Source organism: Pyrus communis, chromosome 14 (assembly GCF_963583255.1).
Source record: "Pyrus communis chromosome 14, drPyrComm1.1, whole genome shotgun sequence".
NCBI lineage: Eukaryota > Viridiplantae > Streptophyta > Magnoliopsida > Rosales > Rosaceae > Pyrus > Pyrus communis.
The window spans coordinates 12,133,260-12,205,348 of NC_084816.1; the positions used below are offsets into that span (position 1 = coordinate 12,133,260).

At 38.3% G+C, this 72,089-nt stretch overlaps 2 protein-coding genes and 1 pseudogene across 5 annotated transcripts; all 3 read left to right on the forward strand.

Moving 5' to 3' along the window:
• Nucleotides 1-11,787: 11,787 nt before the first annotated feature.
• LOC137714379 (tonoplast dicarboxylate transporter-like) lies at nt 11,788-19,444 on the forward strand (annotated as a pseudogene).
• Nucleotides 19,445-42,243: 22,799 nt separating this feature from the next.
• LOC137714891 (cysteine proteinase inhibitor 5-like) lies at nt 42,244-42,558 on the forward strand. Its single transcript, XM_068454047.1, has one exon. It carries the CDS (start codon nt 42,244-42,246, stop codon nt 42,556-42,558), a length of 315 nt encoding a protein of 104 aa, XP_068310148.1.
• A 19,173-nt stretch (nt 42,559-61,731) lies between these two features.
• LOC137716291 (protein WVD2-like 5) lies at nt 61,732-66,613 on the forward strand. 4 transcript variants are annotated; one of them, XM_068455729.1, is made up of 9 exons: nt 61,732-61,882; nt 61,981-62,161; nt 62,599-62,681; nt 63,048-63,101; nt 63,209-63,303; nt 63,450-63,500; nt 64,130-64,235; nt 64,356-64,388; nt 65,321-66,613. In XM_068455729.1, the coding sequence occupies exons 7-9, from the start codon at nt 64,167-64,169 to the stop codon at nt 65,504-65,506; spliced, it is 288 nt and encodes a 95-aa protein (XP_068311830.1). In that variant the 5' UTR covers nt 61,732-61,882; nt 61,981-62,161; nt 62,599-62,681; nt 63,048-63,101; nt 63,209-63,303; nt 63,450-63,500; nt 64,130-64,166; the 3' UTR covers nt 65,507-66,613. The 4 variants fall into 4 exon arrangements, with proteins under 4 accessions (XP_068311830.1, XP_068311827.1, XP_068311828.1 ...); XM_068455726.1 differs by having other exon boundaries at nt 64,130-64,199; nt 64,278-64,388; nt 65,321-66,599; XM_068455727.1 differs by lacking the exon at nt 63,048-63,101 and having other exon boundaries at nt 64,130-64,199; nt 64,278-64,388; nt 65,321-66,599.
• The last annotated feature ends 5,476 nt before the right edge of the window (nt 66,614-72,089 follow it).

The following is a 72,089-nucleotide window of genomic DNA, read 5'->3' on the forward strand; positions in this document are numbered from 1 at the left end:
ACAATGAGGACCGTTCCAAAATAAGATGGTGTTTATGGAAACTAGCGTTGGAAGACGATGCTATTAGCAGTGTGCTCAACCCAGGCTTCACGAGACTAATAATGCTCTTCAACGTTACACCAAAGAGGGATTCTATAATTGCAGCAATAGAAAGAAATGAGAAAACTAAACAAAAACAAGAAGAAGAAAGGAAACCAAAGGATTCTCTAGCTGGAACTTGAGAGAATCCCTGCACCTATAAGTTAGGGAAAGTCAGCACGATGAGGAAGGAGGAACAAGGGAAAAAGATAACTATGGAAGATCGCACCAAGAAAGGCAAGCTTTCTCTTAGTGCAGGAAACTCTAGTTCTTGAGGAATAAGCTTTCCTTACACTTTGAGGATTTCCTTAAGTTTTCCTTACACTTCCTTAGTCACCAAAATATTACCAGAGTATTAAGAACCTAGATTACCCATCCTCAAACCATGCAAGCAAGCACAAGTTCTCTCTCTTTCATGCTAAAGCAATGAACTTTTAGCTTCCATGCTACCCTTCACTCATGCAAGTTATAATTTGTCATAATTATTCAATCTTTGGTAAATTGAAGTCATTTATTCAACTGGAATACTTCCTAAGATGTATTAATTCTTTTGAAGTATTTCAGGACTTGTGTCGGAAACAAACCAAGGAAGCTGAGGGTTTCCACCAAGGACTAAATCTAACTCGATCAAAAGATCCCTAACATAAATATTGGCGACTACACTGGGACCATGTCACAATTCTGATTCAATGGCTCCAAGATCCAAAAAATTAAAAAAAAAATTAAAAAAAAACACCACCTGGATTGGCAATGTCTTAGAGGAAGCAGGTGAGACTGCTTCTAGGCTAAACGAATCTCAGCGCCAGGAAAGCCAAGAGAATTTCAAGGAGTACGTCATGTTAAACATTGTTACTGCCATTATGCTTTGGGAGAAGCCTAAAAGGATATTGTCATGTCAATAAAAAAAACTTAAGAATTCAATCTCGAAGCGAAGCGAGAAGATGAGCTAAAAAGACCACGCACAGTGGGAAATGACCCATGAGAAGGAATCAGCTGATGTTGTCGTAAAGGGTTTTGAGAAGGGACCATTCTTTGCAACCCATAAAGGTGTCATTACCATGCTAGAAAAGAAGTTACATAAGAGTTCCTAAGACTGGGTATGTTCCTTAACTACCATACCCAATCAGTCTCCTTCACATGTCATATCCTAAATACTAAGAAACTCATATGTAACTCGTTTTCGCAGAAGTGGGATTTCTTCCTCCTCCACAGGATTCTCAGGGTACCATCTTTATTATTGGAACCGTATTTGAAAAGGTGTAGCTAACGACGTTGACGAAGTGTTGCAGGACCGTTTTCCCTTATTCTTCCTTATAATTGGGGAAGTTCTGGGTTTGAGAAAATTGACCCTTTTAAAACTTCTTTTGCTTCGATCCAATCGGGATCATGATAGGAAACTTAGAGCAATGGTTGATGACTGTACTCTTCCCACGATCCGAGATTCGAACCAGAGGAAATAGCCAATTCCAACTACGGTGCTTAGTAGAGGTTTGCATCACACGGTTGATCAACTCCGATCAACATACACCAATATTCTCTAAGTCATCGTTGAGGCATCGGTTGGGAGAATGAATGTTTTTTACTCTGGCCCTTGAGATTTCATCCTCCCAATCATCGTTAATTGCCAAGATATCCATGAACCAGTCTTTATCTTGCCAAGGGATACCTGAGATGTATGGCCCTCAAATAAGCTGGGTCTAGGCATAAAGTAGTAACCTTAAATGATTTTTCGTGCGTTGGACAACATCCTGAATTCTTGAAGTCCAAGATAAGCCTCATACCAACGATTAAGTAGTTCAAAGCATGTAATAAGCCTGAAGGTGGCCAGGGCGAAGTCGTTGATAACCATGTCCTAGCTGATCAAGATGCCTTTCATTACTACAAAATCAGCTAAATGTGTCAGAGGATGGTGGCGATTAATAAGTATGTTGTTGGTTAAAATGTTATCGACAATACATATTAGGTAGTGTTGGATAACAAAATATTTCTTTCATTCGTAGTTGACAGACACTAGAAATGTCGGATATAGGCTACATAAATTTGGTAGAATCCGAAAAGAAATTTGAACGACACTAGATTGTTATTTTTTTAATATTTTTAACCATTTTTGGCAGTTGCAATGTCAACATTGGTGTTTATATCCGCAAGGATTGGTTAATTTTATTTAATTTTATTATTTTATTAATTATGTCGATTAGGGTACAATAACTGTTAGATTTATGTGACAGAATAGATTTATTTTATTATTTTCAAATTTGTACGCTATGCAGCAAAAAATAATCCAAAAAATCATGGAGGCGACATATGGACTTTTGGGTAAAAAAGATGAGATTACCCTCGAGGCACACTGAGATTCTCATCCGCATGCCACAGACAATAATGGCTCAATCAAGGAAGAGTCAAAGGTGATTAATAGGGGATTGATGAGGAGTGATGAGAGGAATATGAAATTTATTTCATCAGCATCAGCCTAGAGAAGAGGTAGTTCACTTATGCTCGAAATATCAAATAGTTTATGATGAAACCTCGACTGCCCACAAGCCAGGCCCCGCGACCTAGGTTTCTAGGCTCAACCACACAACTAGGAAGCTCAACCCATGCTGGCTTTTCCTATATTTTTCTCTCCTTGACCAGCAGGCATGAAGATTACATGCTTAGAATTCTAGCAGCCTAGGAAGCCCTCGAGCCCTCATTTCTCTCAATCGCCAGCCTAGCCTATGTCAGGTCCAAGAGCCCAGAAGGCTTGAGACATGCGGCTCACCCAACACTACACCCCAACATCTCAAACCGTGACCCTAGCCGTCCAGCTGGCCTTGGCTCCAACCAAATCGAGCAACTTAAGTCGTGGCCCCTGCCACACCATCTCCTTGGTCCATGCCGAACCGACTCCTGGCCCCTGCCAGTCGACGTGCTACACCACCTCAACAGTTGCCCCGCGGTAGCACCACCCAAAAAGAAGAAAAAGAAAAGTAAGTTTTTCTTACCTTGGTGTGGCGCAAAAAAGACAAAGAAATCAAGGGAATGCGGTTCTTTGCACGGGCAAGTGAAAAAGAATGCTAGGGGAAGGGGAACAAATATCCTCTAACTTTCTCTCTTTCTTGTAGGGATATATAATTACCCTCCGAAGTTCGTTTAATCCCTTACTTAAGGTAGGCTTAAGCTTTGGTGGCAATTTATTTCCCTTTCCTACAAGAATCTAATTTCCAATCAAAGTGAGAATTTACATCAAAATAGGAAACAATCTTATGTTTCCTAAAGCAAATGAGGATCTCTACACCTACTGCATTTTCCTATGAGCAGCCCAGCAGGTGTGGGGGCATTTGTGCAGTAAAAAATAATTCAAAAATCATCGAGGCAACATGTGGACTTTTGGGTTAAAAATACGAGAATACCCTTTAGACACACCGGGATTCTCATGCGCATACAACAGACAATAACAGCTCAATCAAGGAAGAGTCAAAGGTGATCAATTGGAATTTATTTCATATTCCTATGTTCACTCCTCATCAATCCCTTATTGATTTTATGCAAAAGGTAACTCCCAAAACTTCCTATTTAATTTAGGAACAATTGCCATGTTAATTGTAGGATGTTATATCACATAATATCTTGCAATTATCACCCAAATACACCTTAAAGGGTTAGCCACTCTCCTATAAATGCCCTTCTTATCTTACTGAAACGCTACCCACAAACTCCTAAATATGTTCTTTTCAAAATTCTAATTTTGGCATCCGAGATTTTTAGGCCCAAGGCCCCCTCCATTTATCATGGGCACGTGAGGCTTTTGGCCTTAATCAAAGGTGTTATTATTTTGTAAGTGTACTTTCGTCAAAGGAGATGTCAAAAATTTGCATCCACATACGCCTCTTCTTCTTCCTTCTCTCGCATTCGTCTTCTTCTTCATCATTATTTTCTTCTTTCTTCTTCTTCATCTTCATTTCTTCTTTCTTCTTCATCATCAATTTTTTCTTCTCTTCATTGTAAGTCATCAATCTTCTTCTACTTTTTCTTCTATTTCTTCTTCCGTTCAATGCCTCATGTCTAATTTTCTTTTTTGATTTGATTTTGCAGGGGTTGTATTTGAGTTGGCTGAGTACGATAAATGGACGATGGAATTCTTCAATAATTCAGGTTTCAAATAAATAATATTTATGAATATTTATGTTAAGTTAATAATGTTTAACATAACATAAATTAATAATATTTAATAATGTAAGCATATCTTATGTTAAATTAATTTATTTTTCACTCTAATTGATTAGACTATATTTTACAATTTATATTATGCTTTTTATGTATTTATTTTAAAATTTATAATTTATTTGATGCTTTTTAACTCTACATGAACTCGTTCCTTAAAAAACAAAACCCAATTCGCCTAGCAACTATTTTTCTTTAATTACTCCTGTCGGATAAGAGAACACTAAAGGCCGATTTAGCCGACGGTACGTTTAAACAATTATTCCTCCTCTCTTAAATTTTGGGCGGGAGAACTCTTGCCGTTTATACATGAATAAAGTTAAATGTCGGTTTCGGGGTCAATACCATCGGTTTTAAGGTCAATCCTGTCGCTTATGGGGTTTATCATTTTTTTTTATTCCTGTAGCTTCTAACCGACGTCACTCTTTAACTCTTGCTAAAACAAGCTCTCCCTCTTCCCTTGCCATTCCGGGCCGCTGCACATCCCTCCTTCCTTCTCCTTGCGCATCACCCCTTCTCCTTCCCGCTGCAACCCTTTTTCCTTCTTCCCGCACCCTTTCTCCTTCACGCTGCCTTCTCCTTCAATTTCCATGGAAGAAGAATTCAAGGAGCAACAATCCCAAACTGGTGCATTTTGATTTATTTACGGCTTTTATGTATGCTTTTATATAAGCTTTGCATAAATTAAAAATTGGTCTTTTTGTTTAGGGTTTTTATGTATATATGTATAGAATTTTTTATGTATATTTCATGTGTAAACCATTTACAAGATGTAACATATATAGAGAAAAGGACCGGAGCAAATCACCTCCAATCAGTCCCCATGCTACTCCCTAATTTACTCCTTGAATGACTACTAACTCTTTTACAATAACTAGGAAACATGATCCCTTAATTGTAGGCTAAAGTAAACAATCTCTTGAATAAAGTACCTAGCCCTAGCTAAGAGTTAAACAATGACTAAAAATAGCTAGCTCCAAAAAGGTGTGACTGCAATTGATTTCCAACATTCCAGCCGAGAGAAACAACTTCCAATAGCCTCCAATCTTATAACCTTCCAACACTCCCCTCAAGTTGGATCGAGGGATCCCTTGAGCCAAGCTTGGACAGAATGCACAAAAACTGAACCGTAGGAAGAGGCTTGGTAAAAATGTTAGCCAGTTGATCCTGACTGCGAGTGTAGTGAGTGTGTATGACCTTGGATTGAACTTGTGCTCAAACATAGCGGCAATCTACTTCAATATATTTCATTCTCTCATGAAATACATGGTTGGAACCAATATGCATGGCAGCTTGATTGTCACAAAACATAGACATAGGTTCATTGTTGGGAAACGCTAAATCATGCAGAAGACTTTTTAACCAAATAGTTCACATGCAGTGGAAGCCATAGCTCGATACTTAGCTTTTGCACTGGATCGAGCTACAACATTTTGTTTCTTGCTACGCCATGTCACAAAATTGCCACCAACAAAGGTACAAAAACTGGTGGTTGATTTGCGATCAAGAGAATTGCCAACCTAATCAGCATCTATGTAACCCATGATGGTAGTGCTATCATGCTTTGTCATCAAGAGCCCTCGACCAAACCCTTTGAAATAACGAAGAATTCTCTTCAAAATTTGCATATGGATTAATGTAGGAGCATGCATGAATTGACTCATGATGCTCACAGCATAGGAGATATCAAGACGCGTGATTGTCAGATAAATGAGTTTTCTTACCAATCTTTGATACTCAGTGATATTAGAAAGAGCTTAACTAGAAGTAGAGAGTTGCAGCTTACTATCTAATGAAGTGTAAGCAGGTTTGTAGTCCATTAAGTCAGATTTCTTCAAAAGATCAAGGATATATTTCCTTTGATTGAGAAAGAGACCTTGTTGTGAAGTGGCAAACTCAACGCCAAGGACATATTTAAGAGTCCCCAAATCTTTGATTGCAAATTTTCTTTGAAGGGCAAGCTTGAGAGAATGAATTTCTTCAATGTTGTCACCTATAACTATAAGATCATCCACATATATTAAGACAATTAATTTCCCAACTGAGCCAATACGAACAAATAGTGAAGAATTTGCACTGCTTCTTTGTCAACCAAACTCTTCAAGAGTGGAACTTAATTTTGCATACCATGCACGTGGAGACTGCTTCAATCCATAAATGGATTTGTCCAGTTTACAAACCATGTCAGGGTCACTAGATTGAGGATGACATGGTGGTAGTTTCATGTACACTTCCTCCTCTAATTTCCCTTGCAAAAAAGCATTCTTCGCATCCATTTGATAGAGAGGCCAAGATCGATTTACAGCAACAGACAATAGAACCCTTACACTGTTCATCTTGGTGATTGGAGCAAAGGTTTCCTTGTAGTCCAAGCCATAAGTCTAAGTAAAGCCATGAGCTACCAAACGAGCCTTGTGCCTTTCAATAGTCCCATCCAAGTTGAACTTTGTTTTGTACACCTAACGACTGCCCACAACTTTCTTCCCTTTGGGAAGTTTGACTGCATTCCAGGTTTTGTTATCATAAAGAGCTTGCAGTTCATCACTCATAGTAGTTCGCCAAATTTCAAGTTCATTTTCCTGTTGAAAGGTTTATGGGTCATGAGTACTATCCAAGGTACTAAGGAAGGAAGCATATGAAGGTGAGAACTGCTTATAGGAGACAAAATCCATGAAAGGATACCTACAAGTATAGGTGACATAATCATGTAGTCGAAGTGGAGGTTGTCGAACCCAAGAAAGATTTCGACGAATCGGGGCTTAAGGTTCAATGTTTGTATTTTGAGGGAAAGATAGCTCTGGTGAAAAGGTGGAAGTATCACTTGATGTAGGAGCTTCTTGGTGATAAGGAACACTAGGCAAAGGAAACATGTCACTCAAAAACTCCCCCCGATCTGCATCACTTAGTTTTTTTGAGAAATAGGGCATGTTTTCATCAAACTTTACATCCCTTGAAACCACAAGCTTCCTTGTGATTGGATTGTAACACCTGTAACCTTTCTGAGTGGTCGAGTAACCTAGGAAGACACATTTGGTTGCTCTCAGATCCAGATTATCACGATGTGGGGATTGGTTGTGAACGAATCAAGTGGATCCAAATACCCTTAAGTGTGAGAAATCGATTTTCCTATCTTTCAACACTTCATATGGAGACTTGAGGCAATCTATTGATAAGATAAGCAGCAGTAAGTACTCCTTGTGACCAAAATTTCTTCGGTACATCCATATGAAACATGATTGCTCTTGTCTTCTCAAGAAGGTCTCTATTTTCCTCTCGCAACCCTATTTTGTTGGGGTGTACCAACATATGTTGTTTGATGCAGAATGCCATGAATACTCAGATATTGAGACATGTTATGGGGCATATACTCAGTGTTATTGTCGAACCTTAATATATGGATTTTTAATGAAAATTGGGTGCCAACCAGTTTATGAAAATTTTGAAAAACATTGGGCAGTTCACTCTTAAATTTCAAAAGATACAACCAAGTCTTCCTTGTAAAATCATCAACAAAGGTTACAAAATACCTATATCCATCAAGGGACTCTAATATTAGACCCCATATATCTGAATGAATGATTTCGAAAGGATGACTAGCTCTAGAAGTAGAAGAATCAAAAGGCAACCTAAAGAACTTAGGCAGATGACATATATCACAGTGTAACTCGTCTTTACATAGCTTTGGAAACAAAAAAGACATCATTTTCTCAGAAGGATGGGCCAAACGCTGATGCCAAAGTTGTTGATCTTGGGAAACACTTGAATTGACTTGAAAAAACTTAGAGTCATTTGTGTCTTTAGCTAGATAGTAGAGACCATTCAAAAAGAAACCCTCACCAATCATTTTCTTGGTGATGAAGTCCTGAAAAAAATAATGTTGTGAGGAGAGAAAATGGCTAGACAGTTTAGAGAATTGGTGATGGTTCATGATGAGAGAAGTTAAGAAGGAAAGGAAGGAATATAAAGGGCTACTGACTCTATGTGTTTTGAGAATAAATTAACCTTCCTTTTTCCTACAATTGAGGCATCCTTCCCATTGGCTACTGACACTTGAGAAAGTTTAGACAATTTTTGGAAATAATGTAAGTTATGAATTTGATTTGTCACGTAATCCGTAGCACCTGAGTCTATTATCCAATAATCATGCTCATTACTAGCATTTAAGGCAGTAGAAAAGGCACTCGAAATACCTGAAATATCTTTCTGTGAGATATGATCATGTTTAGCTAGAAAACCATCAAACTTTCCAAGTAAGGCTGTGTGATTCTTCTTTTCAGCTGCAAAAGTTTTTTCTCCATTATTATGCATCTGTTTGTTGTGGAGATATGCTGCAAAATCATTGATTAATGCAGCAGGATTGGCAGTGAAGTTCACCATTCCATCAGTCGAAGAAGTGGTTGCATGATTAGCCTTGTAGACATTGTTGTTCAGGGATCTTTGTGGACCTTTTGTCTCTTTCTGGGGCTTAGGTCTCAATTCTAGATAAAGGGTCAAAAATCTATCTCTAGTAAGTCCAAGAGAGTCACAGTAGCTACACTTTAAATCTGGTTTTTTTCCCTTCTACACTTTACTTTCAAAGCGCTTGTTGCTAGAGACATAAACCCTAGTCTCGGGGATGTTGTCTTCAAAATGCTTGTTAATCGATGCATAAGCCCTAGTCTTAGGAATATTGTCCTTGGACTCTTGGTTCGTGACTTTCTTTCTTACTTCTTCCCTTTGGATAATGGCACAAACACCAATAAAGGAAGGAAATTCAACATTCATTAAAATGTGGCTTCTGAGATCCTCGGACTCTAGACCTAAGCTTGCCAAAAGTTGGAAGATCTTGTCTTCTTCTGCTCTCTTGATCAACACAGTGGCATCTATGATATGAGGATGATGGACATCAAGCTTATTCCCCATGCTTGTAAGGCTGCCAAAATGTTGCACAAAGGTCTTTCCTCCTTGTTGTAGACTAGAGATGTCTTTCTTAAGCTGAAAAACACTGGCATAATTATTTTGATTTCCATCTTTTTAACTTGCTTCCATAGATGCATAGAAGACTTAGAATAACTGAAAATTTTAGCTATCCTACGCTTCATGGAGTTGAGCAACCAAGACATAACCAACTGGTTCTTACATGCCATGCCTCGTAAGTAGAGGAAGTGGCTGCTGGGGCTTCAATGACACCATTTACGTAGCCAAGCTTTGATCTGCCTCCAAGTGCAAGAGAGATAGCACGGCTCCAGGGAAGATAGTTGAACTCCTTTAACAAAACTGAACTGAGACGTTGATGAGGATTGATTTCAACGTCAGGTAGTGTTGAAGCATCCATCGAACTTTCAGCTTCAGAGTGTTCTTCAGCCATCTTGGCTTAGAGTAAAAAAAAAAAAATGTTTAGCGGAAAAGAGTGTTCTTCATGTGTAAACCATTTACAAGATGTAGCATATATAGAGAAAAGGACAAGAGGAAACAACCTCTAATCAGTCCCCATTCTACTCCCTAATTTACTCCTTGAATGACTACTAACTCTTTTACAATAACTAGAAACATGATCCCTTAATTGTAGGCTAAAGTAAACAATCTCTTGAATAAAGTACCTAGCCCTAGCTAAGAGTTAAACAATGACTACAAACAGCTAGCTCCAAAAAGGTGTGACTGTGATTGATTTTGGAACACCAATTGTCCCACATCGGCCAAGAGGGAAGAGAGAAAACACTTTAAATAGAATTATCCCATTCTAACTAACATCGAGGTCTTTTGTGATAAAAGCCCACACCTGAGGGTTGTGCAGGTGGTTAAGTGGGGACAGTTTTAGTGTTGTTAGAGTGGGTCTTTGGCCTATCGACCTGAAAAATTCTACATGGTATCAGAGTTAGGGGATGGGCTTGTACTGCCACGTGATTGGGTGGGTCCCCGTTTGGCCCCACCTGATGGGTGAGCCTCGACTTGGCTCCACATGGTTGCCGATGTGTGGATCTTCACGTGTGACCCACAAAATGGGATCTCATGTGCGGGGGAGTGTTGGAACATCCATTGTCCTACATCAGCCAAGAGGGAAGAGAGAAATCACTTTAAATAGAATTACCCCACTCTAACTAACATCGAGGCCTTTTGTGATAAAACCCCACACCTGAGGATTGTTCAGGTGGTTAAGTGGAGACAGTATCGGTGTTGTTAAAGTGGGCCCTCGACCCGTTGACCTGAAAAATTCTACAATATGCTTTGTTTTTTTTAATATGCATCACAAATGTTTGTTTTTGGTGATTAGGAAAAAGAACTCGCTGCTATGGAATAATAAGATGGACAAGAAAACAAAATTGTGAATTCAATTTGACTGGAAAATGCGTTAGTAGGAATAGTGGTGATTTTTTGAAGTTTATCTCGTCTGAGGTCAAGGATCCACAAAAGAGAAGGGTAGCAGCGCTTACAACCTCCTCCGAATGTAGATTTTGAGCTGTGGTTGAAGATGGTGGAATATTGGGAACTTTTAATATTTCATTGTTATTTACTTTTCATGTTAGTTATTTTTGTCTTATGGCAATTAATCTTTTTATTTTCTTAAATATTATATTGTAAGGAATCGATGGAACGTAACGTCACGTTCAACCTAGGATTAAGGCTGGCGTTGAACAGACTCTTGGACTTTGAACTCGCGTTGATGTTGAGGAGATGGGTTTTGAGACTAGAAATAGAGTTTGATTGTACGGTCATAGGGTGACACTTTAAATTAGTTCTGTAAACAGATCGGGTTTATTGGGTTTGGATTGGATTCAACCTGATCCGTTAAGTTAACGGGTCATCTAAACCAAATTTGTTAAGCTAACGGATCATCCGAACTCGACCCGTTAAGCTAACGGGTTACCCGTTTCACCCGTTAACAATTATTATTATTATTATTATTATTTTGCATAGAGTTTATTTTTTGTTGTTAAGACTTGACTAAAATTACTAAAGCATCCTCAACTAACGGGTTCTAACGGATCTAACGGATTGACTCAAAGTGACCCGTTATTTAACGGGTGTTAACGGGTTCACCTATTAGCGATCCGACGTTAAGCATCCATCCAAATACTAATATTAACGGGTCGGGTCGGGTTCAAAATGCCAAGTCTATCTGAAATGGTGTAGGATGCAACTTCTTCAACTCCTAGTTCCTCCAGGCGATCATCCAAGAGTGCAATATTGTGGATCATTTTACATATATGAATGTAAATTATGTTTGTTGTGACGTGTAATTATTATTTTTGTTTATTTCTATTTATTAAAAACTGAATTTTCGTTTTTAATTTTTTTAAGTATTAATATTTCTTTTTGTCCCTTATAGACGACAGAAACGTGTTTTAACTGTCAAGATAATTATATTATTTTATTACTATTTATATTCTTGGCAGTTACAAGTGACAGATAGTTATTTTTAATCGACGAGATTACTCGGCGAAATAATATTTATTTATTACTAATTGTATTCTTGACAATTACAAATGGCAAAAATATCTTCCTAAGCGATAGGATTGCTCAGCAATAATGTCAGCTGTAGCTGACGGCATCATTAATGTCACTTGTATTCGACGCTAATTTTTCTATCCGACACAGTTGAACTTTTTTTAATCTAAATTGTTTTCCTTTTTCCTGTCAGATTAGGTGCTAACCGACATAAAAAAAAATAAAAAAATAAAAAATAAAAAGCCTTTTCATGACACCAGTAATCCTGGCGCTTCCCTTAACTACCATTGCGTCATCCATTTCCTGTCGAATTTTACCTAATAGCCGACATAAATTGGCTTTTCTAGTCATTTTTGGGAGCACCACTAATGGGTAGTAATGTAGTAGTGTTTTAAGAGATCAGATAAAGGAAATCTCAGGCATAAGTCCAAAAACCATGGATGGATTCTGGTGCAGGGATGCCGAGAATTAGATGGAGCGAGGAGATCAATTTGCACATTCTGCTTAGGTTCCCACCAAACCATACATTGGTTTAGAAGGTCTTGGTGGCTCTGAACGAAGGTTTGGCCTTCTTCTTGACTGCACACCCTCATTGATGGAAGGTTGTACGAAGAACTCTTGGGTGATTTTGAAGTTCCACTAGAAGATGCGGCCATTAGAGTTGACTGAAGAGATTGAATTTTTTTTTTTAATATATGAGTGAAAAAGTTGGAGCTTTTTTCCTTCAGTGATTTGGAGATTTTGGAAAAACTAAGAAGAAGAGTTTGAGGTTATATAGGTGATATGTTGCAAAGTCATCCATCCGTTGAATGCAAACTAGCCTCTCTTGGGATTACTGAATCCAATGGTTAGATTTGACAAGAGTTTCTCATTTTACGTGCACATGCAAAAAAGGCAAAACTTCAACATTGCAACCCTTATGGCACAGTACATGAGACAACACATCTAAATCTAGAATGTCTCCACTACTCAACAGATAAGTGAACATATCGTAATAATTTTATTTACTAGTTAGCTCATAAGTGTTGATGTGATAGGTCCAGTGGCTTTTGCTGAGAAGATGATACTGGTTATGCTTTTAGTGCGCTGTCAATTCAATACTTAATTTTGCGGTAGCAATTTTGTCACTTCTTTTTGGAGTAGGATTCTATCCCCTTTGTTGATTTTCAAAGGTTGAATTATATTTCACTCATTATGAATATTACAAGAAAAAGAAGACCACTCTTATAGAGAGTTAAAAAGAAAGCTACAAGAATTGTAAGCAAACACATTCCCTAAAAAACTGCCCTAAAAAGTGGGAAAGCAAAAACTTAATTACAAGTAAAGAAGCTCCTACACGCATAAAGGTTGACAAAAGAGGTAAGGGAAATGACAAGGTATGGGAAGACAAGAGAGTAGGGTTAAGACCATCACTTTAGCCCATGACTTAGCTAAAGTGAGGATGACAACCCATCCTTGAGATCTATACAAATCACTTTGGGAAGCTAAATAACAACTCCTTGAATTAAGGGAGTTGACAACTTAGATTAGGAAGTTGACAACTAATCACAAGGGAACCAGACTCATAACCATGCAGGTAACCCTAATATCCATTAGGAATCTTCCAATACTCCCCCTTAAGCTGGATCTAGAAGGTTGATGGATCCAAGCTTGGACAGAAGCCGTTAAAACTGATGAGAAGCTAAGGGCTTTGTGAAAATTTCGGCCAATTGGTCGGAGCTTCTTGTGTAGTGTGTCTGGATTACTTGCGATTGCACCTGTTCATGAACGTAATGGCAGTCAACCTCAATGTGTTTCATTTGTTCGTGAAACACGGGATTGGATGCTATATGCATGGCAGCCTGGTTGTCACAGAATAGGGACATAGGAAAGGTTGTAGGAAACCCTAAATCACACAAAAGACCCTTAAGCCAGATCAACTCACACACTGTTGAAGCCATTGCACGATACTCAGCTTCAGCACTGGATCTGGCGATGACAGTTTGCTTCTTACTTTTCCAGGTGACCAAGTTTCCACCAACAAAGGTGCAGTGACCACTTGTGGACTTGCGATCGATGGCATTTCCTGCCCAATCTCCATCGCAATACCCCATAATGTGAGTGTGGTCGTTCTTTGTCATGAGAATACCACGACCAACAGACCCTCTTAAGTAACGTAAGATCCTTTTTACAAGGTTCAAATGCTCGATGGTGGGAGAGTGCATGAATTGACTGGCAATAGTCACTGCATATGAGATGTTTGGTCTGGTGATCATTAGGTAAATTAACTTACCAACAAGCCTCTGATAGGAGTTGATATCCGAGAGTGGAGTTCCTCCCAAGTTAAGTTTGAGCTTGCTATCGAGAGGAGTAATGGCAGGCTTAGCATCACTCATATTAGCATCCTTGAGGAGATCCATGACGTATTTCCATTGATTAAGAAATAAACCCTTACGAGAAGATGCCATTTCGATCTTAAGGAAATATTTTAACACCCCAAGGTCTTTAATCGCAAATCTTTGTTGAAGTGACTGTTTGAGTTTGGAGATCTCTGTAGCATTATCACCTGTAATTATTAAGTCATCCACATATATCAACACAACTAATTTCCCACCAGCTTCAGTGTGAATGAATAATAATGAATCGACACCATTCATTTTGAAACCAACACTATAAAGAACTGAACTTAGTTTAGCATACCAAGCACGAGGCGATTGCTTCAATCCATAAATAGACTTATGTAACTTACACACCAAATCAGGGTCCTGGCTTTGAGGATGTCCGGGGGGCAATCGCATGTAGACTTCTTCTTCAAGATCACCATGTAGAAAGGCGTTCTTCACGTCCATTTGGTACATGGACCAACCCTTATTGACAGCAACAGACAATAAAACCCTAACTGAGTTCATTTTTGCAACAGGAGCAAATGTTTCTTTGTAGTCCACCACAAATGTTTGAGTGAATCCGCGAGCCACTAGCCTGGCTTTATGCCTCTCAATTGAACCATCGAAATTAAACTTGATCTTATAGATCCATTTGCAACCCACTGCCCTTTTTCCATTTGGAAGTTTGGTGATGCTCTAGGTGTTGTGTTGGTCTAGAGCTTTGAGTTCATCTCGCATTGCTTCTTGCCACACAACATGATTATTAGCCTCATGGAAGTTTTGAGGCTTACTGTGACTAGAGATGGTGTTAAGGAAGGTAGCATGTGATGGAGTCACCTTTTGATACGACATGTAATTTGATATTGGATGCCTCGGTTTATATATGTCAAAATCTTGAAACCTTGTGGGAGGTTGCCAATCACGCCAAGGATTGGGTCAATGTTCTGGGAGAGTTGGCCCACTCTCGTTCAAATTTTCAGCCACACTTTGAAGGGTTTCTTGGTTGCCGCTGCCATCATCATGCATGGAACCATCAGGATGAGAGCCTTCATGGTTATCTTCATTGAGATAAGCATCAGTGTTGGCATGACTGAGCTCTCGTTGTTGCGGACCCTCAGGTTCGATTCTTGGTAATGGGAACAAGTCCAAGATGCCATCCCCTTGATTTATGATTTCACTTGTCTTGTCAAAAAAAGGGTTAGTCTCATGAAATCGAACGTCTTTGGACACAATCACTCTCCTTAGTTGGGGATTATAACACTTATATCCTTTTTGAGTAGATGAGTAACCAAGGAAGATACATTTAACAGCTCTAGGATCTAATTTATCTCGGTGATGAGATTGAACATGCACAAAACAGATGCAACCAAACACTCTAAGATGTTAGAGATCAATTTTCCTTCCTTTCAGGACCTCTAGGGGAGACTTGAATTCCAAGACTCGGCTAGGTAACCTATTGATGATATATCCAGCTGCCATAACACCTTGGGACCAAAAACTCTTTGGTACATTCATTTGCAGCATTAGTGCTCTTGTTTTCTCAAGTAGGTCACGGTTTTTGCGTTCAGCTACCCCATTTTGTTAAGGAGTTCCAACGCAACTTGTTTGATGCATGATGCCATGAGTGCTCAAATATTATTTCATGATATGAGACATGTATTCAGTGCCATTGTCATATCGTAAGGTTTGAATTTGAGATGAGAAATGGTTTTTAACAAGGTTATGGAAGTCCTTAAACACTTCTATAACTTCATTCTTAGACTTTAGAAGATACAACCATGTGACTCGAGAGAAATCATCCACAAAAATCACAAAATACTTGTAGCCATCAAAAGATTCACTAGCTGGTCCCTATACATCTGAATGAACTAGTTCAAAACACTTACTAGTCCTAGACAAAGAAGAGTTAAAAGGTAATCTAGTGGCTTTAGACAAGTGGCATGTTTCACAAAAAATAGCATCATTTCCTAAGTTTGGAAATAAAGATGACAAAATAGGTGAGGAAGGGTGAGCTAAACGTTGATGCCACAATTGATTATCGTGAATGAAGTTGAACTTGGCTTAACACCCTCTGGGATTACTCTTTGACATGTAATAAAGACCATCTAAATAAAACCTTTCACCAATCGTCTTTTTGGTGGCACAATCCTGAAAAATCACATCGTGAGGCGAAAAAATGGCTAAGCAATTCAAGGTATTTGTGATCCTTCCCACGAATAGAAGTTGAAATGGGAAGGAAGGAACATACAAAGCTATTGATTCAATTTCATCAGACATCAACTTTATCTTTTCTTTTCCTAAAACCTTTACATGTTTTCCATTTGCAATTGAAACTAGAGAAGGCTTTGCCAAATTTTCAAACTTTTGAGATTTAGACACATGGTTGGTCATATGATCTGTGGCACCTAAATCTACAACCCAAAAATCATGCAACATATTTAATTTAAGAGCAGTTTTAAAGGCTTTCATGATACCTTGCATGTCCTTTTGGGGTACAGGTTTCGTGTCTGCCAAGAAACCTATAAACTTGCCGAGCAATGTTGTCGAGGTCCCTTCTTCCATGCTATCTGTACAGTCAATTCCAGCCCCTCCTTTCTTGCCTTGAAGATACGACATAAACTCATTCATGAGTTCTGCTGGGTTTGCTGTGAAGTTCTTGAATGGATCTGACTTATTGGAGATGGAGGTAGACGCATGATTTGCTCGATATGGAGTATGGTTCACCCTTTGTACGCCTTTGTTATCCTTCATGAAGTCAGGCTTTAACTCTGGATGTAAAATCCAGCATGTGTCTTTAACATGACCTGTATTGTTGCAGTGTTGACACTTCAAGTGCGGATGCTTTCCTTTGTACTTTCTTTCGTTGGTTATATATGCCCTAGCCTTAGGTATGTTAGACATTGTACTCATGTTCATGACTTTCCTCCTTACTTCTTCACGTTGAATCGTTGCACACACACTGGTAAAGGAAGGAAGTTCAGTGTTCATGAGCATGTGACATCGTAGATCTTCATATGTTGAGTCAAGACTGGACAAGAGTTGGAATATCTTGTCTTCTTCTGCTCTTTTTCGTAGCAGTGCTGCATCGGTCATATGAGGACGATAGATTTCCAACTCATTCCACATGTTTTTCATGCTTCCTAGGAGTTGCACAAACGGCTTACCATCTTGTTGCAGATCGGAGATGTCCTTCTTTAATTGAAAAACCTGAGCAGCATTAGTCTAGCTACCATACATTTCCTTGACCGCTTTCCATAATTGATACGAGGATTCTGAGTAGCTGAATATTTCAGCTCACTTTCGTTCCATGGAATTCAAAAGCCATGACATAACTAGTTGATCCTTGCTAAGCCAGGATTCATAGTTTGGTGAGGAAGTATCAGGTACTTTGATGCTTCCATTTATGAACCCTAACTTGGACCTGCCACCCAGCGCCAAAGACACAGCTCTTGACCATGGCAAGTAATTAAACTCATTCAGTATGACTAAGCTTAACCTTTGATTTATGTTGACGTCCACCTCATGCACATTCACGAAGGAAAGCTCCGGGGAGCTATCAGCTTCTGATGCTAACGGATTGTCTTCAAACATTTTTAGAGATTGAATACTCTCGGATAGCAGTATAGCAGAAGCAGGTTAATTTCCCTGCTCTGATACCATGTTGATTTTTCAAAGGTTGAATTGTATTTCACTCATTATGAATATTACAAGAAAAAGAAGACCACTCTTATAGAGAGTCAAAAAGAAAGCTACAAGAATTGTTGGCAAACACATTCCCTAAAAAAACTGCCCTAACAAGTGGGAAAGCAAAAACTTAATTACAAGTAAAGAAGCTCCTACAAGCAAGAAGGTTGACAAAAGAGGTAAGGGAAATGACAAGGTATGGGAAGACAAGAGAGTAGGGTTAAGACCATCACTTTAGCCCATGACTTAGCTAAAGTGAGGATGACAACCCATCCTTGAGATCTATACAAATCACTTTAGGAAGCTAAATAACAACTCCTTGAATTAAGGGAGTTGACAACTTAGATTAGGAAGTTGACAACTAATCACAAGGCAATCGGACTCATAACCATGCAGGAAACCCTAATATCCATTAGGCAACTTCCAATACTTTCTTTTTGCCTCTCATTCACTCGCCTTCTATTTGAACAGTCACAATTAAGTCATGTCAACATCTTATATTAATTTTTTTTATGGAGAGAAAAAAAAGACAATGAAAAGTTTGAGAGGAAGGGAGGATAAGAGGGGAGGCAAGGAGAGGAGAATAAAGGGGTTGGGGGGGGAGAGAGAGAGAGAGAGAGAGAGAGAGAGAATCCTTCTCTCTTCTTTTGCGCTTCAAGTTAAATCTTCTACAATTTTTTCTAACCTAACAAAAGAAGTGCAATAAGCTAAAAATTGGGTGTGTTAATCACTAAGCCATATATGACAGGATTTTTGTGCAGATGCTAAAAGTTTTGTCGATGACAAGAAGCATAACAGATGATATTTCTGGGTGGGGAGCCCTCTTCAATGGGCGTGCTGGTGATGGAAATGTCAGTGTGAGTATTTACCTTGAAAATTCAAGAATAAATGGCCTAATTAAATTGGATTAATTAGGGCCTTGAGTTTAGGGAAGTGTAATTTGATTGATTTAAAGTTGGAATGGACAATGTATATATATAGGTTATGATGGCAACTTTGCTGTTCATAATTCCAAACAAAAAGCAAGAGGGAGAGAAGTTGATGGACTGGAACAAATGTATGAAGCTACCTTGGAAAATCATATTGTTACTAGGTTCTGATTTTGCCATCGCTGACGGAGACCAAACGAGCGCCCTTGCAGACATTTTATCGAAAGCCCTATATTTCTTGAAGGCAGTTCCATAAGTAGTACCATAACTGAGTTCACATCAAATAATGCCGCCACCACTCTTGTTGCCCCTCTTTTCATTCAAATACCCAAAAGCATGCCTGTGCATCCACTCCTCCTTATGATCCCAGGAGCCATTGGAGCACAGTTTGTTCTCTTGTTTCCGATCGGAACCCCTTCGAATATTGTAAGGTTTACCACTGGCCACATTGAAATCCAAGACATGATTAAGACTGGATTGCCATTGAAGACTGCTGGAACTGGTGTGCTGTCCCTTTTGATGCCTACACTAGGTAACTTTATTTTTTACCAATTTGCGAAATTTACTAGTACATGACTTCAACAAATGTCATAATCATTGCCGCTAAACAGTACAGAAATATTATGTTATGGGTACATTTTTCAGGATATCGATCACATCCGTTCTCTATTAACAGACAATTTATGTTACTTCTTATTTCATTATAATTTTTGGCTTGCAGGAGCTTGTGTGTTTGGGACCAATGAACATGCAGTTCACTGACTTGAGACAACAAGATGATGGAAATATTGGCTCTTGGTAAATGGTAACGAGGAGGTTCACGTGTATATATAGTCACACTACAACAACAGGGGAAAGAAAGGGCATCATGCATCATCTGGGTGCTCTCATCAAGGATACTTTGTAATTGTGATTTCAATCAATCTGTCAGTTATTCCTAAAGATAAGTAAAGAGTCACAAATTAATGAAGAAAGACAAAAACAAGAAAAAGCAAGTCTGAAAAAAGGTAGAGAAAAAAAATAGGAACAAGAAATTTTTTTTTTTTTTTTTTTTTTTCTGAAGAAGGGAACAAGAAAATTACGTGTGAAATATATATAATGATGACTATATATATATTTTTTATACCACATAATTGTCAACTATGAAGAATAGTAGAAAGCAATTGTAGAGAGAGAAAGTTAACAAACAAGAGAGAGATACTGAATATTATGTTCTCATTAGACATTAAATAATTAGACCTCAATGTGGTATATATAGCCTATACCAGAGCACAACACTTCTAACTCTATACAACAACCAATTACAATATGACACATGTCACATATCCAACCATTCTGTCAACACATCTGTCATCCTAACATCACCCCTCAATCCCATGATTGGAGCAGCCAATCATGAGATTGAAACAGAAACGAGTGAACTGTGGAGAACACAAGCCTTTTGTCAAGATATCAGCATATTGATTAGTAGAAGCTACAAACTACAATAAAATAGAACCTTCTTGCACTCGTTCACGAACAAAGTGACAATCAATTTCAATATGCTAAGCTTTAGGATGGAGAACTGGATAAGTTGCAAGTGCCATTGTAGAAATGTTGTCACAGTGCAGCAAAGGTGTATCAATACACGAAACATGTAAATCTTGGAGTATTTGTTGAATCTACACAACCTCAGTTGTGGTAGTAGCCATGGCCCTATACTCTGCCTCAGTAGAAGACCGACTAACTGTATGCTGCTTTTTGGAACTCCAAGAGACAGGATTTGAACCCAGAAATATGACAAACCCCCTAGTAGACCTCCTGTCATTGGGACCACCAACCCAATCTACATATGTGTAGGCTTTTAAAGACATATGACCAGAGCAAAAACACAATCCTAAGTGCATGGATCCTTTAAGATACCTCAAAATTCTCTTCACTGCTGCAAAGTGGTGTTCAAGGGGAGAATGCATAAATTGATAAACCTGATTAACAGAGAATGCTATATCAGGTCGTGTGAACGTTAAATACTGCAAAGCACCAACAAGACTTCGATAATAACTTGGATCTGAAAAATAAGGGCTGCCATGATTCAAAAGCTTTTGGTTTAGATGACAAGGAGTAAGACAAGGCTTACAATCCACCATATCTGCTTTCTATAGAATCTCCTTGATATGCTTGGTTTGATGACTAATAGTCCTTGAGACTGATACTCAATCTGCATATCAAAGAAAGAAATATAACAGGCCTAAATCCTTCATATCAAACTCTTGAGTAAGTTAAGTAATCACAGATTGCACCAGACTATCATTGTTGTCGGTAAGGATAATGTCATCCACATATAGCAAAAGAATAATCACCTCACTGCCAATATGTTGGACAAAAAGAGAAGAATCTACATAAGAAGAATTGAATCCCAAAGAAAGCAAGAACTTGGAAAACATCTCATTCTAAGCTCTAGTTGCTTGTTTGAGGCCATATAAAGACCTTTCCAGTTTACACACATACTCAGGATGTATGGGATCCAGAAAACTTTGTGGGTGGGCCATATAAACTTCTTCATCAAGAAAACCATGAAGAAAGGCATTCTTAACATCCAATTGTTTAAGTTTCCAGCCATTTGTAGCAGCCAAGGACAAAACCAACCTTATAGTTGTAGGCTTAACCACTGGACTAAAGGTTTCATAATAGTCTAGCCTAGCTTCTTGTGAAAACCCCTTAGCAACTAACCTAGCTTTATACCTAGCTACAGAACCATCGGCATTTTTTTTGATTTTGTAAATCCACTTGCAGCCTACAAGGTTCTTGTTGGAAGGAAGAGGAACCAGTTTCCAGGTTTGTTGCTGAGCCAAAGCTTGCATTTCTTCCTTTATAGCAGCCTGCCATTCCATAGAGTTGGAAGCTGCTGAAAAAGTTTGAGGTTCTGTGCTAGAGAGATCACCACCAACTTTAGTCGAAAAAGATTTCTTTTTCACAATACCAGATTTGGATCAGGTTTGCATAGGATGACTATTAAATGTGGACACTGATACAGGCTGCAATGTATCAACTTGAGATGTAAAAGTGTGAGGATGTAGCTTTGCATGACCAAGAGATTGTGCATCATATCCACAATGAGACATTTGTGTTGCTGATCTGAGAGCAGGAGGTGCTAGATGAGAGATAAGGTCACCAGTGTTATGTGTTAATGCAGAACTGGACTGAGTAACAGTAGGTGTTGAATTTCTAGAACCCATTAATGGTGACACTTGAGGTAAAGGTACATGTATAACCATAGAATGTTCAAAAGTATTAAGATGTATAATAGCATTAGGAGTAGGAGATAAGGCATGACTGAAAGAAGAAGGTAATAATTTTGTAATGGGAAAACTGTGTTCATCAAATAGAACATGTCTAGACACAAGAAGTTTATAAGTGCTGAGAGAAAAACAAATATAACCCTTATACTATGAAGCATACCCAACAAATATACATTCTATAGTTTTGGGATCTAACTTATTACTTCTATAAGGTCTCATGGAAGGATAGCAAGCACACCCAAAGATTCTCAAGTGTTCAAGTGTGGGTGGAGACTTAAATAGACATTCAAAGGGAGATTTCATATGAAGAACAGGTGTAGGCATCCTGTTGATTAGATAAGTAGCAGTGGCACAAGCATGAAACCAGAAATAAGAAGGCAAGGATGCTTTTTGAAGTAAAGTAATAGCAGTTTCCAACAGATGCCTATTTTTCCTCTCAACCAACCCGTTTTGTTCGGGAGTATAAGGACAAGACATTTGATGAACAATACCCTTATCCCTAAGAAAAACTTTGAAAGCTAAACCCACATATTCACCCCCACCATCACTTTGAAGTGTTTTAATAGTTGTATGAAACTGAGTTTGAATATAGGCAACAAACTGAGCAAAAATAGACAGAACGACAACTTTATTGATAATAGGGAAAACCCATGTATATCGCGTACATTCATCCACAAAGGACACATAATACCTAAACCTTTCTAAAGATACAATAGGAGTAGGACCCCATACATCAGAATGTATTACTTCAAAAGGAAGAACAGATTTTGAAGCAACACTAGGGAATGGTAATTTGGAAAACTTGCCTTGCAAGCAAGAGATACATGTGGTTGAATCTTTATTACAGGGAATAAAAATGGAGGAATTCCTAAGTGTTGTAGTAGTAATAGCATTTGAAGGATGCCCTAATCTACAATGCCAAAGTTCAGATGACACATTTTGACCTAAAAATGCAGCTGGAGTAGTCACGTGTGATTTGGAAGACTTGAGAGAACTGGAATTAGATAGACTGCATTGTTACTCAGTCTGTGATATAACACTTTCCCTGTGACCTTATCCTGTATACAAATAGAGAACTCATCAACAATACAGCAACATATGTTGTCTTTACACAATTGATACATAGAAAGCAAATCTTGAGATAGTTTAGGAACATGTAACACATAATTGAGCTGAAATGTATGTGATTTGGTGGGAAAAACAGTGTTGCCAATACGAGCAATACTTAAACCTTCACCACTAGCGTCAGTGACTGTCTCAGTTGATGGATAAGGAACTGCAGCTTGAAGATGAGCAATATCTGAAGTCATATGGTTGGTTGCACCAGAATTAACCAGTCAAAAATCCTTGTGAAGTGCACTTGGAGATAAATTGGCCCGGGCTTGTGTAGTAACAGGCTAAGATGAGGGATATTGAAGAGGTTGCTGCACTTATGATCCAGATGAATAATAACCAGATGGAACACCAGCAAAGGAAGAAAACTGGGAAGATGGATAGACATAAAACTGTTGAGAGGAAGAACCAGCCATAGGAAATTATGGAGATATGACTGAGAAATGTTGTGAAGAAGAAGCACTCATGTCAAAACAACTAGCTGCAGTATGTCTTTTTCTATGACAAATTTGACACCCATTATGAAAACAGTTGAGGGCCGGATGACCTTTCTTGTCACAAATTTGATAAATTTGAGAAGGATTATAGGCTGAACCAGAGTGGGATAGAACATGAAAGAAGTTCTGAGGATTATTTGCACCATACGAGGATTGTGGTACAGACTGAGAACCCAGTAAAATCGTTTGCCCTTGCCTTTAGACTTGAAATTATTATTACCTCTGAAGTTGTTAAATGAACCAAAGGCATATTAAGCAGGAAAAGCACATGGTGGATTATCAGGCATAGGCATCTAAACATATACTGGATGTGGATATCTAGGCATTGACAAAGGTGAAAAACCTGATATAGACATCTATGAATAAGGCAAGGAAGTCCTATTATGCATTCCAGCATGTCCCGAAGACTAACCTTGATCATATGTACCCCAAGCACCCTGAGCATACATAGCAGACATTAAAGGAATTTGCTTGTGAACTTCATCTAGTGTAGCTTCTTCAGCCTTCAATTGAGATCTGAGTTCGTTCAAGGACACCAAATTTTCCCTGCCACGAATTACAACTTTGATAGTGTTGTATTCAGATGGTAAACCCCGTAAAGCCATAATAACAATGTCTTCTTCAGAAATAGTTACCCCAAGAGTAGCCAAGTGATCTTTAGAATCCTTGATCCGCTGAAGATATTGATCAATTGACTCAGGCCTTTTTTTAATATTCTGCAATTCGATTTTCATCTGCACGATCCTAGTACGAATGACACTAGCAAATCGTTCACGATGATTATCCCACATTTCCTTGGAACTCTGGCAACCAATAATGCAAGACAATGCAGAAGTAGATAAAGTGGCAGCAATAAGAGTCATGAAAGCCTTATCATGGATCTTCCATATTTTGTACGCATCAAAGATGACCATAGTAGTGTCAACAGTACCATCCACAGAATTATGATCCTCAAATTTCTTGGGACAAGAAATGGATCCATCAACAAAACCAATAATACCATTTCCTTCCAGAAGAAGATCCATTTGGAAATTCCAAGTAACATAGTTAGAGTCATCTAATTTCACTGTCACAGTGTTGCCTACACTCGGAATCAAAGAAGAAATTGGCGATTGAGTAAGAGCCAACTGATTAGGGTTCACCATTGTGTACAACCAAGATTACTTCACGACAAAGAACACTTCGAAATAGCCAAATTGAAAACCACACAAAGCAACACTAGCACTAAATAGCAACGAGTCTTTGAACAAGCACAATATCACAGAAAAGAAAACCACAAGAATTCGAATGAAGCACAACTACCACATCGAATCCGAAGGTAGAAAATCACAATTAACAGATGCAAGATATAGGAAGAAACACCTTGCAAGCAACACTAACAAACGCAGAAGTAATTACCGACGTCAACCACGATTGTACACCAAAATCCCCAAATCTTAGGGTTTGAGCACCGACTTTGATCGAACACCACCAACTTCAATCGAGAACACCACCGACGGTAATTGAAACACCACCAACAAAGAAGCACGGAACGACAAAAAAAGACAAGAAAACGAGCGGAAGCAACCAGGTCGTCAATCGATGGTGGTGGCCGTGATCGGCGATGATACCATGTCAACTATGAAGAATAGTAGAAAGCAATTGTAGAGAGAGAAAGTTAACAAACAAGAGAGAGATACTGAATATTCTGTTCTCATTAGACATTAAATAATTACACCTCAATATGGTATATATAGCCTATACCAAAGCACAACAATTCTAACTAACTCTATACAATAACCAATTACAATATGACACATGTCACAGATCCAACCATTCTATCAACTCATCTATCATCCTAACAATAATACATCAAATGGCAGATTCATTGCAGCAATTTCTGGAAATTTCTATCATGTGATAATTGAATATATATTTTTTATATCATATCGGGTAGGTTCGATAAAGTGTAACTTTGATGGCTCGTGGTGGGATGAAATAACAAAAAGGGATGGTTTTGGACTGGTGCTGCGGGACTGCAATGGCAGATTCATTGCAGCAATTTCTGGAAATTTCTGTCATGTTTCTTCACCCCTACAGGCCGAATTATGTGCATCTAGAAGTGCTGTTAAGTTCTTATATGAACTTCAAAGATTTGATGAGCCTGTGGCGCTGGAAGGAGACTTTTGTGTTGCTATTGTTGCTGTGAATCGACAAGAGGAAGACTATTCGACTCTAGGTCCAATAATCAATGATATCAGAGGTTTATTACAAGGTTTGGAGAACATAACGGTAAATTTTGTGCATAGGGAAGCAAATAATGTTGCCTATCGTTTGGCTCACGTGAGACTGGGATGCTTGGTCGAGATGCGAAGGAATGGAGACCCACTTGATTTAATTTGTGATACTTTGTTAGAAGACAATCATTTGTAATGTTTTTTTTTTCGTTGTTACTGAGGATAGTTAATTGTGCAGTACACTTTTTTTCTCTTCGACCGAGTTAAAATTCCTGACAAGATTTTTATCGAAGCCCATGTATGCACCCTATCGTCATATGTACACATTCTACTCGATCCTTAATTAATATCATAGTTTTCCTCCAAAAAAAAATTAATTAATTAATAAAAAATCAAATTATTGTAACCGTCACATTAATTAGCGAGTTTATTTTTTTAATGTTGAATATTATCTCAATTGATAGTAACTGAATATATTACATGTCACATCATATGTGGTATAAAAATGATGTTAATATAAATTTGTTTATGGATTTGGAGTCGTTAACTATTTATGCTTGAAATAATTCGTTGGATTCATGACAATGAGGATACATTTCTCACAATTTGTTTACCTCGATTTATGAAATTTTTACTTATGCGGAATGAGAATTATAATGATTCTTCTTTTTAGTTGTCTTGCGGTTATATACTGGAAGAAATATGAATTTTGTTGTAGGCCTATTTGACTGAACTATTCTAAGGAAGGGAATAGAGAGGGTGAGGCCGGCGGCAATAAGAAAGAGAAGAGATAGAATTAATTGTGAGGTGTACATTGTATCACACCATTGTACCCTTATTTATAATAGTAGGATAAGTTAAATCCTTACCCTTTTAGGATTACAACTCTAAAGGGATATTAACTACTAATGGGAATATTCAAAGATATCCCTAGATACACTAGGATTTACACATTCATGTTCTAAATATTACTGAAACACTTGATAGGTGCATTATTTATATTTTCATATTAATTATCCTTAAGTTTTGTTAAGGAATTGATTATAAAAGAGCCTTATTACTTTCATTTTCTCAGTTTCAACCATTCTATGCACTTAGAACGTTTTTTGTGATAATTCGACTTTCTGGACGAGTTTTGATGCAAGGCCAATTGGAGAAGGAAGCTAAGAGGCAAAAGATCGTTGTGTTAGAATTTCATAATTTTCCATGGAGCCATTCATTCCATTCTTAATCTTTGTGTGTATTTTATTCTAGATTTGAAATCTTAATGATTGATCACCTTTAGGAATTTTGCTTCTAGATATTTAGATAAATCTATGAGGATGACCAATCAATTAGGTTTATTGGAACTAAGATGAGGAAGAGTAGACAAACTAGTGAGGATAACCAATATCAAGCTAGTCCTACTTGGTTGACATGATTCTTCTACACTTAATGGGTTTTTATGCGTTTAATTGCATGCCCAACCAATAGGATATAATTATCATGTAGAGATACAAGAGTTGATGCCTGACCACAAATTAATTCATACCTTAGAAGAACAACCTTTAACATTGGCATTATAATTGGATAGTAGTTGTGACAGCCCATCCCGAATTATTTGTACCGTAGGTGTAAAATGACGATTTTGCCCCTGGACTTTAATTTGCATTGTAGGGTGTTTGATTTGTTTTTTGGTTGGTGCGCTACCATCTGGACTACACACTCACACACACACACCCATCCTTTTCCCCCATAGACATTTCTCTCTCCCTTCTCTCTCAGAATTTCTTCCATTTTCTTCCCCAACGTACGGACGACTTCCAACCAACCATTTCTAGCACGGATCGTGTTTATTGTTGGTGTTTTTGGACTCCTTTCGAGCTCAAGAGTCGATTGGTTTTGGTTGGACTTGAAACCTTCGAAAACCCGTGAACCATAGAACCCCGATTTGGTGCATTGTTCATGCACACATGATCGTGAGGTTTTTAGAAGTTTTTAAGGTACTAGGAAGTTTTAGGATGTCTTCACGAAGCTTGAGGAGTAATTTCGAAGTGTTTTGGACGTCGGGAAGCTCAAGTTCATCGAGTTGCAGGTTTGGTCGGATTATCGAGGTTCCTCCGACGAGATTTCGTTGGATTTAGGTCCCCCAAAGTGGTAAGCTTTTGTTCTACTCGTTGTAAGCTTCATTTTGGTACAAATTTCATGGAATTTGGTTGAGAAATGAAGAAGATATTAAGGTTTGAAGTTTTTCCGAAAACCGGCTAAAATTCGAGTTGCAGACGACGGCGGTGACAGCGACAACTGGCGAGGTTCACCGGAGAAGGAGGCAAATATTCCATCAAAGTTAACGGAATATTCTAACGGCGTCAGGTAACGACCGTTAACTTCTGTTAGGGTTTCCACGAAATATTCCCTAACGGCGTTAGGGTTTCCACACGCATGCCAGGCATGTACCCACGCGTGGCGGGCGCATCTGGCCATGCCCTGGCTGGTGCGTAGCGACCCATGAGAGGTCGGAAAATTATTTTAAAAATATGGAGATGTTCATGAGGTTGAGTAGAGTCTGTTGGTATATTCAAACACCCTAATTGAGCAATGTATGAGAAGTTATTACCTAAGGTTGGTTGTGTGTGTTAATTTGACATTTATATAGTTGTTTCGCATATAGGTGAAGACTATCCGAAGGACGAGCGCAGCCACAAGAAGCTCAGGGCTTACGACCCTTCTACGTATCTGTGAGTGGGCTTTTGTTTTCAGTATATATATATATATTTATTGGTATCTTTCCAAAAATTATGTTTTAATGATTTTATAATCGAAATGCTTTGGTGCCGTGGACGCTCAGGTAAGTCAGGTGAGTATATTGTTAGTGATAGATGTGGTGTTGATGAGATTGAGTTATAGCTTATATTCCTGCACCTTGGTGATTGTGCTCCGCCAGAGTAGGGCCTAGACTTCATGTGATCATTCACCTCCCACACTGTACGCTCACCTTGGATCCAAGGTAAGTGCCAGCCTATCGTCCAAACCACTTTAGGTGGTTCTGACTCGTAGATGACTTGCGATACATCGCACATCCTTCACGTGATCGTAGCACTAAGCGTATTTATATACACCAACCTGTCGTACAAACCGCTTTAGGTGGTTCCGACTCGTGTGCAGGATAATGGTTGAGGAGCTATACTTTCAGCCGTACAGGTCACTTTAGGTGACTCCGCCTGATGTACTGATATTACTGGCATATTATGATTTATTTTATCTCACCTGCTTGATGTTTATACTATTTGTTTGGATATTCTGACGTGGCATATTCTGACATGGCATATTTGAGCTTTATCGTTTTAGTACGATCTGATATACAAGTACGTATAATATTTTCTAGAAAGTATATAGGTTTTACAGAGAGCGGTTATTACTTGATATTGAAATGGTTTGAAAAACAAACCTTGTTTTTGCCCACTCACGTTTTCTGTTTTGCGCCTCTCCAGGTTTTAGGTAGCGAGGACGTGGGTGACGAAAGAGGCATTGAGGCATTTCTGACAGAGCACCCTCCATGTAGGACTTTCTAGTTAACGCTTGTTTAGTGTTTGTTTATTCTAGACTGCATCTAGGATACTTGAACTCCTACTTTGCATTTTCCTTCCATGTTTGTCACTAGCACTCACTGATCTCTTTACTGTAAATTATCTCGTTGACTTTATTTCCTCGTATTTTCACTCTTTTACTTCCGCATTGCACACTTGGCTACGTCACCCTCACGTGACGGCCAGCACACCCCAAATTTTTGGATCGGGATGTGTCAGTAGTTGGCTCTAGGAAAAGTAAATAGGATTGTTATTGGTGAATTCATAACCTTAGGTTTTCTTGTGTCATGTGTTTATTTTAATTAATTGTCTTTTATTTTTCTTGTTAATTTTAGTCTTAATCAATGACTCAATTATTGAATTCAATCTATCCTTTGTTTGTTTAATTAAGTCTAGCGTGATTAATAGGTTAAATTGGTGTTAAAGCAATCCTTGTGGGATCGACCTCGTATTTGCATATATTACTACAATTGATTCATGCACTTGCGAGTTTAATTTGGTTTAAATTAATCTATTATTTAGGTTAGTTTAAATACACATTAAGTTTTTGGCGTCGTTGCCGGGCACTGTCCCTTAATCCCGGTTCGGCTTGTTAATTGCACTTTACTTAATGTTTTTTTTTTTTTGTTCTCTATTTTTGTTTTTGTGGATATTATTTTCAATTTTAATTTTCTGTTTTATATAAAACCAAAAACAATAATAACAATAATTGTTAGTCGTCTTTATTTTCCTATTCAATTCATAATTGAAGTCCTTTAGTTAATTGGAGTCTCTGTTTGTGTTGTATTTCGTGAATTATTATTAGTGGTAGTAGTTCTTTGGCTTAATTTCTGTTTTCCATCAACTAGTTTTCTTTCGTTCCTTCGTTCACTATTTTCAATTTTCTGGCTTGGCATCAACAATTTCCAAGGGAACATTGGCCTTCTAGTTCTCAATTCTCAGAGTTCATATAAGAAGCCACACCTGTGGAACTCAAGAGATCTTCATGGGAAGAAGCTTTTGCACTAATGGTTCAAGCTAATATGCAGTATCAACAAACAACCACTGAACTTTTACAAAGTCTCACTCAAGGATATCAAACTCTCCAACAAGGGGTGGAAGCAAATGCCCAAGCAATCACAAATTTGGAGAAGAAAGTTGGTCAAATTGCTGCGATATTGAGTGAAAGAGACCATGAAATATTTTCAAGTGAACTCAAAGCTAATCCAATTGAGCGAAGTGTGTGCCATGTACAAGTCAATGCAACTGAAAAATTCGAGAGTGAGGAAAAGATGTACAACCAGCTTGGTGAATTAACTAAAGACGAAGCAGAAGACGAAGACGATGATGCCACCCCACTTTCTAAAATTCCGACTTATGACGAGGAGTTGCCCTTTTTGCAAGGCTTCACGAATCCAAATAAAGAGGAGCCAAACATAGAGTTAGGAAGCCAAAAGGAGGGAGACGACAGAGAAAGAGAAAAGGGATGTGACAAGTCGTTGGATTTTCAATTGTTTGAAGCAAGTCCACTTTTACCAAATGTTATGGAGTGCTACATGTAGATTCCATTGAACCAAATGCTCATGATTCTTTCATTCTAAATTCTTCCAAGGATCCTTTTGAAGTCCACTGCTTAAATTATGACAGAGTGTTTGGAATTGAACCAAAAACTGAAGTTATGCACGCTCAACTCAGTTTTCGTCCAATGGCCAAGATATGGTGGAAAAGGCAACGGGAGAAAATGAAGAAGAGAAAGAAGTCTCGAGCTTTGAAATTGAAGAAGCAAAAATATGCAATGCCTCATTGCCTTGTATCGACACCAAATTTCAAAGCTACAAGGTGTAAGAAAGGGAAAAAGAAGAAGATTCACAAAGTGGTTCCTCATTTCAATAATCCACCATCCTTCACTTAATTTCGGCATAGTCTAGCTAATGACTATAAAGAAGCGCTTCTTGGGAGGCAACCCAAGTTTTCTAAATCTCTCCTTTATTTTCGTAGTTTTCATTTTGTTTTTGGAGTCAGTTTTTAATTTCCTTCATGATTTCAAGAACATTGGCTATCCAAAATTCAAGTTTGGGGGAATTCATTACAAGGCATCTCGCATCACGTTTTAGCGTTGTTCATTCATGCTCCAATGAAAAATCTGGGAAAGTTTTCAAAACTCTCTCTTTACATGTGTTATTTGTTATGCTTTCTATGTTCTAAACATTGAGGACAAAGTTTAATTTAAGTTTGGGGGGTGGAGATTTAAGTTTTACTTGGATTGAAGCGTGAAAAAAAATCATTGACATATTTCAGTTTTGTGAGTTTGAGTCGAATTGGGTGCCCAGTTTTCTTTTGTCCTATTTAATTTGGTTGAACCAAAGTGACATGTATGGTGGGTACATGAGTGGGAGTCAAAAGTTAGTCAAAATTGGTAAATCATGTTTTCAAATTTTGTTTTTCTTGTTGATTTAGTCCGTTGGTTCCTTTGTACAAAATTTCTTGTTAATTAGTCGTTTGGCTTTTGGCATTACTTTTCAAAATTTCTTGTCATAAAAATTAATCCACAGAAAATAAAAAAGTAAAAAATTCAAAAAGATTATTTTTCTTGTCGTTTTTTTTTTTTTTTTTCTAATTAGATCTTCCATAAGTCAATGATAATACTTCGCTTTCTTCTAGGTCACAAACTTATTTGAATTGGTTCTTTCTATGTGGCATTTCAATTGTTTTTAAATGGTTAATTAGATTCTTACATGATCATTCTCAAGTTTATTTTTTACAAATAACCAATGTTAGTATGGTTAGCTTTTAACTTAGAGAGTTATATGTGGATTATCGTTCACTAGAACTTGCTTCAATATCTCTTGGGGTGAAATCCTAAGTCATGCAACATTAGAGAGATGATTAAGGCTACCTTTGGACCGTTTGAGCTTTTCTAACCAACCTTTTATGTTATATTATCCCTAGTTACCCTTTGGAAGCCAAACATTTAGCCTTTTCCTTCATTACCCACATTCAACCTTCACCTATTTAACCTATATTAGCCATACCCATAACTTAAGGGATACCAAGGGGACGTCAATGATGATAAGGGTTGGGCTCTATAATAAAGAAGGGTGTGTACTGAGGTGCCATGTGAAGTATTATTTTTATTTTATTCTTCTTTGGAAAAAAAAAAAAAAAAAAAAAAGAAGATCAAAAGAATTAGACGAGTTCAAAATTGTTCTATCCTTACGACATGAGTCCTGGACACCAATAATAATAATATTCAAGTTTCAAAAAGGGCCGATCAAAGTACATAATGAAGATATCTTGGTATTTCTTAAGTTTTAGTTTTTCCATATCCATTCTTTGATAGCTCATACCCTAGCTTATTGTTACAACCCTTATAAAGACCTTTGATCTTTGGTGTTGCATTGACTTACATTAGTGGAGACTTGATGTGAAGAGCAAGCTTATGGGGTTTTATATTGCTTATCATGATTTGGGTGAAACACTTTACCCTTCATGATTTCTTTTGAAGCTTTGGCTTGCATATACCTATCCGGGTTGAGTAAGTTGTATTGATATTGGTTATTTCACCCATTACACTTGAGAATGTCGTGTAAGATTGGTTAATTTTATTTTGACAAAAATGTTTAATTCTCTTAAGTTTGGTGACCCTTTTTAGATTGCATTGAGTCTAATTTATGGAAGGTCTATTGTTTTATTGTTATTTTTATCTTTTGCTCGAGGACTAGCAAAAGCTAAGTTTGGGGGTATTTGATAGGTGCATTATTTATCATATTTTCATATTAGTTATCCCTAAGTTTTGTTAAGGAATTGATTATAAAAGAGCCTTATTACTTTCCTTTTCTCAATTTTAGCCATTCTGTGCACTTAGAACGTTTTTGGTGATAATTCAATTTTCCAGAGGAGTTTTGATGCAAGGCCAATTGGGGAAGGAAGCTAAGAGGCTGAAGATCGTTGTGTCAGAATTTCATAACTTTCCATGAAGCCATTCGTTCCAGTTTTACAAATTAATCCCGTAGAAGTTGTTTTCCGGTCAGAAATGCGTAGCTGTGGGAGACTGAAGATTTGAAGGCTTTTGCGATATTTCCTAGTGGTGTGCGATATATGCTTCGAAACATAAGAGATAAATTTATGTTTCCCATATTTTTATAGAATTTTCAAGAAGATAAATTGACCCCAAAAATGGCGTGCAAGTCAGATGATGTGTTTCCCAAGCCAAGAAGGATTCTTTCCTAGTTTCTTTCATTGATTATTTAAGATTTTTTTTTTCTTTTCTTTTAGGAGAGTTTCTCCCAAACCTTTTAAGGTTTTTCTAGTATAAATAAGGTGTCTTAAGCTCACTCTACATACCCCGCATACCCATATCACCCAGACCATTATACCATTCACCATCTCCGCAATTTGTGAAGAAGAGCAAAGGGACGTGCTTTGCCATGGGGTTTTATCTTTCTTTTATTTTTTCTATGTGTAACTAAGTTATTTTCTAAGGTTTATGATGAAGCCATGACATGAACATTTGCGAAGTACTTTGTTAATTATTATCTAATTATATCCTATGTTCTATTCTTAATCTTTGTGGGTATTTTATTCTAGATTCGGATATCTAATGACTGATCACCTTTAGGAATTTTGCATCTAGATATTTAGATAAATCTATGAGGATGACCAATCAATTAGGTTTATCGGAACTAAGATTAAGAAGAGTAGACAAACTAGTGAGGATGACCAATATCAAGTTAGTCCTACTTGGTTGACATGATTCTTCTACACTTAATGGGTTTTTATGTGTTTAATTGTATGCCTAACCAATATGATATAATTATCATGTAGGGATACAAGAGTTGATGTCTGACCATGAATTAATTCATACCTTAGAAAGAACAACCTTTAACATTGGCATTATAATTGGATAGTAGTTGGCTCTAGGAAAAGTAAATAAGATTGTTATTGGTGAATTCATAACATTAGGTTTTCTTGTGTCATGTGTTTATTTTAATTAAATTGTCTTTTATTTTTCTTGTTAATTTTAGTCTTAATCAATTACTCAATTATTGAATTCAATCTATCCTTTGTTTGTTTAATTAAGTCTAGTGTGATTAATTGATTAAATTGGTGTTAAAGCAATCCCTATGAGATCGACCTTGTATTTGCATATATTACTACAATTGATTTGTGCACTTGCGAGTTTAATTTGATTTAAATTAATCTATTATTTAGGTTAGTTTAAATACACATCAACACTCCCCCTTGAGTGTGTAAATACTTAAAGAAAACATCGCATCAGATCTTGAGCAGATAAGGTAGAACAATTGATGAAGTCGGCGGCACAACTGGTGAATGCAAGTCTTAAATTTAAAGAAAGTTTGCATTGGTAGTAAAATTCACAAAACCTCGCTATGGTAAAACCTAAGGCAGGTGGAAACCCATAAACTAAGGAGAATAGTGAGAAGTATGCATAATGTCTAAAACAAATGTCAAACAGGACGAAAGTAGTGAACTCAATGGAATATGATCATCCCAGGATGGGCACCTCATCAAAACCTCGTTAGGTAGCAAAAACTCAGTGGGAAAAATGCTCCTAATTGTAGGAAAAAAAGTACATTAAGATAGAATAAGTATGCTTCAGGATACTCCCCCTGAGTTAGACATAACTTCCAAATAAGAGAACTACTAGCAATGCAACTCAAATAATTTACGCATACCGATTCCTTGGACGAGATTCTAAAAAGTAAATTTGGGCAATGACTTGGTAAAGAGATCGACCAGATTGTCCTGAGAATCAATTTGCTTAACTTCAATGTTCTGATGCCGTTGTTACTGGTGAGAATGAAAGAACTTCGGTACTATGTGCTTGGTGTTGTCACCCTTTATGTATCCCTTCTTTAACTACTAAATACATGTTGCATTGTCTTCAAAGATCGTCGTAGGAAGGTAAACGATAGAAGTAAGATCACTAGTGCTTCGAATATGTTCCATGACCGCTCTCAACCAAAAGCACTCACGCGATGCTTCATGCAAGGTGAGGATCTTAACATGTTTCGAAGAAGCCGCAACTAGCATTTGCTTGGTAGATCTCCAAGATATAGCGATGTCTCCAATTGTAAAGACATAGCCCGTTTAAGAATGTGTCTTATGTGGGTCGGACAAATATCCAGCATCTACGTAACTAAGAAGGCGGGAATCAACCCAAAAACCGAAGAGGGTGGCGGCTCCTCTCGAGGATTTGTAGGTGTAGAACAAGCCCAAATTCGTCGTACCCTTAAGGTAGCGAAAAATGTCTTTAACACCATTCCAATGTCTGTGTGTGGGCACATTGTTGTATCTAGCCAAAAGATTAACAGTGAAGGAGATGTCGGGTTTAGTGCATTGAGCCAAGTACAATAAAGCCCCAATTGCACTTAGTTATGAAACTTCAAGCTCCAAAATCTCTTCGTCATCCTCCTTAGGAAAGAAGGGGTCTCGTTTAGCATCTAAAGTCCGAATGACCATTAGAGTACTTAAAGGCTTTGCTTTATCCTCATTATTGCAACATCTTTTGGGTCTAGTTTGATTGATGTACTAGGATTTATCCGAACAATGCTCGATCTCCAGGCCAAGACAATATCGAGTTTTCTTAAGATCTTTCATCTCAAATTCTGATTTCAAGTGAACGACAATTTCCTCAAGCTCTACAGAAGTTCTGATAAGGTTCATGTCGTCAACATAAATTGCAATGATCGTAAATCCGAAATATGACTTCTTTATAAACACGTATGGTCATAATTCGTTGTTTACATAACCCTGACTTGTTAAATATTAACTCATATGGTTATACCACATCCGTCCGGATTGTTTCAATTCGTAGAGTGATCTCCTCAATCTAATAGAGAAAGTGTTTCATGGTCTAGAACTATTTGAACCAGTCAATGAAAGTTCTTCTGGAACTTTCATGTAGATTTTCATATCTAGATCCCCATAAAGATATCTGGTTACCACGTCCATAAGCTGCATATTCAGTTTTTCGGAAACTACCAAATTGATAAGGTAGCAAAACGTTATAACATCCATTACAGGGGAATACGTCTCCTTGTAATCAATCCCAGGGCGCTGAGAGAAGCCTTGCGCTACGAGGCGTGCTTTGTATCGCGCTATTTCATTCTTCTTATTACGCTTCCTCACAAAAACCGACTTGTACCCCCACAAGCTTCACATGTGATGGGGTAAAAGTTATAGGTCCAAACACCTTATGTTTTGCAAGTGAATCGAGTTCGACCTGGATTACTTGTTTCCAGTTTAACCAATCCGTTCTACATCGGCATTCATCAATGGAACGTGGTTCAATATCATTCTTAAGCATGATGTCAATAGTTACTGTGTACGCAAATGCATCATTGACGATCATCTCATTCCGATTCCAAACTTCATCCAATACTGCGTAGTGGACCGAAATCTTACGATTCTCAGAAGGTTAGGTTGTCTCATCTAAGACATCATCGTAATCTAGAATAACTCATGCGTTGGAACAGATGAGTGAGCGATAGTCGGATTCAAACTAAGGTCACTAGTTTGTGCCATTTTCTTCTTCCGAGCTTATGAATCCTTTGAACCAAGAGGTATGCCACACTTCAAGGTCAAAGCAGATGATTGACTAGCCGCCTATGCATCGAGCAACATAGAAGGTGCGGCCTCCCCATCTTCAGGGACGATTCAGCCTTCCCAGGCAGTATTACAGCATACTCGAGGTACATCTATCCTTGCAGGTATGTTTGCAGCGGGTATATGTGATCTTGTCACCTTGGCTAGATTAGTAAAAACATCTGGCATACTTTGAGCAATGCTCTAAACATCTATAATTCGTCACACCTCAGTTTCAGACTGGGCATACCATAACAATTCATGGCATTCTCCAAGAACGTTAGCATGCTTATCTCCCCCTAACGACAGGAAGACTGTCTCATCAAAGTGATAATCATCAAAACATGCGGTAAAGAGATCTCCTATCAAGGGCTTTAAATAGTGAATAATAGATGGCGAATCATAACCGACATAGATTACCATTTTTCTATGATGACCCATATTGGTACGTAGTGACGGCACTATTGGCATATAAACTACGCACCTAAACACACGTAAATGTAAGACGTCAAGCTCGTATCCAGTATTCAACTTTAACGGTGAATAAGGTTAGATAGCGGTGGGCCTCAAGCGGACCAACATAGTTGAATGAAATATTGCGTAGCCCCAGGTAGATACCGGCAATTTGGTTCGCATAACCAAAGTCCGAGCTATCAATTAAAGGTGCTTTATGAAAGCTTTTGCCAGTCCGTTTTGGGTGTGAACATAGGGTATAGGATGTTTGACTTCAGCGCCAACTGGCATGCAATAATCGTCAAAAGTCTGTGAAGTAAACTTTCCAACGTTATCCAGTTGAATCGACTTGATCGGATAATCAGGGTGGTGAGCCTTTAGCTTAATAATTTATGCTAGGAGTTTCGTAAATGCAGCATTGCGTGTAGACAATAACTAGTCATGTGACTAACGTGTCCATGCATCAACCAACACCATAAAGTATCTAAATGGTCCGCATGTTGGTTAGATAAGTCCGCAAATATCCCCTTGAATCCTCTTAAGAAACTTATGAAGGTTGTGAATAATCTTTGTAGTTGAGGGTTGAGTATTCAACTTCCCCAAAGAACAAGCTTTGCATGGCAGGAATCCAACGTAGGGAGGTAAATGATGCCCATGTGATGATTTGAGGATACGGCGCATCATGTCACGTTCGGGATGTCCCATACGGTCATGCCAAAACAGCAAAGTGCTCTAGAACTGAGGCACATGGCCGGCCACCTGGTGGGCTTCTATGTCGCAAATGGTTGTGATGTGATATACAACCCACTTAGGAGACGTTCAAACTTCTCGTGAATACGCTTTTGGCCATAGTCGTAAGAAGTGATGCAAAGAAATTCAGATCCATTATCTTCAGTGGTTTCAATATGATATTGATTATCTTGAATATCTCTAAAACTCAGCAACGTTCTTCCAGAACATGGAGAATAGAGTGTATCTGTAATGGTTAAGACAGTACCATTAGACAACATTATACGGGCATTTCTGTATCCTTCAATCAGGTTAGATGAGCCTGAGAGGGTTGTCAAGGATGCTTTCTTAGGTACGAAGTTAGTAAAATAGTGTCTCTCACACAATATGGTGTGCGTAGTAGCACTATTAGCCAGACAACTAACTTCCCCACTAGACATACCTAGAAATAAATTGATTAAATTGGTCACATGCATAAATATAATTCCATTCATTTAATTAATCAATTTAGAAATAATATCTATAAAAGAATTATCCATAATTCAAAACAAACAAAAACTAAACAAACTATTCCAAATACTGAGAAAAATTGTCCAAAGATTAAACCATAAACCTAAAAATTGGTGGAGGGAGAAGGTCCGCCCCCTAGGGGTAAAAACACCCTAAAAGCATGTTTAGAAGAATAAAAATTATTCGTCCATAGGAGCTAATGCCTCCTGAAAATCTAATATCTCCATGGATGTAGTAGAATCTTCAGGATGTTTCACATAGGCAAAATCAAACTCACAACGGGAATGATACTTGGCAATAACCTTTAGGGTAGCTCTGCATACGAGTGAACAATGATCCTTTGATCCATAGTGGTAGCAAATGTCCATTTCAATGGAAGCCGATTGAACGGTAGATGTTCCTTTGTTCTTGAAGTTTGGGGTCTTAGGGGCGAAGGGTTGGTGCTTCTGGGTCAAATTTTCTCCCTTGGGTGGGCCTTGGCTCTATTGACCTTGGGCCCGTGGCTGGGTTTGCCACCCATTACTACTGCCACAACGATTTTTTCATCATTTGTGGCTGTTAAAATTGGTCGCATGCGCTTCAGGCGCGGCGTTTGAGCTAATGGGTCGAGCTTGATGATTTTTCATCAAAAGCTGGTTCTACTTTTTAGGATAAGTAAACAAGAGATCAAATCCAAAAATTTGGTGAACTTCTGTGCCCTATATTGTTGCTACAGGACAATATTGGTGGCATGGAAGGTCGAATAGGTATTCTCCAAGAGATCTGCTTCTGTTAAGTCCACTTTACAGAACTTAAGTAGTGATCGAATTCTAGAAACTTTTGAGTTGTATTCATTCACATACTTAAAGTCTTGTAAGCGTAGATGCTATCAGTTGTCTCTTACTTTAGGCAAGTAAATGTTTTCCTGGTGATCGAAACGATCGGTCAGAGCAAGCCAGAGGATGTATGGGTCCTCCTCAGCGAGGTATTTGATCTGCAGTGCATCATGGATGTGTCTTCAAATGAAGATCATTGCAGTAGCTTTCTGAGCTTCATCGATCGATTTGTCGTCGTTAGATGCCTCGATGGTGGCTCTAATACCTTTTGCAGTAAGATGGAGCTTTACATCTTGAACCCACTTTAGGTAGTTTCTTCCAAAGTGGCAAAATCGAGCTTGTTCAAGTTTGATATGTCCCTAAAATGAAGGGTACAACAAAACATGGTTAGTCATATGGTGATCCATAGATATATCGTAAAGCATTTGAGTTCTATGGACATGTATTGATTTAATTTAAGCATGAAAGCTACAGGTTTCATGTGGTAAGTTTTGAATGAAAACTTTGGGTTTCAAAGCCACTAAATATGAAACTACAGGTTCAATTTAGTTTTATGAACGATTAGTTCATAAAGGAGAGGTTCCAGCAAAAAAAATTATTGCAATATGCTGATTGAAGTGTAGTGGATTTAAGTTGCTTCAGGAACTTAAGTGGAAAAGCTTCGGGACTACGAAAGGATGTCAACGGTTCAAAGTAGCAAAATAAATTATCGAATCATTAATGTCCAAAAGTGATATTCAGGTCAACAATTTTGGACCGTAGGTCACTTTTAATTAATTCAACAGATTGGAACCAAACGGGATCGATTGTGAAAGCAAAATAATGACAAATGGGGTCATATTAGCTTTAATTAGTGACAAACCAAGTGATAATTAAATTAGTATTAATTAGCGTAAACCAAAGTACCCCAAAAAAATATTTGGGCATGATTTATAATGTGGGGATGCCAAGAATTGGCATTGGGTCGAAAAAATAACACTGCCCAGGGATGCCAAAAATTGGAATTTGGTCGAAAAAATTGGCATTGACTGGTATCTGTGCGAGGATAGGCCCTGCAGTATGGTTGCAGGCCATTAGGCCACGGTGAGGGCTACAGGCCTCTAGGTCGTGTGGTTTAGGGAGCCCAGCAGCAAAAACTATTGGTTAAGCCTAAAGAATGTGCATGGGGCAAGCCCAACCCAAGGCTGGCTTGCGGGTTGGTGCGGGGAAGCCCAGCCGAAGCTGGGTTTCGAGTTTTTGGGTCGGGGCATGTCAAGCCCAGCAACAAAAGCTGCAGACAAGTGGAGCGAAGGCTGAGGCGAAGCCCAGCAAGTAATAGGCTACTGTGGGCAGGCCTAGTCATAGGTCAAGAAAGCCCAGCAGCTATGGGCTGCTAGAGTTGGGCTAGGGACACACGAGACAGGGCCAAGAAAGCTACAGGCTGTCTCGGATTGGGTTAGGGGCTTTGGGCACGTGTAACCCTTATCAGGCCTATGGCCTGAGTTATCTAGAGTGAGCAGCAAAGCCCAAATGGCTGCTACCATGTGGTCCAAGGCGTCAAACAACGCCGTTCCATGATCTGCTCCATGCGGTTAGGTTGCAGGCCAGCTGCCATGGTCGACGGTAGTGCCACAGGTGTGCGGCGGTCGTGCCGCATAATTCCCAAATTTATTATGTTTTTTTTTTCGACATCCTTAGGGTTTGAAAAACCCTAAATTGTTTCTAATTTATTTATATGCTTTGACTCACAAATTTCACAGAGCAAAATAATTGTGTAATGCATGAAACGTGTGTGTGTGTGTATATATATTGACAAATATATAAATCATATAAAATATATGTGTGTGTGTGTGTGTGTGTGTGTGTGTGTGTGTATCGAAAGGAAAATATAAATATAGGAGGTTCATGCATCATGGGGAATGTTGTCATCCTTTGTGGATGTTTCAAATATCTTACTTTATTTAAGTATACCTGATTGGCAGAAAACAAATATAAGCCTTTGAATTTTGTAGAAGAGAGCATTCTCCTATGATCCTTCAGTTCCTTAGCTTCTGGCAAAAGTGTGTTGATAACGTGTTGTAGACTTATTTGACTGAACTGTTCTAAGGGAATAAAGAAGGGGAGGTCGGCGACAATAAGAGAGAAGAGAGATATTTAATTGTGAGGTGTGTGTTATATCACCTCATTGTGCCTTTATTTATAGTAGTAGGATAGGATAAATCCTTACCCTTTTAGGATTACAACTCTAATAGGATATTAACTACTAAAGGGAATATTCAAAGATATCCCTAGATACACTAGTATTTATACAATCACATTCCTATTCTAAATATGACAACAAATTTTATATTAAAATTAGTAATCAAATATCAAAATAATTAGTAATTAGATCATGTCATAAATATATCAAGAAAGTAATTGCAAAAGAAATCTTGAATGACCCTGCATGTGGCCAAATATCCTAGTGGATAAGATGCCAGGTTATACTCATGCGTGTTCCGGGTTCGAAACATCTCCCTTAAATTCTTGTAATAATTTCTAACTCTCATCTCTTCCATAATAATAGTAAATCTTTTTTTATTAAGAATCAAATCCCCGAATGACCCAATATGGACGGTAAATCGAGGATAACGCAAGTCAATATCTAACCTTCCATATACGCCAAACCCTTTAGTTTCCTGTCCGTTATGCATGTCCATCGTCCAACCGCCACGCCTATATTATCTTGCCATCCCCCAATGCAGCTCAGCTGTCATCGCCTGTCATTCGTGGAGTCAGTATAAGAAACTTCAACAAATTAAAAAATTCAACAGTCACAATGCGCCCTCACTGCCTCCTCATCCTCGCCGTCGTCCTCCTTCCTCTGGTGGCTGCTGATGTGCACCCACGAGGCGGTTGGCAACCCATAAAGAACATCACCGACCCTCATGTGAAAGAGATCGCAGAGTTTGCGGTGTCGGAGTACAATAAGCAAGCCCAAGGACAGAACAAGTTGGCGTTTGAGAGCATAGTCCGGGGCGACAGCCAGGTGGTGGCGGGCATCAACTACCAGCTAGTCATTTCTGCCAAGAACGAGTCGGTAGTTGATCCCGCTGTTGCCACCCCCACCAGTGATTATGAGGGCATTGTGTAGGAGAAGGCTTGGGAGCATTTTAGGCAGTTTATTTCATTTCATCAATTGTTAAAACCTAACTAGGTTTCAGAGAATACGATCATTTTCATATCTTAATTGTTGTCTTTATGCAATCATGTACTATGGACTCTGGATTGCTTGAAGTTTATCATCTTTCATTATAATAATGAAATGGATGGAAGATTTTATCCTTAGTTCTTAATTTTCTTAATGTTTTTTGGGCTTTGTTATTATTTTTCTGTCGATTAGTATGTGAGAACCACAAACCAAATGCGAAAATTAAAAAAAAATAACCAACATCTGAACATCATTATAGAATTATAACCACACTTTTAAGTTTATGATAATTATAATAAACAATTGATGTAAAAGTACTAATATATTAGATTGTTCCTAGAAGAACCAAAAAGCAAAATTAAAATGAGGAATTGAGTGTCAATTTGAGATTAATCTCTATCTTTGCAAATGTAGTAAAACACACTCCAATAGCAATCCGATGATCCCCTTAAGCAGCTCACAGCTCTTTTTCATGGGGTTCGTGAGGTAGCAATATACAACCAAGAAGAGGAGAAAAATGACAATGCCAGAGAAAAGCTGCATAATTAATCTTTATTTTTTTGCAAAGGAGATGGGCTTGGAGATGTAGAGGGAGGCATCCTCATTTTCGCTTTAATGAGAAAACCTCATTTTAAGTATACTATTATTTTCATGTTAACTTGTGGTTATAATTATTATATACTTATAAGGGTAGCTATAATTATACATGGGTTACACGTTATGATTATTTTTCCAAATTTCTCAATCAAGGAAATTGACCCATTTTGGACAGTATTTGCCAAGATAAGACAAGTCCTTATCTAACCTTCCATTTTGACAGCAATATTTATGTATTTGATGCATTATGATTAAAACGATGAATAAAATTAATGAAAATGAGGATCACTCAACCAAAAGCAACGGAATCACAATGTACACACGTTGCTAATGGTGGAATTACTTTGACATGACCAAACCAATTGCTTAATAAAAAGAATTGCAACAAGCAAATTTGATTAGACATTAATTAATATGGTCTGAACGATACAAGAGTCCCTGATTTATTAGGAGAAGCTACATCACAAAATTAAGACAAAACTTAATGCTAATGAGTATAGCTTCAAAGTAGACCTGGTAATTTCTTACATGACTTGTTAATATGACACAAAAACGACACATGGGTTAAATGTGTATTATTGTATTATTCATTCTACATAAGTTAAAAAAATTTCAAGTTTTATTTATTTATTTATTTTTAATATAAGAGTTTCTTAATATCATTTTTTGGGATAAATTTTACTAGACTTGTTGTCCAAAATTTAAATCAACTAGTATAGTATTAGTATAGGCAAAAAGATAGACTTGTTGTAGGCATAATTTACTGAACAATTATGGAGGCCAAAAAGAGAGAGAAGGTGCGGCATAGAGAGAAAAGGAGAGAGATGTGTAATTGTGGGTGTGTGTTATTCCACCCCTTTATGCCTTTATTTATAGTAGTAGGGAAGGTTAATTCCTTACCCCTTAGGATTACAACATTTGTTAGGTAATCTACTTCTAATAGGAATACAAGATATATTCTCATATCTACTAGGATTTACACAATCATATTCCTATTCCAATAGGACTACAACACTCCCCATTGAGTGTGTAAATACTCAAATAGATGGTGCATCAGGTCTTCAACGTTGAAGTAAGTACAGTTGATGAAGTCATCGACACAATGAGCGAATGCGAGTCTCAAATCAACGGAAGAATGTATAAAAAGGTAAAACTCACAAAACCTCGCTATGGTAAAACCCAAGGTGGGAAAAAACCTTTAGTCTATGGAGAAAAGTGAGAAGTTGCATTAAGTCAAAACTATACGTCTTTTGGACGCAAGTAGAAGAGCTCACAAGGGTATGATCAGCCCAGGATGGGTGCCATTAAAACCTAGTTAGGTAGCAAAAACCCAGTGGAAAAAATGCTTCTAATCGTAAGGAAAATGAGTACATTAAGATCAAGTGAGTATACTTCTGGATACTCCCCCTGAGTTTGACATAACTTCCAAATGAGAACTATAAGCATTGCATATGATAGTTAGGCATACCAATTCCTCGAACAAGCTTCTAGAAAGTTGACTTCGGCAGTGATGTCGTGTAGAGGTCAGCAAGGTTGTTTGGGATCGGCTTGCATGACTTCAATCTCCTGATGCTCTGCTGATGTAGATGTATACGTAATATATCTTGGCGTTGACTTTGTTGATGTATCATGTCTTGGTCGGGTGGATACATGCGGCATTGGATCGTCGTCGGGACTCAACAATGGATGAAAACACAACAAGTACTTCAAATATGCTCAACAAGAACTCCTAACCATGTCTCACTTGTGGCGTAGTGAAATGAGGTGAGTCTTAGAACAATTCGAAGATTTCGCAACTAAGGTCATATCGTGGACCTCCAAGATATTGCAAAATCCCTAACGGTAAAGACATAACCATTCGGGGATTTTGCCTTGTGTGGGTTTGATAAGTAACCAACGTCAGCATAACAAACAGAGCAAGTATCATTTCAAGGATCAGGGGGGTTAGATCTGCTCGAGATACGTTGACATTTCCCATGTAGTACCTTCAGGGTACGTCTTTAATACCAATTCAGTGGTTGCGTGTAGGCGCAGTGTTGCATCTTTACCAAGATCAACAACGAATGAGATGTCCTGTCTAAATACAATGAGCTAAGTACAACGAAGTGCAAAGTTGAACTTAGATATGGAATTTCGGAATCCGTAACCTCTTCAACAATATCACTTGCATGTAACATATGGACGATCAAAGGTATACTCAAAAGTAACACATTCGAGGTGTAGTTCGACTAGTAGACCAAAATACCGTCAGAATAAGGCTTCAACTTCAGGTCAAGGCATAAACAAGTTTTCCAAGATCTTTCATCTCAAATTCCATCTTTAGGTGCGAGGTAGTTTTCTCAAACTCTTCCGGAGTCTTAGTGAGATTCGTGTCAACCACATAAACTGTAACTCTAGCAATTTAGAATAAGACTTCATAATTTAACACGCAAGGGCATAATTCATATCCATGACTGATCAAATAATCACTTAGACGAGTATACCACATCTGTCGGATTGTAAGTGAACGCCTCAAAATGAGTTAAGAGGGTGTTCCATGGTTTTGGAACTATTTGAACCAATCCATGTAATTCTTCAAGAACTTACATGTAAATCTCCATATCTATATCCCATGGAGAAAACACTAACCACATTTCATAATGCTACTATCAATCACATGATGTTTTGAGAGAAACCTTGCATCGTAAGGCGTGCATCATATCGCACTATTTCATTCATTTCATAACGCTTCATTTCCCACTTGTAACACAACAGGGTTACCTTGAGAAGTGTAGGAACAACAGGTCCAATACACACTTTGGTAAGAAATTTAACCTGGATTGTAATTTCAGTTGTCCAATCAGTTCTACGTTGCCACTTAATCAACATAACACGGTTCAATATCGTCGCTTTTCATTTATATCGGTAGTTACCATATAAGTGAAAACATCATCGATGATAATCTCATTTCAGTTCCATTTAGCTTATCCAAACTAGTATACTGGACCAAGAACTTTAAGTCTCAGGAGAAATCCGGATTAATCTCATGAGATGGAAATGATTGGAGACAGCGATCGAGTTTAGATTCATTGTTGTGCCATGTCTTCCTCTTCCAGGGAAGTGAATCCTACTAACCAAATGATCTGTTGTGCTCCAAGCCAAGACAGATTGATCGGATATCCGCTGGTGTACTGGACTGTCCAACAGGGGCGGCACACCCTCCAGGGATGTTGACTCAATGTCCGTTGAGTACGTCTATCCTTGTAGGCATGTTTGCAGCTGGTATATGATCTCGTCACTTTAGCTAGATCAAAGGAATACGTCTGGGGTAACATTCTGAAAACTAGAATTCATTGCACTTGCTTATCACACTTATCCAGTATGGGGATCGAGATAAAACATAATGGGCAACGTCCACGCAAATTCGCACCGTTCTACAGGAACGTTGACATTCTTATCTCCCCCTAACAGCGGGAAAACTATCTCATTAAAGTGACAACCCGCAAATGAGCGGTAAAGAAATCACATGCAAAGGCTCTAAGAGAGCTAGTGTGAAAGAGAATCATGATCGACAAAAGATACACATCCTTTGTTGAGGACCTATGGTGGTAAGTTGCAGCGGCGCAACTTGGCACATGGAATACTCACCCAAATAAGTAAATACGAAAATCGTCATGTTCGTACCCAGTAACCAACTATAACGTCATATAGGTTGGGTGGCAATGGGCCTCAAGGCAGACCAACATAACTACGTACAAAGATTGTATAGCCCTTGGCAGAAATCGAAAACTTGGTACGTTTACCAAAATTTGGGCGACCATTTAAATTGCGCTTTATGATCACTAGGCCAGGCTATTTGGGGGGAACATGGGAATTCAAAGTTCAATTATAAACCCAAAATACATGTAATACTTTATCGAAAACCGTCGATATAAACTCTACGGCATTATCCAGTCTCCTGGACCTTAAGGGATAAGTAGGGTGGTGAACCCTTAATTGGCCATGAGGTTTAGTAGCAATGTGTGTGGATAAACATGTGACCAGTATGTCGATTCATCAACCAAAACCATAAGTATTTATATGGTCAATATTTTGGTTGAATTAGTCCACATATATTCCCTTAAATCCACTGTGAAAAGAAAGTCATGTCGTATCTTTGCAAGGAATGATATAGAAAATCAATTTCCTTAATGAGCATGCTTGGCAAAGTGTGCTTGTAGGCAGAATATCCTTACTTCAGATAAGAAGATACGTTGTAGCATCATTGTTCGACCTAAGTGTCCCAAAAGGTCATGCCAAAGCAAGTAAACTGCTCAATCGCCAGGCTCCAGACCGGCCACATATGGTGTATTCCCAGTTGGAAGACAGCCTATTGGCCCCAAATCAAAGCTTCAGGCTCATTTTTGGAGGTGGTGCAAACATATTTCACTTTATTTTCTTCAGTGGTTTCATTTATGATCATTGTCATCTCGAATATCCTTAAAAACTCAACGTTAGGGAGAATTTAAGGTCCCTTAAATGGTAATCCAGTACCATTCATACAATGAGGAGCGTGCCAATACTCTTAATTAGGTTGGATATACCTGAAGTCGTTGTTAAAAATGTGATTTAGGTGTAAAGTTAGAGTGCATAGTACACATTCATCCAGACAACTAACTTTCCCACATTCCTACCTAATCACGTGTTTAATTGAATTGGTCACATGTATTAAGAAACATGATTCAATTAACTCATATTCGAGGACAATTTCAATAAGATTATCCATAAATAAAACATACACCAAGCTTGAATCTAAGAACATGGAAAAATGTTCACAAAGTAAATGGTTTACTGAGGGGATTCGACTAACAAGGCCATCCATGTCAAAATTCTGCTCTTCCAATGATGTTGGTGGAGCAAAATTAGTCTCACATATTGACTACTAGAATGGTACTTCACAACAACATTGGTAGGGGCACGAATAGGTGCATAACCAAGATCTATTCCATTGATACAGAAGTAGATTTTGCAGGGTTGAGGTTCAGGAATATTATCTCTTATTCTTGAAGTTTTAGGTCTTAGGTACCAAGAATCACGCTTCGGGCATGATGCCACACCTTGGCAGGCCCTGATTCTATCATACGTTTATGGTGGTTATCAGATCCAAGAATTTGGTAAACTTCTGCTTTCTACACTACTGCTTTAGGGGCAAGTTAGAAACATGGAAGGACGAGAAAAGTATTCTCCAGTCAAAATTCGATCGGATTTATAAACTTTAGAATTGTACTCATTCATAGATGTAATCATGGTGTGCTTCAGGCAATGTCTTTCATGATTAGACAGTTCATAGGAGCGAGCCAAAAAGCCATGGAATCGTCGTTCATGAGGTACTTCCGTTGGTAATGCTTCGAGCATAAGCCTTCGAATGAAGATCATGGTGGAGGCTTATTCAGCTCTTCCATGCCATTGTTGGCTTCAATGGTTTCTCAACTTCTTGATCGTCAAGTGGAGATTCACGTCTTGTACCCCACATAAAGTGGTTTCTATTAGAAAACGTCAAAATCAGGAAAATCGAACTTGTCATGGTTCGACAATCCACTAAATTGAAGGGAACAAGATTGTGATTGGTGCTTTGGGAATGAATTATCCATAAGCATCAAAGTTAGAACATTCAGATTCTAAGACATGATTTTTATGAAAAATTCGGGTTTTCATGGGTGTATTGTTTCATGAAAACTTCGGGTTTCAAAGGCACTAAATTTGAAACTACAGGTTCAATTTAGTTTATGAACATTTAGTTCATAAAAGAGAGGTTCCTGCAAGAAACACAGAATGCAATATACAACTAAGTGTAGTGGATTTGAGTTGCTTCAGGGACTCAAGTGTGAGTGCTTCGAGACTACGAAAGTATGTCAACGGTTCAAAGTATAAAAATAAATTATTGAATCATTAATGTCCAAAAGTGGGCTTCAGGCCAATAATTTTGGATTAATTATCAAATTAATGGACTGCTTGTCGCTTTTAATTAATTTAATAGATCGAGGACCATTCGGGGTCAATCGTAAAAGCAAAAATAATGACTTCGAGTCATATTCACTTTAGATGGCGGTAGGCCAAGGGACAAGTGAATTATAACTTAATTAGCATTAACCAAAATGTTCCAAAAATATTTGGGTATGGTTAAGAAGCGAGGGATGCCAAAATATGGCATCAGGTCAAAAAAGGGACGCAGCCTAACATATTTAGGTTGGCTGCAGTACATGGGACAAGGTTGCAGGCCTGTTAGGCCTTGGGGAAACAGTTACAAAGCAGCCCAGTTCGTTGCAGCGCAAGCTATAAGCTTGTTGCAGATTGGGCCGAGGGGATGGAAAGAGCCCGGCACATGCTGGTGTGTTGCTTGAAGGGTTACGGGCCTAGCAACTTTCACAAACCCAGTCCGTGACGATGGCATAATCTGCTGGCTTGGTGCGGCTCAGCATGGATGAAGCCCAGCACACTGGCTTTGAGTTTTGGGCTAATAAGCTTAGCAAGGTTAGCTTTTGGTGAGATGGGTCAACGTATGAATTGAGGTTGCAGGCCCAACAGTGTGGAACCCAAGTATGTGGATCCAGCAATAGTCAAAAACCCAGGCCATGGCCTTAGCCAAAAAATTCCCGTAACCTTGTTTTTTCCTTTTTCGATATTTCTAGGGTTTGAAAAACCCTAATTGCTTCTAATTTATTTTGATTCTTTGACTCACAATTCCACATAGCATATATGCGTAATGCATGAAACAAATATACATATTGACAAATATATAAACTTAGGGGTTTATGCATCATGGGGAATGTTTTCATGTTTCAAGGTCATTTCAAATATCTTACTTTATTTTAAGTGTACCTGATTGGCAGAAAACAATAAAAGCCTTTGAATTTGTAGAAGATCCTCCTTGGAAAGCCAGAATTGCATCTCCAATGCGTTGTATCACGTTCAACACATAAAAATTAAATTGAATCAATAACATGTAGATCAATTCAAAATAAAAAATTAATTATAAAAAGAATAAATAAAATGTAATACTCCCTTGATTGAAGATCAAACTCCCTTTTGCGCAGCATCAAGAGCGTTCTGATAACGTGTTGTAGGCATAATTTACTGAACAATTATGGAGGCCAGAAAAAAGAGAGAGGGTGCGGCATATAAAGAGAATGAGAGAGATGTGTAATTGTGGGTGTGTGTTATTCCACCCCTTTTTGCCTTTATTTATAGTAGTAGGGAAGATTAATTCCTTACCCTATAAGATTACAACATTTAATAGGTAATCTACTCCTAATAGGAATATAAGATATATTCCCATATCTACTAAGATTTACACAATCACATTCTTATTACAATAAGACTGCAACAAGACTTTCAATTTTAGAGTCAACGAAACAAAGGTTTTTTTCTCTCTCTTATATTATCATACTTATAAATGTTTTATCCTCTTAAAAGAGAGATTAAAACAGTATAAAAATAATAAAAAAAATTAAAATATCAAAGTAATTTAAAAATACCAAACACATTAAAAATATTATATTAATTTATTTACAAGTGTGAATACTAATGTTTTTTCATAGGCACTTATTTTGGAGCATGTAATACTTAAAGACAAATGTGTTTCTATGTTCTGAAATAATATTTATGAGACAATGTGGTATGTGTATACTAATATAGTATTATGTTTTTTTATTTGTTTATTTATTGGTTTAAAATATATTTTCTTTAACAAGTAAGGGGTCGGGTTATATTACTTGATAATATTAACGGGTCAAGTTAGGGTCGGTCATATTACCCATTCATTTTAAAGGGTGTTACACAACATGATTGATTAAGATATTGGGTATGACACGAAAAGAACACGAACACAAAAAACACAACACAAACGCTAGGTCTAGTTCAAAGCATATCAACAAATATAATTAAAATCGATAATTAAATATAATGTAGAAAATAAAGAGCCTTCAAGTATCAGCAAAAGTGATCATTATACTGCATATGCATCATATACGTAATCTTCCAAATACACATCTAACAACCACATATATGTAAAGAATACTTGGCATAACTCTAATTCAATGGCTTCAACAACCACATATATGTAAAGAATACCTGGCGTAATCTTCCACTTGTTATTGTGGAGTGCAGAAAGACCTAGCATAACTCTAATTCAATGGCTTCAAGATCCAAACAAAAAAAAAAAAAGAAAACCACCAAGAAAGCCAAGAGAACTCAGAGGAAGCAGGCGAGGGTGCTTCTAGGCTGAATGAATCTCAGCATCAAAAGTAGCGGCAAGAAAGCCAAGAGAGCTTGGAAAAGTATGCCATGCCAAACACCATTGCTGCCATTCATGCTTTGGGAGAAGCCTAAAAAGAGATCACTGCATATGTAAAAGAACTGAAGAATTCAATCTTGAAACCAAGATAGAATATGAGCTAAAAAGACTGCGCGCAGCGGGAAAAAAACCCTGAATGAATAAGTCTATGCTACCATAAAGGGTTCTGAGAAATGACCACCATTCGTAACCCATAAAGATGTCATTACCATGCTTGAAAAATGATCTACATAAAAGCTTTGAAGACTGGAAGTATGTTCCTTAACTGCCATACCCAATCAGTTTCCTTCATAAGCCATATCCTAAAAACTACGAAACTCCTAACTTCATTATCTTTGATGAAAGAAATGTAGCCCAATAAAGCACATAAGCTGCTTCATCAATGCTCTAGTTCCCCATGCCAGCGGCCATAACTTCCGTCTTAGGGAGTTTTCAAAGAGGCTTACTGATCGTGCCCTTACTTGGTACACAATACTTGCACCATGTTCTATTCGAGCCTGGGAAGACTTGGTAAACAAGTTCTGTAAAAAAATATTTCCAGCATGAAGATAGGGTTAATACAACCCAATTCAACAACACATGCCAAAAACATAAGGAAAACTCTGTAAGTTTTGTCTGACGCTTCTGGGACCTTGCCCTTGATTGATACAATGAAAAAGATGAGGAACCCTTATGAAAATTTGCATCAGTAACATTGTCCCAACATCCAAGGTATATCTTAAGAATATTGGCATAAGCCAATTCTTAAGGATCTTGAGCAGTAGGAAAGACCATTATGTTGGTCAAACCAATTATCGGAAGGTCTTGGGAGACTGAAAAGAAGGAAACTCATCAATCGTAATCCATTGATGACAAGCCTGACTACAATCTAGGAAAGAGAAAGGAAATGAACGGAGAAGAGAAACGCACCTGCCACTGTCATGTAGCAGCAAAGAGTTACATGTCATCCTCAACACCATGTTCGTATATGGGGTCATTAAGCAACCAAGACCCTCCAAGCCTCATTCTAGAGAAGATAGGAAAGATCCAAAGGTACTATTGCTACCATCAATACATAGGACATCCTTATGTTGCTTGTCAAACTTTGAGAATGAATCTCTATGAAAAAATCAATGAAAGAACACTAGAGTTGCCTTGTAAGAAGCAAGTTGTAGATACTGACCTTTTAACGAAGTGTAGAGAGAAAGAATTAGTAGTTGTGATAACATGCTCTGATGATGATGACACATATCTGATAGAATTTCTGATCTCTATAAAATAATTCACCCACCTATCTAGGCCTTACGGGAAGGCTTTGTTATATACACTACAACATACAAACTTTACAATTTAAAATACAAGGAGTGCACGCCACACATGCAGCAGCACAGCAACAGCACACACAAGCACTCGGAGCAATAGCACAGCAATAATAAACTGTCCTCCCTGCTGTACATGAGTCAGCAATCATATGTCCACTATAGTTGTAATGATGGCAGGCACTTTAGAGTTTAAACATGAGCTGAAACATGAGTTGGATTCTTGTAACTCGGACTTGGTCTAACAGCCCTCCGCAAGCTGACAGGCCGAGAAACAACTGGAAACTTGGACACCAAAAGCTTGAAACGCGAGGAAGATAAGCCCTTTGTAAACAAATCAGCGAGTTGATCTTGAGAACAAATAAAATGTATCAGAAGCTGCTTTCGAACCACCTTCTCACGGACATAGTGATAATCGACCTCTAAGTGTTTTGTCGCGAATGAAATACTGGATTGGAAGCTAAGGCTATGGAAGAGACATTATCGCACCATATGTGGGGAAGAAGAAGATGCAGATGAAGGTCTTTGAATAATGACCTGAACCAAGATAGCTCAGCAGCCGTGTAGGCTAGTTGCCTATATTCAGCTTCTGTACTTGACCGAGAGACAGTCTTCTGTTTCTTTGAGCTCCAAGACACCAGATTGGACCCCAAATAAACACAAAAACCTCCTGTAGAGTGACGGGTATCAGGATTGCCCGCATAGTCGGCATCCGAAAAAGCATGCAGTTGCATATCTCCAGGTTTATAAACAAGACCATGATCATACGTGGCCTTTAAATATCGCAGGATACGTTTCACTGCCATCCAATGAGTGTCCTTGGGGGAGTGCATAAATTGGCACACCTGGTTAACAGCATATGAGAGATCCGGTCTCGTGATGGTTAAATATTGCAACGCACCAACGACACTACGATATTGCGCAGGATGTTTGTAGGGTTCACCAACATAAGCACCCAATTTTTGGCCTGTAGAAACTGGAGTGGAAATTGGCTTGGCATCTTTAAACTTCGTTCGCTCAAGCAGGTCCAGAGCATACTTGGATTGAGTCAAATGCAGGTTGTGACCAACGTAAGTGGCTTCAACACCTAAGAAATAACTAAGGGGACCCAAGTCTTTCATGGAAAACAAAGTGCTAAGCTTCGTGATCAACCATGCCATTTGAGTAGTGTTGTTTCCTGTGAGCAATATGTCATCCACATAAATAAGCAAAATCAAATAAACTCCTCTTTGATTAAAAACAAACAAGGAGTAGTCACACATGGATTCTTGGAACCCTAACTGAAGGAGAAACTCAGAAAATCGTTGAAACCAGGCCCTAGGCGCCTGTTTTAAACCATATAAACTACGTTGCAGTTTACAAACATAGTTAGGATACTGGTTATCAACAAAACCTGGTGGTTGCTTCATGTACACATCCTCATTCAAATACCCATGCAAAAATGCATTCTGAACGTCCAATTGTCGAACATGCCACCTCCGTGAAACTGCCAGACTCAACACAAGTCTAATGGTATTATGCTTGACAACTGGACTAAAAGTCTCCGTATAGTTGATCCCGGATTGTTGATGAAAGTCATTAGCCACAAGCCTAGCCTTATGGCGCTCAATCGAGCCATCTGCACGCCGTTTAATCTTGAAAACCCACTTGTTTGGCAATAAGTTCATGGCATGATGGTAAGGCACAAGAGTCCATGTACCACAGCGCTGCAAGGCACTGAATTATTGAGCCATTGCATTCCTCCATTCTTTATGCTTTATGGCCTGACTAAAACATGTTGGTTCTGCCAGCAGAGTGTCAGTATTAACATACAAAGCATATTTCGGGTTTGGCTTTTGTATCCCAGCTTTAGACCGAGTGGTCATAGGATGGATGAGAGGGGGGGTCAGGAATCAGCACGGGTTCACAGGGTTGTGACGGAGTCGGGTTCATAGGGACAGCAGCAACTATTTCTTGCTCATCTTGGTTTGGGAGAGGTTCACGAGAACTGGAAATGGGGGCAAGTTGGGAGTAGGAGCAGGTGGTTCATTTAGTGGGGGAGTATCTGGGAACCTAGTTGTAGTGGCGGGTTGGACATTGGGTGGGGCTAGACTGTGGTTAGTTGGTGTACCAGGGAGAGGATCTGAAAAATGAAAAAGAAGCTCAGAGGGTGGAGAGATACCTTTTGTGCAGACGTTTTCCTTGAGAGATGTAAGTTCCTGGAAGGGAAAGGAATCCTCATCGAATAATACATGGCAAGACAAATACACTCGTCTCGTGGATAAATCCAAACACTTGTATCCTTGGTGATTCAACGAATATCCTAAGAAAACACATGACTTAGACTTGGGTTGAAGTTTGTGTTTGGCATAGGGTGTCAACCAAGGAAAACATTTACACCCAAAGACTTTAAAGGATACATAAATTGGTGTTCGATGAAATAGTTTTTCATATGGAGATTTGTTTGACAAAACCTTAGTTGGTAACCTATTAATTAGATATGTGGCTGTCAAACAGGCATCAAACCAATATTTGTCAGGGATGTGGGCATGGGAAAGCATGACAACACTAGTTTCGACTATGTGGCGATGTTTTCGTTCCGCCATTCCATTTTGCTCAGGATGTTTAGGGCATGAAAACCGTTGGGAAATACCTTGAGTCGCAAGAAACTGTTTAAAGGCTTGACTCTTATACTCACCACCTTCATCACATTGAAGGGTTTTAATGAATGCGTTAAACATTTTTTCAACATGCGCCTTAAATGTGACAAAAATGCCAAATACTTCAGATTTGTGTTTCATGGGAAAAATCCAAGAATAGCGAGAATAATCATCGACAAACAAAACATAATAACGAAAACCTTCAACTGATATAACTGGTGAACACCACACATCGGAATGCAAAAGTTCTAAAGGAGAGTGAGACACAAACTCGGACTTGCTAAAGGGAAGTTTGGTACTCTTGCCCAAAGGACAAGAATCACACAACATTACATCGGCAGTACCATGACTTGGTACTTGATTATTTGAAATTAAAAACTTAGTAATTGAAGACGCAGGATGACCAAGACGAGAATGCCATTTTTTGGCTGAGACTCTAACACCTAAGAACGTTGAAATAGGATACTGGGTTAATCCACCACCACCTGGAAATGGGTATAACCCATTCTCACATCTCCCTTGGAAAAGCGTCTTCTGGGTCTTGAGGTCCTTGACAAGGAAAAAATGAGGAAATATTAGTAGGTAGCAATGGTTATCAAGAGTGAATTTATGGGCAGAAATAAGGCTAGTAGAGGCGGATGGACAATGAAGGATATTGTTTAGTTCAAATGAGCAAGCCTTAGTACTGATTTTATTCGAACCATAATGTTTAATGGAAAGGCCAGTGTCATTACCTACACCACCGATATTCTCATTACCATTGTACTCCTTCGGATTTACCAGATTTTGAATATCAGGAGTGACATGGGCATTAGCTCCTGTGTCCAGTAACCAGGTGCCATTTTGTTGTCGATTCAAAGTAATTGGTGAAGAGGCCATAACAGTAAGACGTTTGGTTGGAATACGTCTTTCATACGCACCATTCATGCGCTGATAACAATCTAAAGCAGGATGGCCAGGCTTACCACAAATTTGACAAGTGATTCGCTCTCCACTTGTATTGGAGCGTTCCCCATTAACGGCAGGATTACGCTGATTAGTGTTGCGAGGAAAGAAACCTCGCTGGTTGATAGGAGAAGCACCACCTCAATTGGACGGAAAGCCACCACGTCCATTTCCACGAGAACGTCCACCACGTCCTCTTGCAGCTACAAAAGCATTGATTGGAGTAGCTTCCACCATAGGTACAGTTTGTTCCATCATGCGCCTCTCCGTGGTCAAAAGGAGGGCTTCAAGGGTTGGGTACGTGATCGGAGTATCACGTGCCTGAGCTGCATTGACAGTCATCTCGAATGCAGGTCCAAGGTTATTAAGAATAATTTGAACCAGTTCATTATCACTTACTGGTTGTCCGGCGAGGGCAAGATTATCAGAAATAGCATTGACACGATCCAAGTAATCAGCTACTGAGAGATCGCCTTTTTTGGTTAGGAGCAATTCATTGCGCAGAAAGAGAATGCGATTCTGAGAAGTGGATGCGTAACGCTGCTCAAGAGCCTCCCATGTCGCACGAGATGTGCGTTTGCTGGCAACAGTTGCTAGAACGGAAGCAGTCAGCGAGCCATTGATCCAACTCAGAACCATTTGATCGCGTTGCACCCATGTAACATACTCCAGATTGACAGCAGTATTTCCAGCCAAGTGTTTCGGAGGACAGTCCAGAGAGCCGTCGACGTAACCCATCAGGTCACGACTCTTCAGTATTGGCAAAATTTGTGCCAACCATAGAGGATAGTTGGCACGATCAAGCTTAATATTCACTATGGTAGTCATGGAAGAGAAGAAGGGATTGACGGATGAAGTTGCAGGAGGGGGAAGAATAGGGTTGAGATTATTAGTTTCAGCCATGGAAACAGTGATGCGGAAGAAAAAAAAAACAATGATCTTTTGTCGTTAGACAGAAAGGCTCAATACCATGATAGAATTTCTGATCTCTATAAAATAATTCACCCACCTATCTAGGCCTTACGGGAAGGCTTTGTTATATACACTACAACATACAAACTTTACAATTTAAAATACAATGAGTGCACGCCACACATGCAGCAGCACAGCACACACAAGCACTCGGAGCAATAGCACAGCAATAATAAACTGTCCTCCCTACTGTCCATGAGTCAGCAATCACATGTCCACTATAGTTGTAATGATGGCAGGCACTTTAGAGTTTAAACATGAGCTGAAACATGAGCTGGATTCTTGTAACTCGGACTTGGTCTAACAATATCACCCATGGAAAAACAATCCTAAGCCACTAAAAGCTATTTGGGAATCTTCTAGGAACATGCATGGAAAAAACCTACTAGAGCAAGCACCCTAAGCCCTAAAGCTATGACACACCATAACCCTAAGCCTAGGGATGGGAAGATGAAGATGGAAACATCATGGACCTAGATCCCAGGTTTGGCAACAAAGTCTTCACCATTGAGATACCAGAAGAAAATTTTGGGACCATGATCACTCTACCCCTATGGAGGCCCTTGTCAACCTATCGCGTTACGACTGTGCCATCTCTCCACACGATAAGAATATTATGGGAAAGCATGTTATAGATACATGCATCTATAAAGGATCTTAAAGAAAATCAGAAGACAGAGAACATGCTAGACTCACTAACCTTAAGATATGAGTGAGAACCTTGAAGATGTCGTCCCATGTTCCAATGAGCTAACGGTCCAGGCGGTGCCTACTCAGACCTCAACTGAAACCATTGATTTAAGCCCAAACACATGACCCCAACGAACTATTCTTAAAACGTGGTGCAAGAAGCATCGAAAAACTTATGACCTTCGCCCGATTAAATGCTAAAGAACAAAACCATTTTCCAGAATCAATCGCGTATATAGAAAACAAGAACACTTAGGAATGATACGAAAGAAAAAGAAGGCAAAATGTAGGGAGTCTCAAGCGCCAACTCCAATCAACAAACCACTACTCATCAACCTTAACATCCTGATGTTCTCCAACCATGATTTAGAGGCTATTCACTCTCCCCATAATGACGCTCTTATCGTCAAAATATAAGCATTCTTGACAACATCAACAAAGAGAGACCTACTCTTTAAACCTTGAATGGGGCCCTAGTCCAGACTCTACGAATGATGGAACTGATAGTTCAGGCAAAACTGTATAACCGCCTAGTGACTTTCCATGTTATAGACTGCTTAACTCCTTACAATGCCATTCTCGGATAAAATTAGTTGCACAACATGGAAGTCTTCCCTTCAACCTATCACCAGTTGCTTCGCTATAGTGCCCTAGTTAAAATTTACAAAGGGTGGAACATTAGAGAAAGCAAGGAAGATGGCGAATCAGCGTAAAAAAAAGAAGATCCTGTGAATTTACGATCTACCATAACAATAGAAAAATAAGAAGGAAAGTTGCCAAAAAGAAGTATGTGGAAACTAGTGCTGGAAGAAGACATTTTGTGTAGTGTGCTTAACCGAGGCTTCACGAGACTAGTAACATTCTTCAATGTTATACTAAAGAGGGACTCTATAGTTGCAGCCATGGAAAGGAGAAAAGAATACTTAGCAAAAACAGGAAGAATGAAGGAAACCAAATGGTTCCCTAGTTAGAACTTGAGAGAATCCCTACACTTATAAGTTAGGAAAAGTATGCACGATGAAGGAAAAGGAACAAGGGAAAAGGAAAACCAAGACAAGATTGCACCAAGCAAAGCAAGCTTTCTCTGAGTGCAGGAAACCCTTGTTTTTGACGAAAAACATTTCCTTACATTCTAATGATTTCCTTAAGCTTTCCTTAGCCACCAAAAATATTATCAGAGTATTAAGAACCCTAGATTAGCTATTCTCAAGCCATCCAAGCAAACACAAGTTTTCTCTCTCATGCTAAACCAATGAACATTTAGCTTACAAGCCACGCTTCACTTAGGAAAGTTATACTGTCATAATTATTCAATCCTTGCTAAATCGAAGTCATTGATTCAACTAGAATACTTCCTAAAACGTGCTAATTTTTTTGAAGTTTTTCAAGATTTGGTGCCGGAAACGAATTAGATGAGCTGAGAGTTTCCAACGAGACCCAATCCAAAAAACCCATATTGTCGTTATGGTTTAACCTTATATCTAGTTGCGAAACCACGATTTGTCGGGGAGAGGGGTGAAGTTTAAAAGGGTAGAAGTTTCTGCCTCCTTTTTGTCACACTCCACAAAAACACATTCAGTTACATAAACTGTCAAACACTTCCATAACCTTGTTCATGTCTCTACATTTGGAATACAATTCAATCAACGCAGAACCCACAAACATATTCAATGCAACCTTGTCATGCTTCTTTCACAAACGCATGAATTATTTTCCCATATGCGAGTGTCATTAACCTCGCACACGTCTTTAGAGCAATGGGAATGGCGAAATTATTAGGCTTTTCATCGGGGCCTCATGGCTCATATATCACGATATGGAAGAGACGCAAGGCATATTCCCATCAATACTCTCTACAATAGCTCCAAAGCTTGGCATTCCAGATAGAGACAGTTCTGTGGGGCATTTCGTCAAACACCTTGTGGGCATGGAGAATAATCCAGCTTAAGAATTAAAATTCCCAAATTCAATCATGCAACCTTCACTCAAGCTAAGAAGATTGTTTAAATTCCCCATAACAATCCAAAGGTCATTGCTAGCTTTAAGTAAAGATATATCTCAAAAACTACAAAATCACAATCAAATCGCAATATAAGAATTTCAACATGATAACAATTTTTTTATCCACACATTGTAATAGAAAAGATGATGCTTAAACTATGAAAAGAATTCCTCATCATAGCCATGTTCTCCTCCAGCATATGGCCATAGCTATGCCTGCACATGAACATCGACATTGCCATTGACCTCTTCCTCATCATTCCCACTCCTTCTTTATGTTAGCAAAGTTGGACAACAGTAAAGACCCACCACCAAAAGAAAAAGAGAGAAGCAAAGGAAGGGCGTTGCTAGCTCTCTCTCTCCCTTTCTCTTTTGCTTTCTCCGTGATTTGTACATTTTTTTCGTGGAGGTTACGTGGAAGGAGAGTCTGGTGTGTTGTAGGGGTCCCACATATGTCATTTTTTTTTTAAGTGAAGCAAAAATGAACCGTTCCACTTAAGGGTTTTATTTCTTTCTCTAGGTCCAAAACACACCGTTTTGGCATGGGTTTTTCAGAAACAAAATTGCCTCGCGTAACGCGTGCACAACAGGAAAAGAAAACAGAATTTCGTTTCTGGCGAGAGAAAGGGTGGGTACTCTCTCCTAGGCTTCATTTTCGGCAATGGGAAAACGGTCGCCCGTCCTTGCGCTTCTGTAGATTAGTCCCTATCAACATTGATAACTGAATCCAAATCTTGTGTTTACTCTGTGTGTGGACTAAAAGACGACGCCTATCACGACAACTAAAGCGTTTCAAATTGACAATTCTACACCAAACAAAGTAAGCAGAAAGGGAGGGAGAGGAATAGACTAAGAATGATTTTCAAAAAGATTGACGCCGACCCAAAGCCAAAGCATAGACCAGCTACAAAGAATTTTTCTTTGATCCTAGCGCTTATCTATGGAAGGAAAATCATAAAAGAACGAAATATTGCACCAACTCTCACAACATTAATAGATGTGTGTATAAATAGCAACCAAACAAGAAATCTTGTCAATTTACCTCCTAGGATACACTTTAGTGTGGAGATACCACTTATGTCAATTTCAATTAGAAATTCAAACAAAACTCTATCATTTGTTGAACACGTGAACACTTTTCCATGCATATTTTCGCCACTTCAAGACCTGTAGATGACTTGGTGTAAAAATTTCTTTAACTATGACTTGTCATCAAAGAAGCAGAAAACTTTAGTCAATCGTATTCTTAGCTTCACTTATCTATGGGTCTTCAAGCGAAAAAAATTACCTTTGAAAAATTGCTCACTTGCATTGCAAAAAATGTTTTGACGAAGTTTTCATAAAACATAGTAGAGGGAGCACATTATCTATTTTAAAGTTACGGGGAATTGACTGTAGCTTGGCTACGGTAAATCTTTGCTACTCGATTTTGCTTTATCTACATCACTGCCATCATATCTGAGACTGAGTTGGAGGGTAAATATTAAAAGTTAGGAGGGTAGTTTTGTCTCTGAACAGATTGGGTGGATTTTGAGTTATTTACAAAATTTCCACCGCCTCTTCACTGTCGTTCAAATTGGAAATTTCAATTTGTTTACGAAATTGCCATCGCTTTGCACAGTGGAAGGGCGCCCACGCGTCAATCATCGTGGATGCTTCGATTACCTTTCCGTCCGTTTCCATCCCCTTTTCTTTTCCTCTCCCGACTCTCTCTCTCTGTAACCGTCCATCAAATCCCCCCATCCCTCCCTTTTGCTACGATTCCGGCGAAAGCCGTGTCGAAGCTGGTCAAAAACGATTCCTCAGTGCATCAGGTAACTTCTATACGGTTTTCCCAAAATTAGTTCGTTTCTAATTCCGATCTGTGTTCTTCAATCATGTTGTCTTTGTCTGTTTTTAATTGTTGGTGCAGGTTCTTGACTATTTTCAGTGTATGTGGCTGTGAGCCCACTTCAGAGGCCGGTTCGACTTCCGTTGTTTGTGAGGTCGCCACGAAGAAGCCCGAGTCTGCTGTGAAGAGAGCTCGGCAGGATGAAAAGAGGAGGATTTACTACAAATCCCGGAAATCGGAAATCAAAACACGGATGAAGAAGGTACTTCTCCTTTCGGCGAGTTAATTTGATTTTAACTGAGGGTTTTGCTTCTTTTGGCTTGCATTGTATATAAAATAAGTTTATTCTGATTGTTTTCGGGTTGAAGAAAGGAGTTGTCTTGTATTGTTTGGGTGCTGTTTCTTCTGTGTTTCTATAATTTACAAAAATGGTAGGCGCTGTTTGTTAGCAAACTCTATGAGTTGGACTGCTCCCTAAACAGATAGTGAACCAGCTTCATTTTTCATTAAAATCACAAGCTTTGAGATCTGAGTCTGCCATATTAGCATCGTTCATTAGTTTTTAATCCCATTGATTATATTTTGAACATGTTCATTTTTCATACAACAATAGTTATAAACATGTGAATTCGTTTACATCTTAAAAAATAAGAAACTGATCGGGCTTCTGATATCCAAGCCTGGTCTATTCTGTATCAGGTACACTTCTAGGCATCATTATGGGCGTCAATTTCTTTAGAACTCGTGGATAAGTAGTTTCGCAATATCAGTTGATGGACTCGGTAAGTGAATTCAATTATAGTTTTCTTAGCCTAGTTGATATCTTATCCACTGCACTGTCCACCTTCTTTTCTTTTAGAGAAGATTTGTTTTCTATTGAATTAATAATAAAAATAACTGAGGAAGGAAATTCAGAAGAAAAAAAAAAACAGCTTTTCTTGGATATGCTTGTGGAGATTTTCTTTAGAATTTACTCTTTTTGGTATACTGTGATTACACGCAAATACAGATTATATGTCAACATTGTGGGGTTATAACACATCAGCTTTGGAAAGCATCATTTTGCATTGTGAATTCTGAATTCTGTGTTTAATTTGGCTTTTGTGTTTTGAATTTGAATTTGTAGTCTGATTATGATGTCAATGCAGACTGTCTACTATCAATCTCAGACACTAGACTTTGCCTTCAATCAATTGAGAAAAGTCAGTTCATTTGCAGACTGCCTGGTTATGAGTTTACTTTAACAGTCTGGAAATTTGCAACCAAGTTTTCTTTTGCAACTTATGCTCGGTTTACCATTCTTCTGCAGCTTATTTTTTCACAGATTCAGTCTTCAGTAGATGGCTGAGGAATTTCCACATGTAGCAATGTGTCAAATTATCATTGATCATAGTGTATGGCATTGTAAGATCATCTTCTGTTCACTTTGATCAAATTTTTATCGACCGTTTTAGTTTTTTATTTTTATTTATTTATTTTTTATAATTATGATTTATTTCTTATTTTGCCTCAAGTTTAGTTGACTTAAGCTTTGTTTATTATCTCTGCAGTACGAAGAAGGCCTTAATAACGTAATGAGAGAGTCCAATATCAACTAGACGGTAAATGATCCATTCTTTTTGTTTTTTGTTTTTAATGCAATGTCCATACTTAGTGTAATTTTTACCATTTGTTTAACCCTATTTTTTAAAATTAAAATCCACCAATTTGGTTGTTGTTTGTTCCATGATAATTGTGTAAAGATGACCATGTTGTACATTACATAGTTGGGAATTACTAAGCAATTTGATCAATCTGAGTAAATATATTTTAGCTTTTCTTACGTTTTAACTGTTAAGATAGAAAATAAATGGATCATTTACATAAAACTCACAAATAATGAGTGTGTTATTGCATATGCACATACTGCTCCTAAATACTAATCAATCAGTATAATAAGTTTTTGGAAAGCTAAGTTTAATTCTGGATGGGAGGTAGGTAGGGATTAATTTTGAGAATCATTACCCTATGAGGATATTCATAGTTAATGGTGAAAATTATTTTATTTTTTAAAATTATCTCATGAATAAATCTGTTGAGGGAGATGATAGTTTTCTTAAAAATAGCACCAGAGGGGAAAATGGATATTGAATTTTTGGGTGGTTGTTTCTGCATTTGTATCTTTCTGATTTTTTCCTTTGCTGTGTGCTAACTCTGTTGTTGAAGTAACGTTTACAATTACCTTGGGCAGTTATACCAAACTGGAGGAAAAGATACATGCAAAGTAGATGGAGAAGAATAATTTGCAAGCCAAGTATGAGGTGGTATTCAATCAATGGTGGTCAACCGAAACCTGTGTAAGTACATTCTTATTATGACTGTTGTTTGTTCTTTTATAGGAAACTCGAGAAGCTGAGATTAGGATGTTCAGGAAGAAACTGACTTTTAAAACAACTCCAATGCCAATCTTCTCTCAGGAGCCTCCACCTCCTAAAGCGGACCTGAAGAAGGTATTTTTTTTTTCTTTCAAAATCACAAATGGCATGATGTATATTATTTTGTTCACGTGCAATTTCCAGTTCTCTGGTGAATCTAATTTCATGCTTTAGTTTGGAAAACTCTTAATTTTTGTCATATATAGAAAAGTGGTGGGGCGTGCAAACTTCTATATGGTGTTTAGTTTAGTTTATAAATTTGTAAGCATGTGCTCTCTAACCTTGAGCATTTCTCCATCATGACAACAAAAGGCCATGATCCCGTTGAACGCATACTGGTTGCATGTTTTCTTATATCAGTTGTTGTGTAGGATGCCTTTGGTAGATGTTCCCCTTATATTTCTTAGTTTAGTAGGATGTGCAACTGTTAACAATTGTTTACTTGGTAAAGTACTGGTCCTAAGTTATTTTCCCATTCTTCAGTATTGTACGGGTAATTTTCCTTCAGGTCCAACAGGAAGAGAGTGCATCTTTTATCACTTATACTTCTGAGTTCATGAACCTTTTTTAATGTTGGCAAATTGAAAATGTTAATCAAGCCAATCCTTCAAGTTATCAATCACTTAATCATACTCTCACGATCCTGCCCCATTCAGTCTGTTGGCTGGAATGGTGGTAGTATCTGAGTTATTTTTGACAAGTTACTACAGCTATCATGCTCCATTTGATTGGAAAGGAGGCACCACATGCGTATTTTGACGCTGCCAACAACTGTTTTACCAAAAATTGCACTGTGTCTTACAGTTCTTACTTTGTCAGTCTACGAAAGCTTATAAAAAATCGGTGTCAAGTATCTTGACTAATATGTAGTCTAAACACGCATTCCTACCATGATTAATTAAGTTGGCACTTCATTGTGATAATCCTGCTTCGCTGTACTTGGCTGTTATTTGACAGCATTGCACTGCTTTATTTTGGCCTTGACAACTTTAGTGCAATTGATGCAGATACCAACAAGAGCCAGTCTTCCAACCTCGGACGTAAGAAGAGCTTACTTCCCGCAGTTTCTGAAGCAAACGGTAATGCCAATGGTCGATCTAGTAGATGTAGTCTGGATGAGAAAGTACCTCAGAACACTGCTAGAGGGTCATCTTATGTGTATCCAAAGAAGCCACAACGAAGTCCCTTCCTAGACTCCTGAACTTTTGTTGTGGAGAATTGTTGGTACTACTTGAGCAATGCTTAGTTTGTACTGTGTTTTGTACTCTTTGGCAGTCAGGTGAGATATATATGCTTTAGAAATATCAATTTTCCCGTTTTCCTGTTTTATTTTTTCTTTATTGCATCCATATTTGTATGTTTAATTTGGTGGTTTCTCTCAGAAAGTAAGGGTTTTGGTTTGCATTCTTGGATTAGATTTGTATATATTCCATTGCATCTCAGTTTTCTCTGATTTAACAGCATAATCTAGCTCTTGGTATTCTAACTTTGCTTTCCTTGCATCAAAATTGTATCTGGCTCTTGGTTTTCTTTATTTAATTTTTTTAGGGGTGTGATATCCACTCACCCTTTTTTACTTCTCCCACACCTTTTTAGTTTTCAGCCGTCAGATTGGATGAATTGAAGAAGATCAATGGACATAAAGTAACAAGGGGTGTGTGAGAAGTAAAACGGGGTGTGTATAGCACACCCCTTTTTTTATTTCTATAATTAGATAAATTAAGGATAAAATTTTCTATTAGTACATGAGTATTCGATTCTGATACGTCATTTTCCTCCATTTGACGTGATTTTGGATTATTAAGGACTCAGGCTTGCCTTCCACGTTTTCGTTGAAAAAAGGCTTTCAGGTGAGTAATTTACTAATTTGGTTCTGATTATCGGCTAAGAGAATTAGGGGTGGAAAAAATTCCCGAAAATCCCGAACCGAACCGAAAAAATCCCGATCCCAAACCAAAAATTTCCCAAACCGAAATTCCCGAAATTTTCGGGATGCTATCCCGAACCAATCCCAAAATTTCGGTATGGGATTCGGGATTGCCTTCTCAATATTTCGGGAATCCCATACCAAACCGAAAATATATAATATTAATTATTATATATATATATATATTTATACATATATATATTATTCTTTTATAATTGATGCTAGTAGTTTCTAATTCATGCTCAGCAACCTAGAATGCCCTACACCTTGCATATTTTTCATGTTCTGTTTGATATTCATGTGGATTTTATTATTGCTGATGCCATGGCTGATGATTTCAGAAAGCTTGATTCTTTTGTCTCTCAACAGATTGCAAAAAGAGTTTAATTAATTTGAATTTTGACTGATAAAAAGAGTCGAGCATGCCAGTGTTCAATTAAATGGTAGTGTGAATGAAATGAAATTCCTAGTTCATGAATGTGTTCTTGAATTATATATTTGAAGAACAATTCATAATTTCATATTTCAATTTGGGATTCCCGATTTGTCCCAAAATCCCGAAAATATTTCGGGATTCCCAAAATTTGGGATTCCCGAAAATTTGGTTTGGGATTGGTCTTCAAATTCCCGTCCCGAAAAATTTCGGTTTGGGATTCGGGATACTAGTTTCGGTATGGTATCCCATACCGAACCACCGCTAAAGAGAATAGGGGGTTTAATTTGTAATTATTTTGATGCAACGAAAATTTTTAAATTTTACATATATTTCCAGTTCAGGATGATAAAAATTTAGGCCTTTGATTCGTTGATGTGATTTCCATGTACTCTGAATTCAAATGAAAATGCAAGAATATATTAGATGTGTGAGTAAATTTTCAGTCTTCCATCTATTTGTTTAACCCTTAATTATATGTGAATTATTGATTGATAATTTGATAATATGTATGCTATTATTGATTTAGAAAAATTAGTTCGTTAATTTGTTGGGCTTGGTTGTTTTGGCATGTAAAGGTTATGAGGCAGAGGAAAAAGAAAATCCACAGCCTGCCAAGGATGTGTTGGAATACCTTCAGTAGATGTGTCTTTTCCGGGGTTTTAGCGAAATTTGAGGTTTGATGTGTCTTCTCCATCCCGTAGTCAATGAAAAGCTCTCTCTCACTGTGAGCTTCTAATTGTAATCCTTACCTTCAAATTTGAACCTTCAACGATCGAAATTCCACTGTAGAGGCATCTTTGTATGTAACAATTGCATTGGTAGGCCTTTTTTTCAGCTTCCAGAAATCGTTGCTGCTTTGATCTCTGCGCCCGATTGTTCATCATAGAAAACTCCTAAATACAGTGAGATGCCACTTCATGTCGTTTTAACGAGTGCCCGAGCGCATGATTTGCTTTATACGTGACCTCTAAATTGACCTGTATGCTTGAGTCCTTGCACCTTACAATGATCTTCACCTGAACCGCTGCCATGCATTTCACCTTTTTACTCTTGCAATTGTCTTTGGCCTTTCTTGATGCATTTTTTTTTTAGAAGAAACTATAACAGTTTATTAAAAAAGAAAAGTGTAATACACAGAAGTGGATAAGAAATCCACCAAGAACAGAACAAGAAAATCTCTCCAGAGGATTTGATTACAAGTAGGACAACCTCAACCAAAATCACTTTACAACTGCTAACATATCCCACAGTAGGGTTAGGCAAACGGGTCCTGGGCCCGCGGGTAGGGGCGGGTATAGGCGGGTCGGGGTGGGTCCTGTTTTTAAATAGGGGAAACGGGGCGGGGCGAGCCTAGGTAATGGCATTCTAGGGTCGGGCCGGTTCCAGATTTATAGAAAAACGGAGCCCCGAACCGGCCCGTTTGTAATTGAAATGGACGACCCAGATTGAAAATAAACATACCTTCCAATCATGACCATTGGTTTTACCCTAATTGAATATGATTCAGTGAGATGTGAGAGTCTTTGCTCTCTCTCGATCGACCTCGACCTCTCCGTCTCTGAACTCTGAAGTCCGACATCTCATCCTCGATTTTCTTCTTGATTGTTCTCCTCGACCTCTCCGTCTCTGAAGTCCAACCTCACCTCGACCTCGACCTCGATCTTCTTCTTGATTATTCTCCTCGACATCTCATCCTAGACCCAGGCACCCGCACAACCCATCTTCCCGATTCTTGTTCACTCTTTCCCGACGACATCACCGCCGTCGCGATCACCAACACTCCATCATCGTTGCCAGTTCAGGTGAATTCTTTAACCTTTTTTTTTTATTTTTTTAATAGGTTCTTTAACCTCTGATCTGATGTATGTAATCTGTGCTCAATATATTGGGATGTTCATGTTTGTTCTTGCTGATTTGGTGGATTTTTTTATTTTTTAGCTTGTTTTCACATCCAAATGTTGAGTAGAAGTCCTTGTATTTCACATATATTCTGAAGAATCTGAAGTATTTCCAAGCATATTGATTTGCAATCCGGAGACATCCATTCTATTTCTGTTCATTTTAAAAAATTTTAATTTATTTTCATTGCCATATTTGTTAAAGGTTTCAAATTAGGATCTGAGAAGCATACAACAGAGGTAAATCGCAAAGAAATCTGGTGCACTGAGGATGACTTCTTGAAGGTAATCTTATCCAATCAAATTTATATCTAGGTTTTAAAAGTTGAAGGTGTAATGTGACAATGGATATCATAATCCAGCCTTTGACATCAGAGCAAAATCTAGGTTTTAAAAGTCGAAGGTCAAACTCTTCCGACTGTTAAGTTGAAGGTGTAATGTTATCCCCCTTTGATTGTAACTGTCCCTTGAATATATATTCCAGCCCCTGACATCAGGGCAAACTCTTCCGACTGTTAAGTCATTGAGATTCCTAACTTAAGTCTTAACCGGAAGGAAGCATACATTCATCTTAAAAATCTTGAAGCTTCTCGACGCTCTTGCTGGAGAGTGGAGAGTGATAAGATCTGGAAACAGAACTTCCAATGCATTAGCCTCCGGCTCCTTATGAGTTATCAAAATTTACCGTTTTGTGGTTTCTGACTAACATGATATCATCTGCACGTGGTTGTATTATCATGCTAATGCATTATCAATTTACTGAACACAGAAAGGAGACAAAAAAAGTATGCATTGCAAACATTGCAAGTTGATATAATTTGGGAAGACTTTTAACTGCTATTTGCATATTAGCGTGCATGTGTGTTCTTTTTCTCCTGTTCTTTTTCTCTTATTAGTGTGCTTAAAAATCTTGAAGCTTCTCGATGCTAATAAGCTAACGGATAAGAGCGATGTGTAATTGTGTATGGCCTCAGTGTGGTGTTTTTGGGGCTTTTGACAGGGATGCAGCCAATTACAGATTGTGTTTTGGATAACTATATATGTGAACCATCTTCTATGCTTTGCATGTGAGAATATAACTTCTTTGTCAAGTTAACATCCCTTATTGCTAACGCTATTTAATCACTGTAATCGACTAGCTACACTGGTTTTTGTGTTATTTTCAAGTTTTCCTGCACTGATTATGTAATATGCTTCCAATCTCTCATATCTAATGATCTCTTATGTCTTGGTTTGTGTTCAAGCTTTGAGGTAGCCTATCATCCAATCGCCTTTGATTTGATTTTTAGATGTTGGAAGATGTAATATTATTATTTTGGATGTATTATTAATCTATGAACTTAGATGTTGGACTTTGTATTTAGATTGGATGTGAATAATGGTGAATTTGTGCAAAATCTGCATAAATGCAGTATGTGACTTTCTGCAATTGCAATCTGTGCAGTTTGCACTTTGCAATCTGTGCAGTTTTGTGCAAATTGCAATCTGTGCAGTTTATCTGTGCAGTTTTGTGCAAATTGCAATCTGTGCAGTTTTTGTGCAGATTGCAATCTGCAATCCGTACAATTCTTTTTTTTTTTTTTTTTTTTCAAACAACCAATAAAAAAAAATAAAAAAAAGGACTCGTGGACCCGGCTTGAACTGGCCCGTTTCAACCGGGCCGGATAATGTCCGGTTCTTATATTAGAAAATGTAATCCCCGGCCCGGCCCGCCCCATTCCCTTTGAACCTAGGTTCGGTCCGGTCCCTTCAAAATTGGGCCCGACCCGGCCCGTGCCCAGCCCTATCCCACAGTATGTGAGAAAGAGAGAGATTCTTAAAATCATTTGAAACTGAAGCCCAGAAGGATGCCCAATATCTTACTCTTCCCTATAGATCTGCTACCCCCACACCAGTATAATCCTCAAAAATTCTTTTGTTACGCTCCAGCCAAATGTTCCAAAAAACTGCCGACACCAGACAACCCCACAAAGCTTTAGCTTTCCTCCCAATTCCTAGAGCCTCAAAATTAGTGTTTAGAAGCTTGAAACAACCCTTTGGAATGACCCAACTAACTCTAACCTCCTGAAACAATTTCCACCACAGTTGAATCGTGTAAGAACAATGAAGAAAAATGTGGTTAACACTCTCCTCCTTTGCTTTACACAAACTGCACCAATGGGGAGAGAAGCAAATAAAAGGACTTCTCCTTTGAATTTGATCACAAGTGTTGAGCTTCCCAATAGCCACTAGCCACACAAGAACTTTGACCTTCAGAGGAACTTTTGATTTCCAAATCTAAGAAGAGGGTGGAAAATGTTGCACAATCCCATTGTTGCTCAAAAAAGAGCGATATGATTTGCAAGTGAACAATCCTGATAATTCTAGTTTTCACCTTCTATCATCTGCTCTTGATTGAGACAAGCGAACATTTTCCACTTTCTGTAATAATCTAGCCGCCCCTTCTATCTCCACCTCGTTCAAATTTCTCCTGAAATCAAAATTCCAGCTCAAAGAATTGATAGAAAGATCCACAAAACTTGTAATGTTCTGGTTGTGCATTCTCGATAGCAAGAATAATCTAGGAAATTGTTCTTTCAATGGTCCCCCTTCCAACCAACCATCCTCCCAACACCTCACCCTCTCCCCGTTGCTCACCTCAAATTTGCAACATTGTAGAAATGATTGGAGACCACACGAAATATCTTTCCAGGGGCTTCGACTTGAACCCCGCAATGGAGGATTTGCATTCCACCCATTATCCTGCAGCCCATACTTGCTTCTTATCACCTTGTGCCAGAGAGAATTTGGTTCCTTTGGGAATCTCCACAACCACTTAGCCAATAACGCTTCATTTTGATTCCTCAAATTCCCTACTCCTAAACCCCCTTCCTCCTTACTTTTAATAACTATCTCCCATTTCACCAGGTGGTTTTTCTTTCCTTCCTCCACCCCCTCCCAAAGAAATCCTTTCATTAGTTTTTCTAGGCGTCCAATCATCCCGCAAGGAATTTTGAACAAGGACATGTAGTAGATTGGCATGCTTCCCAAAACAGATTGAATCAAAGTTAATCTGCCTCCTCTGGATAAGAAGGCCTTCTTCCAACTTTGAAGTCTTTTTTCCATTTTTTCTACCACTGGATCCCAAAACGTAAGTGCTCTTGGCCTACCCCCAAGAGGGAGACCCAAGTACTTTATTGGCCAACTACCCACCTCACAACCCCAAGAATCTGCCAACCTTTTTAATTTCTCACAATCTGAGTTTATTCCAGCCAAAGAACACTTTGCTTTGTTGATTTTCAACCCTGAAACAATACAAAATAAATTGAGCACCTCTAATAAATTGTTCCAAACTTCCTCATCTTCCGCCAAGAAGAAAATGGTATCATCAGCAAATTGAAGATGAGAGATCTCCACCCTTTCTTGCCCAATGCCTAAACCTTTGATCAGCTGATTTTCTTGAGCCTTCTCCATTAATCTACTCAAGACGTCCACTACTAAGGTAAAAAAAAAAGGTGACAGTGGGTCGCCTTGTC

What these genes read in the sequence shown, in the direction of transcription:
- LOC137714891 (XM_068454047.1), top strand. Translation starts at nt 42,244, where the DNA reads ATGCGCCCTCACTGCCTCCTCATCCTCGCCGTCGTCCTCCTTCCTCTG.
- LOC137716291 (XM_068455726.1), top strand. Translation starts at nt 64,167, where the DNA reads ATGGAGAAGAATAATTTGCAAGCCAAGTATGAG. An exon ending in ATTTGCAAGCCAAGTATGAG is followed by an intron (nt 64,200 to 64,277) that starts GTGGTATTCAAT and finishes GTTCTTTTATAG; the next exon opens with GAAACTCGAGAAGCTGAGAT. An exon ending in CTAAAGCGGACCTGAAGAAG is followed by an intron (nt 64,389 to 65,320) that starts GTATTTTTTTTT and finishes CAATTGATGCAG; the next exon opens with ATACCAACAAGAGCCAGTCT.